At 38.6% G+C, this 72,089-nt stretch overlaps 1 protein-coding gene across 1 annotated transcript; it reads left to right on the top strand.

The window, feature by feature from the left end:
* The first annotated feature begins 29,595 nt into the window (after positions 1 to 29,595).
* On the top strand, positions 29,596 to 49,481 carry LOC110675229. Its single transcript, XM_021839656.1, has 6 exons — positions 29,596 to 29,604; positions 30,104 to 30,410; positions 47,453 to 48,578; positions 48,632 to 48,689; positions 48,928 to 49,110; positions 49,302 to 49,481. The coding sequence occupies exons 1-6, from the start codon at positions 29,596 to 29,598 to the stop codon at positions 49,374 to 49,376; spliced, it is 1,758 nt and encodes a 585-aa protein (XP_021695348.1). The 3' UTR covers positions 49,377 to 49,481.
* Positions 49,482 to 72,089: the final 22,608 nt, after the last annotated feature.

The raw sequence follows: 72,089 nt of genomic DNA, 5'->3' as shown, positions 1-72,089 counted from the left end.
TTCCAAGACAGACGTCCTTAGCGTGAGAAGAACCTCCGCAAATCATGTAGTTAGCATCCATGCGGTCATGTTTTGTACCAGGACCCCACTTTTGTCACCGACGGCACTGAGTGGGGTTCTCGAAATTTACTCCAGAATCCTGAAAATGTTCCCATGTCACACGGTCATCAAAAATAAGTCTTGCTTTTTCTAAAGTTTTAATATTATTTAGATCTTTTTTGTTAATGTGAACTGAATAATAATCTTGAGAAAGCCCTTTCTGAATAATGCCAGATAAGGTTTTCTTTTTCGTAAAAATTACTAGGACTGGAGAAAATCCAAGTAAATCATGTATTTCATTTTTGATCCCTTCAGGTGACTTATAGTCACATGAGAGACCTTTCAAGACGACTTTGAACATATGTTCAGTTTTGTCGTCATGGGTAATTGTCGTCATTGGCAAGTTTGCTTCTTCTAGAGTTAGAGGATAAGATCGCGATCTTTAAGAGTTTCCGGCAAAACGCGACTGTCCCTTTTCTTTGCGATTTGGAAGGAAACCTTGATTTCCTTAATGGATTTCTAGATCTCCTGCCTGAATCCTCGAAATTCTTCACTTGAATCAAAGAGCCTGAAGCTGCTTCGAAAAATCGAAGACACGGGTACAAACAAGGATCGTAAAGGGATCAATATTAGAAAAAAAAATAGTTCTGAAAAGTACTATTTTAGTAGCACTGAAAAGTTCCTTTTTTATTTAAGTACTGAAAAGTACTTAAATAAAAAATAAAGCTATAAAGCCTATATAGCTTTAACGCCTTGAGAAGTACTGTTTCATTTCTTTAGGTAGTTTTTAAAAAGCTTCCATGAGCAGAAAGAATTCGTGCACGCAAATCACGAAAGTACGATGCGCACTACCCTAGTTTCGTTTGAAATTTACTTTATTTCTCCGTAATTCACCAGATTTCGTTCCAAGCCGAAGCAACAGTTATGTGAAACAAAATGATGAAGGCTGCTCCCTTCTCATAGGAAAGTGCCAAGAATAGGATCCGGCTCCCTACTGCTTCGTTCGTTTATGCCTCCTGAGAAATGACAGTCGTTGCACGCTGTATATTGCGTTGTAAAGCATCTAAAGCCAAGCTTTGCATAATCCCGAACCTATCGGCAGTCATAACAATTCACACTGACTGTCTTTTCAATCAGCTTCCGGGCAAACGATTCGATAGTAACACCACATTCACAGTTCATAATCGGACGAATTTTCATCCATCACTGCAGTGTTTTTCGGGCCATAGCATACCTATACGACTGGCATGTGCTGCATAATTAAAAATCAACTCAACCCTCCTCAATTTGTTCGTATCAAGTGTGTATCATCGAGTGTAGAGTTTTCCCTCTTTTAGCAGCAGCACGAATTGAGAAAAAAGTGTAGGTGTTGTACCGCAGAGGAAACTCACCACCCCCTAATCGACAAGTAGTAATGTAGGCGCACATATCGGTCTACTTGCTGGCGTCGTTGTTTGATAGTTAGGTGTGTACCGTTATTTCGGGTGAAATTGATAACCTTCACTGTTTTGTCAGGTCTGTTTTCTATAATAACGGTAATGTCAAATAAGTCGACGTTGATCCTCATTGATGAAACAAAAGAAATAAAATGCTAATAAATTGCACCCTACCGATCGATTTCACCCGAATATACGGTACTTCACTACCGACGACAACTGTTCATTGAAAACATTCATACAAACTGTTGCACTGACTATTCACCATTGCTTGGGGCGTCTTTTCACTCTTCACACGTGACGACTTTGCCAACGATGACTACTTATAGCAACTCATCCGACACGGCCTGGCAGGAGGAAGGCTAATCAGCGTAATGTTTCCACCTATCACATACACCCCTTTACCATTCACGTACAAGTTAGAGTACATACGCCATTCGGTATGCACCTCCAATACGTACATCTCTACGGCACTCACCATACCGTTGGTGAGTCGTTTCCTGCAGGCTGTAAAAGACTATACAGTGGACGTATGAATGTTATGCTGAGAGACATTCCTAAATGATGCACTGAAGGAAATGATTCTCGAAAATATTCCTACGGCTTAGTGCCATGTAACATTGTAAATATGTTTCGATGCTCTTGGTGTACTCTGATAAAACAACAGAAAATCATCACCGTTGGTACAATGCTCATCATAACTGGCATATCACTTTCTCTTTATTGTTTCGTGTAATGTTTTATTTCCAACTCTGACCAAAAAATTCTCATTTTGGATTCCATCGTACCACACACAGTGCTTCCTGTGGGCTAAATTCGTGATCGAAACAGAGAGGTATCATTTTTTCAGATAAGTTGTTCGTGATGTAGAGACTTTTTTTAAGAAGTTATTTTTGTGATTATTAGCGCCAATGATAATAATTCCTGATTTTTTTTTTTAAATTTTAATACACTACTGCAAGCGTTTATCGCTATCGCACCATCATGTGATCGAAAAACAGCGCGATGAAAAGTGTTTCATAGAATCGCACATAATTTTGGATTTAGGAATCATACACCTCTATGTCATATTAGCTTAGCTTTTCGATGATACGAAAACATAAAAACGGTGGTTGCGAACACCATAAAAATTATGTTTTTACGATAAATTCCAACATGGCCGCCTAAATTCTCTTTTTTGTGATTATATTATATTTCATACAGTCGACTCTCCGCATCTAGATATCTCTCCGTATGTCGATGGTTTCATAAGTCCCTTCAGTATGCATACATTTTCACTCTCCATATCTCGATATCCTCCTTATCACGATATTTCCATATATCGATGTGCTTCTGTTGATTTTTCGTTCTCAATTTTCTCTCCGCATGTCGATATGATCAATATCGAAGGTTGCTAGACCAAAGTTTTGGGATTCAAAACAAATTAGGAGCGCAAAATGGCGTCTGTTTGTGTATTATTTTCTTGGCAATAGAGTGTTTTTCAATCTTGTGTTCATCAAAAATTTCTTCTTTGTCTCGATCTCTCCCTATCTCGATGGTCCCTTCGATATCGAGATGTGGAGAGGCGACTGTATTTCCAAAAACTCATACTAAGAGAAAAACTAATATCGTCTCGATGCGAAACTGTGAGTTTGTGTTCTTCGGTTCAGTGTTAAAGGGGCAGGATCCGTCATCAACTTTATAATTTTCAAAACCAGTTTTTTCGTTCAAAATCATGAATATTTTCAAGAAAATGTCTTCATTGTATTTGGCCGAATGCCGTTTGGCCGAAATTGAAAACAAAATGAAGCTTATTCATGAAATAGGATAAATCACCACTGACATACAAATAATTCGCTCTTTAGTGTTAGTTGAAGAAACAGTCAGTGGTGAAAGAAGAATATCCTAAATGTAGGCAATTGTTCACTTCTCTGCTAGCGGTAATAGCCACCAGCAGATGTTAATACGACGGCTGTCCAAGCCATGATGTCAAAATCGTTATCGGAGATCTAAACGCTCAGGTTGGCCAGGAGGAGGAATTCAGACCGATTATAGGGAAGTTCAGCGCTCACCAGCTTACGAACGAAAACGGCCTTAGACTGATTGATTTCGCCGCCTCCAAAAACATGGCCATATGTAGTACCTACTTCCAGCACAGTCTCCCGTATCGGTACACCTGGAGATCACCCCAACAGACTGAATCGCAAATCGACCACGTTTTGATTGATGGAAGACACTTCTCGGACATTATCGACGTCAGAACCTATCGTGGCACAAACATCGATTCGGACCACTACCTTGTGACGGTTAAAGTGCGCCAACGACTCTCCGTTGTGAACAACATTCGGTACCGTCGCCCGACCCGGTACAATCTGAAACGACTCAAGCTACCCGAAGTCGCAACTGAATACGCGCGAAGCCTTGAGGCAGCGTTGCCGGAAGAGGGAGAGCTCACCGAAGCCCCTCTTGAGGACTGCTGTTGTAGTCTCAAAGCAGCCATTAACAACGCAGCGGAAGGTGCCATTGGGTTCATGGAAGGAAATCGACGGAACGGTGGGTTCGACGAGGAGTGTCAGACGGTTTTGGACGAGAAGAATGCAGCGCGGGCGATGATGCTGCAGCACGGCACCCGTCAAAACGTGGAACGATACAAACAGAAGCGAAGACAGCAAACCCATCTATTCATCTACAAAAAGCGCCGCCTGGAAGAGTTGGAATGCGAAGAGATGGAGCAGCTGTATCGTTCTCAAGAAACTCATAAGTTCTACAAGAAACTGAATGCATCCCGCACAGGCTTTGTGCCGCGAGCCGAAATGTGCCGGGATAAGGATGGAGGTATCTTGACGGACGAACGTGAGGTGATTGAAAGGTGGAAGCAGCACTACGATGAACACCTAAACGGCGCAGAGCAGGAAGATCAAGACAGCAGGAGGAATGGCTTCATCAGTACGGCGGATGAGGGAGACGTGCCAACTCCCACAATAGGCGAAGTTAAGGATGCTATCAAACAGCTCAAGAACAACAAAGCAGCTGGAAAGGATGGTATTGGAGCGGAACTTATTAAAATGGGCCCGGACAGGTTGGCCACTTGTCTGCACCGATTGATAGCCAGGATCTGGAATACAGAACAGCTACCGGAGGAGTGGAAGGAGGGAATAATATACCCAATATACAAAAAGGGTGACAAGTTAGAATGTGAGAACTATCGAGCGATCACCATTCTCAACGCAGTCTATAAAGTGCATTCCCAGATCATCTTCCGCCGTCTATCGCTACTGGCAAGCAGATTTATGGGAAGTTATCAAGTCGGTTTTGTGGACGGGCGATCGGCAACAGACCAAATCTTTATGTTGCGACAGATCCTCCAAAAATGTCGCGAATATCAAGTCCTTACGCACCACCTATTCATCGATTTCAAAGCGGCCTATGATACCATCGACCGCGAAGAGCTATGGAAGATTATGGACGAGAATGGATTTCCCGGGAAACTGACTAGACTGATCAAAGCAACGATGGATAGTGTACAGTGCTGTGTGAAGATATCGGGTGCATTATCGGACCCGATTGAAACACGCAAAGGACTTCGACAAGGCGATGGTTTTTCCTGCCTCCTGTTCAATATTGCGCTAGAAGGTGTTATGAAACGGGCGGACTTCAACATGCGGGGCACGATCTTTAATAAATCTAGTCAGCTCATCTGCTTTGCTGACGACGTGGACATTGTCGGAAGAACGTTCCAGGTGGTTTCTGAACAGTATACCAGGCTGAAACGTAAAGCAGATCGGGTTGGATTGAAGGTAAATACGTCGAAAACGAAATATCTGCTGGCTGGAGGAACCGAGCGTGATAGAGCTCGCATTGGCAGACGCATGATGATCGACGGGGATGAGTTCGAGGTGATGGACGAATTTGTCTACCTCGGATCATTGCTAACTTCGGATAACAACTGCAGCAGAGAAATCCGAAGACGTATCATTGCCGGAAGTCGTGCTTACTACGGACTCCACAAGACTTTGCGGTCTGGTAAGCTTCACTTCCGTACTAAGTGTACGATGTACAAGACGCTGATAAGACCGGTAGTCCTCTACGGGCATGAGACGTGGACAATGCTCGAAGAAGACCTGCAAGCGCTAGGAGTTTTTGAACGACGTGTGCTTAGGACGATCTTAGGCGGAGTATGTGAGAACGGCGTATGGAGGAGAAGAATGAACCACGAGCTTGCGCAACTCTACGATGAACCCAGTATCCAGAAAGTCGCCAAAACTGGAATGGTACGATGGGCGGAACATGTTGTGAGAATGCCGGACAACAATCCCGCAAAAATGGTGTTCACCTCAAATCCAGCCGGTACAAGACGAAGGGGAGCGCAACGAGCTAGGTGGTTTGATCAAATGGAGCAGGATCTTGGAAGTGTGGGGCGATCGAGAAATTGGAGGATAGCAGCCATGGACCGAGTTAGTTAGCGAAACATTGTGGCGCAGGTCATGTCTTGAATGACGTAGAGCCAGCAAAAGTAAAGTAAAGTAAGATGTTTTCGCATCGCATCGTAGTTAGCTTTTTACAATAATCAAAACGGTTTAAGAGCTATTCACCCTTCTGCTGGATTGGGTTGCTTCGATCCCTCGAATCGTACTAAGTAATATATTGCTGTTTGCGTTTGACGTGCAAATCTTGTTCAAATGCGTTCCAAATGCGGTAACACAAACTAATCAAAGGACACCTAGCAACCTTGATCCATATCACCGCCAACCTAGCAAAGAAAAACTATCTTTGACTTCGCCTTCCTCGTGAAAAATCTTACCGCATTTGGTGTTCCCGCATTTGATATTTGCATTTCAAATGCACACAGCAATATTTCATAGTTCTAGCGACTACGAGTCTCTGCTTCTTCTTTTCACAACGGAGAAACAGTGAGATTCTTTGACGTAAGTGTTTACCGATTCGTTCGGTTTACTGCTATACGCAAGCAACGGTGCAGAGCTCAGCTCACATGTTGCAATCTTAATCTTGGAGGAGAACGACATCTCACTTTAGTTAACCCTTGAGCTAAAAAAATATGTTTTGAAAAAGACTTTATTAACGTTTTATAAACCTCATTTCCCATAACTATGAATACTACTTTTCTCTTGAAAGAACAGCCTATGATTAAAAGAAGGAAAAATATCTTATGAACATTTAGGCAAGTTATATCGTTTTATCAGTACAACTACAAAGAAGCGCCGATGATTTTAAGAAGGTAAAATTCTCAATAAAAATATAAGTTAAAAACATTTGGAACTTTATTACACCGTTGGTAACCCAGAGGTAATCAACCATCAGCATTGAGTCATGATGCGATGTGTAGAGTTCACAACTTCTTCTTGAATTAACGGGTCGATTTTATCATTATTTTGGAGCTTTGATATAGTAACAAACATGACGTTCTGCCACATGATAAAAAAAATAACAAATAATTAGCTTATTGGGCCACACTTATGAATCCTACACATCAGCATTATAGCAATTTGATTTTTTTATTTGTGATTCGGCCAAACGGCATTCGGCCTAACAACCAGTTCGCAACTCTACGATGAACCCAGTGTTCAAAAAGTAGTCTAAGCTGGAAGATAACGATGGGCGAGGTACGTTGTCTTCATCTCCTCACTGGCACAGAGCCTGCATCTCAGCTTTGTGTTGCCATCTTCGCATTGGTAGAATACCGGATAAAAATCCCTAAAAAATGGTGTCCGGCTTCTTGTATCTGGCTGATATAAGACGAAGAGGGGTGCAACGTGCTAGGTGGTTTGACCAAATCACAATAAAGACCTCCATGTTCCTTGCAGTAGCCCAACATTTTGTAGCACATAAGGTTATAGAGCAAAACCTTGGGTACCTTTTGCAGTACCAATGGATCAAATGCAGTTCTAGAAGTGGTACCAATTCTGAACCCGACTACTAAGTCTCTATTCGTCTCTGATTTGACCAAGTGGAGCAGGAACTGGCAAGTTTGGGACTATCGTGAAATTTTGGTCTTTGCAACTTATCAAAAACATCATTCTGAGTGGTTAGCGTAATTATTTAAGAGCAAATTTCGATAATGCTTTCATAATTTTTTTTCTGTTAGGCAATTTGGTTTTTTTTTCTGCAGATTTCCCTAGTAAACCCTTTAAGAAATTATTTTTTAGAACTCTCTCGGAATTTTACCTGTAATGACTTCATGAAATCCCTCAAATTTCCTTTTTTTTCTTGACATCCTTGATAAGATGCAACCTGCAACTTATCAAAAACATCATTCTGATTGGTTAGCGTAATTATTTAAGAGCAAATTTGGATAATGCTTTCATAAATGCCATTTTTTCAGGAATTAATACATAATTTACACCAATTCAGGAATTTCACTTATATCATGTCCAAGCTATGTCTTAGGCAGGGATTGCTAAAAAATACGCCAAGAATTTGTTATACTAATTTGCCTTAAGTAGTTTACAGAATTTCAGGACCCAGATAGCCGTAGTGGTAAACGCGCAGCTATTTAGTATGACCAAGCTGAGGATCGTGGGTTCGAATCCCACCGGTCGAGGATCTTTTCGGGTCGGAAATTTTCTCGACTTCCCAGGGCATAGAGTATCTTCGTACCTGCCACACGATATACACATGCAAAAATGGTCATCGGCATAGTAAGCTCTCAGTTAATAACTGTGGAAGTGATCATAAGAACACTAAGCTGAGAAGCAGGCTCTGTCCCAGTGGGGACGTAAACGCCAGAAAGAAGAAGAAGAAGTTTACAGAATTTACACCAATTCTGGAATTTCACTAATATCATGTCCAAGCTATGTCTTAGGCAGGGATTGCTAAAAAATACGCCAAAAATTTGTTATACTAATTTGCCTTGAGTAGTTTTTAGATATTATAGAAATAAGCAATTTCAACAAAAATATTAACAAGATCTGGTTCCACCAGAGATTTTTCCAAGAATTTTGTAAAGAAATTATTCCTAGAAGATTTCTTAAAAAGTTCATCATTTTGAAATAAGAAATTGGGGAAAAAAAATCTGAGAAAATCAAATGAAAAAATGAAAAAGAAAATATATGAATCAAATAAAAAAGAAAATGATTATTATGTACTGATTTTAGAAAATTTTCAATGTTGTTATTTAAAATCTTAAAATAATCATTCAAAGAGCTCTTTCGAAGAATTCTTGATGGAATTGTGGGACATGTATGGCAGGATCCTAGTAAAAAATATGTCTAAAGAAAGACTTTGACTCACCCCTTTTCTCCTACTTGAATTAACCCAGGGCTAAACATCTCGTTGATAAAGAGAAAAAACCATGATCATATCCCAAGTAGCAAAAATTGATAACATATAAAAGAAAATTTTTGAAACAATTTTGAATTGCTTCCTGAACCAATCATTGACAGTAGTCCTGAAAAAATCCCTAGATTTATTCGGAGTGTCATTACTAAAGGAATTCGGGATATTCGAAGTAATCTGTTAAGAAATTTAATACTTTAATTGTGGAACTCTTAGGAAAATATTTCTAGGAATCCAGGAAAAAAATGAGTAGTGTTTGGAGTAGTTTGCAGAGGAATCTTTGAAATAAATATTAGTATAAATATCATGAACTTATGTCTTGTGTTTTTAAAGTTTTGCATTTGATAGACAACAAAACCAGAGGAAAAGCTTCAATCAAATTCTGAAGAAATCTGTACAGGAATGCCGGGACATTTTCTGCGCAAATTTCTGACGGACTTCTTAGAACAATACTTCGAAAAACTTGTTAAGGGACGTCTGTTGAAATCAAGGATCAGTTTTGGAAGAAATACTGGTGAAATCTCTTTAAAGAAATTTCCAATATTGGTATTGATTTTTGGACATGTTACTCAGAAAACAAATTGAACCAAGGTGTGTTTTTGACTCCACTATTTTGACTGTGAATTAAAAAGGAGGGTAGATGTCTCTCATCATTTAACGTTTCATGCAACAAGGGAGCAGAAATCGTTTATATTGATCGTTTTTACCTAAAATTCGTAAAATAAATTTCCAGGCCGCTGTTCAACAAAGCACATGTATGTATTGGATAAGCATAAGTTGGTACGAAGTGCTGAAACCTCAAAATGAGAAGTCAAAGTATGATTGTAACATAGTTAGTTTTGTTACACAACTAACTATGTTACAATCATACTTTGACTTTGAGTGCTGAAAAAAGCGAATTTTGCAACGAGTCGCACATGAATACTAGATGCAGATTATTTTAAGTATCCTTACCATTAAAATAAACTTTTCGGGCGTAAAACAATTTCGATCATGAATTTATGTCTCAAGGGGCACTGTACCACGGTCGACCATACCTCCAACCAAACCTCATCCATTTCCGTTGGCTTCCGTTTGTTTTCATTTCACGTCACTCATTTTACCTCCAGCTATTGCACACCTTGGTCCGTCGTGCTGGTTTCATGCTTCATATTTCACCATTTAAAAGCCTACAAAGTTACTTTTCTCCTTCCCCATCGGGACGTTTTCTCAAGCTTTTTTTTTGCAATTTTGTCCCGAATCGTTGCACAAATCAAAGATTACAGAACAAAAAGAAAAACCGTTCAGCTTACCGCACTCCTGCGTTTCGGAGGGAACTGGCGTTCTTTCCAAGGACAAGTCATGATGGACAGCTGAATATGAAACGGCCAACGAGTGGAAGAGAGAACACACCGTTATTAATGAAAGAGTTGCCCGTCGGTCGTCGTCGTCGTAGTTGCTCGGTATGATGATGAACCACAATGAAAGACAGCCAGTGAGAGCAACGGAGGCGGATGCCTTTGTCCTCCCACACTTTTTTTGTTTGTATACTATTCGCTCAAAACCGCAAGGTTTGTTTGTTTTGCTCATTTTGGTCGCGTGAAAAGAAATTATGAATTGTTTTCGTATTTATTTTTGCACTGCTGGTTCTTGGCTGGCCAGGATTTTTTTTTGTGTGAATGGATCCCCTATTTTCCAACGGATGATGCTGCAGGTACTGAATTCAGTGACAGTTTTTTGAATGATTAAATGCCGTGATTGAAGCATAAAAAATTGCAAACTTTTTTCCTTTTATGTATATCTACATTTTTGTTTTGTTGAAAGTTACTTTATCATCAAAAACAAGTTTAACCGTGCTCATGTCCATCAACAATGTCTCAAAAAGTGTATTAGCTAGATCAAATAACATGGTCGAATTTTTCAAGGAAAAGCTTTCATAATAATTGCCAGCATACTATATTTTTTGTCTGAGGGCTTAGTAAAAATTTTGAAAGCAATACATTTTTCTAGAATTTATAACTTAAAATCGACCAAATTGTCACCTTTGAATTGTTTTATAATGAATTGTGATTATAAAACAGCCAATTACAAAGAGAAATACAAAAAAAGCTCTGTTGTACAGTCAATTCTTCATATCTCGATGTTGAAGGGATTGTCAAGTTAGGGAAGTATCGAGTTTTAGAAAACAAAACCATGCAAATGTAAATGCGATCCAAGGGAACATCGAAGTAGCTATGAAAGCTAATTTTGACTATGGTTCTCAGACTCGATTTCGAGTAAGAGAAAGTTAATGTATGTTGTTCAAATCTCAGAAACGAGGACTGTTTGTTCGTGAATGTTTGGGTTCATTGGATTCTAATATATTGTTGAACATTTGAATTTATAGTTACTTGTGGTACTTGTTCCTCAGGTTGATTTTGTAGTTTTCTTTAATTATTCAATAGGAGCTAGACATTTGTAGGTACATATAAAGAGCCGGATCCTATTCTTGGCACTTTTGATTCACTTCGGCAATGGGGATTTTTGAAAGCTTCTTGGTACTACGTCCTCATTGGGACAGAGCCTGCTTCTTAGCTTAGTGTTCATTGAGCAAAGGGTTATAACAGTTATTAACGGAGAGCTTTCTTTGCATAAAATGCCATTTTCGCATTCGTATGTCGTCTGGCAGGTACGATGATACTTTATGCCCAGGGAAGACAATGAAATTTCCATTACGAAAAGATCCTGAACCGACCGGGAATCGAACCCAGACACTTTCAGCATGACTTTGCTTTGTAGCCGCGGACTCAAACCACTAAGCTAAGGAAGGCCCCGTTTGGAAAGCTACTGAGCTCATGTTTGGCCACAATATGCGTCGTATTGAAGAGCTTTACATTGCAAAGTTTCAGACAATTTGGCCGAGGAAACCCCCCATGCCAAAGTGAATTATGAAAGTGCCTAAGTACCCTATTATGGAATCAATTTAATGCATTATGAGTGTATCGCACAGTTGTTCATCAACTTTGCCAGTTCAATTTCAATTTTTTCTTCCAGACATCAATCACATCAATCTGAAGTCATCTATCTGACACCCTCTATTAACCTGAGATAGCTGAACACGAGATATCCACCTTCTCTGTGTTCTTGCAGCACCATTTTCATTCCCAAGAAAAATGGATAACAAACAAATCACGTTACTTACACGCCCGTTTTCACACCCACGCAAATCTTCCCCACTCCTCCAACTCGCGTGAACAAACCATTTTAGCGGTTCCGAGGTTATTTGTTTCCCTGATCCTCAGATTACTGAAATGTACACATTTGGCGAGCAGAGGGACGTGCAGCTTCGGAAAAATACTCTCTTGCTCAACTTGTATAGGGAGGGCAGGACAAAAATGCATCGATTGCACCACGATTGTTGCTTAGTTGACTTAGTCGGGTCTAGTACACGACATTGAAGACGGCCTTACAGTTGAGGTCGAAATACACGTATCTGTCAAAGGATACAAACTCTAGTGGAATTAAATGGTATAGTACTAAATTCGTTTTTTTCATCTACTTAAAAAGATTATATTTATTAGTTTCATCTATAGAAACTATCTTATGCCTGACGAAATTTGCACATTGCCTCACCCTCCCTCAATTGACAGTTTCTATCGCTATCTACGGCTAGGTTCTCATCCGCTACTCTGGTTGTTTGCAGCCTACAGTTTGCTTGGAAAACCGACCGGGCGAAAACCAAACGGATAGATAAGATTTGTCCCATACATACAATACCGTCTTGAGGTAAATCTGTGCAACTGTGTTTTAGCTAGGTACACCATCCGTGGCAGAACGAGGGAAGATTCCGAAGTCATGTTATTATGATTATTATCCCTCTTGTAGTCTCGTTTCCCATCCCAAAGTCACCGCACAGAACACCCTCAAGTGGATAAGGGTAATCATCCCAGCCAAGGAAAAGGATCCACGTCCGCGATTCGTTCGACGGACCGAGTGTGTGAATAAACAGAAGGAACAGTAATGCTCCTTCTCGATATTGTTCGCTTGCTCAGCTCAGGGTTTGCACGGCTAAATCGGGCTTTAGTTGGATTGTCCCGAAAGTATGGTTCAGCAGTTTTCAGGAATGCAGTTCCGTCGGGAATATGTTTGTTTGTTTCGGAACTTTTTCCAATACGCTTCGGAGTCATTTGTTTCAGTCATTTTCCCAAACAACACAGTAAGTGGGAAGCAGATGTTCTTGCGAAATATTACACTGTAACCTCAATTTACGAACTAGATCGGGGGTGCGCAAATTGAGTTGGTGCGTAAATTGAATCAGTGCGTAAAACGAGGGAGCTCAGTTCGTAAAACGAGGTTTTGCCAATTTATCATTTCTATGTAGAAGAATGTCTCACAATACTGGACCCTAGAAGATTGTTATATTTTTAAGAAGCGTTTGTATTGTCAGATCCAAGTTTTGGTAATTAAGTGAGTACAACATGTGTTCTAGTTCATCCAAAAACTTCCTGTAATATATACCTGCAATGTACTGGTATATTTAGCGATCCTTTGATGTTTTTTTGATATGGCACAGGCCCTTATCTATTCATAGTAGTAAATGAGTATTTTTATAAATTGTCCCGATGTCCTAGGTCCTCCAAGGACTCCATTGAATATAGGCCTTGGGATCTACGTCCGTAATATGAGATTAGAGGTTAGTTTTCATTTACTCCACAGGCCCCTAACCGTTCATGTGAGTAAACGGTGTATTGTAATAATTTATGCGGATGTCCTAGGTCCTCCAAGGACTCCATTGAATATAGGCCTTGCGATCTACGACCGTAATATGAGATTAGAGGTTACTTTTCATTTACTCCACAGGCCCCTAACCATTCATGTTAGTAATCGGTGTATTGTAATAATTTGTGCGGATGTCCTAGGTCCTCCAAGGACTCCATTGAATATAGGCCTTGGGATCTACGTCCGTAATATGAGATTAGAGGTTAGTTTTCAAATACTCCACAGGCCCCTAACCATTCATGTGAGTAAACCGTGTATTGTAATCATGTGTGTGGATGTCCTAGGTCCTCCAAGATCTATATCGAATATAGGTCTTAGGATCTACAAGCGTAACCAATTATCAATAGATGCTTTTTCGATATGGCACAGGCCCTTATCTATATGTAGCAATAAAATGAGTATTTTTATAATTTGTCCCGATGTCCTAGGTCCTCCAAGGACTCCATTGAATACAGGCCTTGGGATCTACGTCCGTAATAAGAGATTAGAGGTTAGTTTTCAAATACTCCACAGGCCCCTAACCGTTCATGTGAGTAAACGGTGTATTGTAATAATTTATGCGGATGTCCTAGGTCCTCCAAGGACTCCATTGAATATAGGCCTTGGGATCTACGACCGTAATAAGAGATTAGAGGTTACTTTTCATTTACTCCACTAGCCCCTAACCATTCATGTGATTACACGGTGTATTGTAATAATTTATGCAGATGTCCTAGGTCCTCCAAGGACTCCATTGAATATAGGCCTTGAGATCTACGTCCGTAATAAGAGATTAGAGGTTAGTTTTCAAATACTCCACAGGCCCCTAACCATTCACGTGAGTTAACGGTGTATTGTTATAATTTGTGTGGATGTCCTAGGTCCTCCAAGGACTCCATTGAATATAGGCCTTACGATCTACGACCGTAATAAGAGATTAGAGGTTACTTTTCATTTACTTCACAGGCCCCTAACCATTCATGTGAGTAAACGGTGTATTGTAATAATTTGTGCGGATGTCCTAGGTCCTCCAAGGACTCCATTGAATATAGGCCTTGGGATCTACGTCCGTAATAAGAGATTAGAGGTTAGTTTTCAAATACTCCACAGGCCCCTAACCATTCATGTGAGTAAACCGTGTATTGTAATAATGTGTGTGAATGGCCTTGGTCCTCCAAGATCTATATCGAATATAGGTCATTGGATCTACAAGCGTAACCAATTATCAATAAATGCTTTTTTGATATGGCACAGGCCCTTATCTATATGTAGCAATAAAATGAGTATTGTTATAATTTGTACCGATATCCTAGGTCCTCCAAAGACTTCATTGAATAGAGGCCTTTGAAACGTGATCAATTTTCTATAGGTAGTTTTTTTTAATATGGCACAGTCTCTTAACCATTCATTTAAGTCAACGGAATATTTTATTGATTTATACGGATGTTTTTGGTGCTCCAAGGACTCCATTGAATAAAAGCCTTTGGATCTACAACCATAATAAGTGATTAGAAGATAATTTTCAAATACTTCAAAGGCTCCTTACCATTTATGTGGGTGTATTGTATGAATTTGTGCGGATGTGTTTGGTCCTCTAAAATCTCTATCGAATATGGGCATTAGGATATACAAGCGTAACCAATCATCAATAGATAGTTCTTCAATATTGCAAAGGCCTCTTACTGTCCTTATTTGCAAACGAAGTGTTGTATTGAGTTGTGTCGATGTTTTTGTACTTCCGAGGACTCCACGATATAAAGACCTGAGTATCTACAAACTTAAGTAGTTAGTAAGTACATTGATGATACTTATTTAAAGCATAAAATATAAACTTTTAAGGCTAAGTAGCCCGTCATTCGGTTTGGTAGCCTTGTTGATTTTCCAGATTGCCGTTTCAAAGTGATAAAACTCAGTCATCTGAAGTAATATTGATTCATAAAAGTATCACTACTTGAGCTTACATATAGAAAATATGCTGATACATTTTCAGCAATGTCAGTGCAAAACCTAGTGATTTTGGCCACAATCATCGATGCCCACTACAAACTTCAATGACGGCCTACTTCGCCTTAATATAAGCAAATGGATCAATGTACTGATTTGTACTGATGTTCATGAATTTACTTCGTTAAACAAGTGACGTCTATTGAATTTGCGTAAAAACAGACTTTGTTGATTGAGGATAAGGTGAATTTAATTTAAAAATGACGTCAGACATCGATTTTCGTCAACAATATTCTCCAAACGTAGGTCGCCATCTTGGATTCCAAAATTGCGTCAGACATCGATTTTCGTCATCCCATCGTCGTGCCCGTTCTGAAAAAACCCACATTGCATGAATTTCAAACGATTTTCTGAAACCGGAGGTCGCCATCTTGGATTCCAAAATGGCGTCGGCCATCGATTTTCATCATGGCCTCGTCGTGCCCGTTCCAAAAATACCCATATTGCATGGGTTTCCAACGATTTTCCCAAACCAGAGGTCGCCATCTTGGATTCCAAAATGGCGTCGGACATCGATTTTCGTCATCTCCTCGTCGTGCCCGTTCCGAAAATACCCATATTGTATGGGTTTCCAAGGATTTTCTGAAACCAGAGGTCGCCATCTTGGATTCCAAAATGGCGTCGGCCATCGATTTTCATCATCGCGTCGTCGTGCCCGTTCCAAAAATACCCATATTGCATGGGTTTCCAACGATTTTCTGAAACCGGAGGTCGCCATATTGGATTCCAAAATGGCATCGGACATCGATTTTCGTCATCCCCTCGTCGTGCCCGTTCCAAAAATACCCATATTGTATGGGTTTCCAAGGATTTTCTGAAACCAGAGGTCGCCATCTTGGATTCCAAAATGGCGTCGGACATCGATTTTCGTCATCTCCTCGTCGTGCCCGTTCCGAAAATACCCATATTGTATGGGTTTCCAAGGATTTTCTGAAACCAGAGGTCGCCATCTTGGATTCCAAAATGGCGTCGGCCATCGATTTTCATCATCGCCTCGTCGTGCCCGTTCCAAAAATACCCATATTGCATGGGTTTCCAACGATTTTCCCAAACCAGAGGTCGCCATCTTGGATTCCAAAATGGCATCGGACATCGATTTTCGTCATCCCCTCGTCGTGCCCGTTCCAAAAATACCCATATTGTATGAGTTTTCAACGGTTTCCCAAACCGGAGGTCAATGATTTCCCACAGAATTGTCAAAACTCAATTTACGCACTGCGTAAAAAAAGTGACTTAAATTGAGTTTACTTCGTAAAAAAAGTGACTTAAATTGAGGTAGCGTAAAAAAAGACTTCGTAAATTGAGGTTTTAGTGTAATTTAGAATTTTTCGCATAATTCGAGTGGGTGGCTTTGCTGAGTCCAGTGTTGGATTCGGGCTTTGAAGGGCCCGGGTCAGATTTTTTGGAGGGGGCCTAAATACTAAACGCACAAGGATCATAAAGGATAGAAAAGTAAAATTTTAGTTAAACAATGTTACAAAACTTCAGAACAAACTGCGGATCAATTTTTTGTCTCAAGCACCAAAATACCTCTTTTTTTATGTATTTGAACCCTCTGAGAAGAGTCTCAAAAGAGAATCAAAAAGTAGATTTGAGTTCTTTGTACCTGTTGATTCCACCCTAATAGCTTATCTTTGACAGATACGTGTATTTTGACTACCACTTGTAAGTTACTCGTATCCATGAATTTTACACATGCTTAATGATTTTTCCTAACAAACATGCGAATTTGAAACGAGTAGAAATTGTAATTGAGTTTTGATATTCTCTCCCCTTGGTAATGCGACCTTGCCGCGATGGGAGGGCATAATCCATTAGCCCATATGATGGAAACCAAAGGCGTAACCTGTTGTGGTGGTATCACATTTTGGCATTTTTTGCTTAAAGCCGCGTCATAATTCATATGGCATAGGGTAAGTGTTCCCTTAGTTGTGGGTGTTCCTATAGTTGCGGTAGTGCCATTTTCACTGATTTCATTACATTAGCCACAGAACCGACTCTGTCAATCGACGCATTGGCTAGTTGATACACGGAATAGGTGAAAAGAGCGTTCAAATTGCTATAAAACTGATGAAATATCACTAGAATTACTAGAACTTTTCATGCTTGTACCAATAGTTGCGGTAAAGTGTTCCTATAGTGGAGGATCCCATAAGAAAACAACGGATACCGCAACTATAGGAACATAAATTAAAAATATACCGCAACTAAAGGAACAGTGTACCAATAGTGGAGGTATTATTTTTCATTGACATGTCGTGGATTACTGCGATGAAATCATTTTTCTCATTTAATCAATGGTCGTTACTTCCCGTTCCAACATTAACAAATACATTAATTGCGCTTCTTGAATTTAGGCGGTTAAATGAAGTTCAATCGTGCTTAGTACCTCCACTATTGGTACATCTACCCTAGACGCAATAATATCAATATTGCTGTTTGCATTTGAGGTGCTAATCTCAACTACAAATGCGGTACGACAAAACAATCAAAGGACACCTAGCAACGATTACTCATATCAGCGCCAATCTAGCAAAGAAAATGTATCTTTGACATCGGGTTGCTTGTGTAAAATCGTACCGCGTTTGGTGTTCCCGCATTTGATATTTGCATTTCAAACGCACACAGCAATTTTTCTTCTTCTTGGCATTAACGTCCCCACAGGGACAGAGCCGGCTACTCAGCTAGTGTTCTTATGAGCACTTCCACAGTTATTAACTGAGAGCTTTCTTTGCCTAAATTACCATTTTCGCATTCGTACATCGTGTGGTAGGTACGATGATACTCTATGTCCAGGGAAGTCAAGGAAATTTCCATTACGAAAAGATCCTGGACCGACCGGGAATCGAACCCAGACACCTTCAGCATGGCTTTGCTTTGTAGCCGCGGACGCTAACCACTCGGCTAAGGAAGGCACACAGCAATACAATAAATAAATAAATATCTCGGATGTGATCCAATGGACATTCTGGGTCATTGCTAGAATTGATGCCCATTTCAAATAATAAATCTATTCGAAGTGGACATTAATACTATTGATGATAATCAGTTTGCCTTTTGCTAAACGGAATGATCCGTATCCACTCTTACTATTAGCTAGCTAGACACATTTAAAGACACGGACACCGTCTTCAGCCATTTAGCTGCACAGACTGTAACTTAACACTAGACAACGGACAAGCATGCTCCAGTGGCACAGCCATGGAACATTCCTGACGAAAAGTTTCAATGGCTGAAGCGGGAATCGAACCCGCACCCCTTGACACGATGCGATTAAATGCCTGACGACACTAACCGCACGACCACGAAGCCCACATTGTTATCATATACGACGTAGGGAATATCACTCTGAGAAAAATGACTAGTAGATTCACTGAGTAGAAATAAGTGGCGACAATCTTATTTTAATATGGTTTTTATATTGCCATAATAAGAAATACCTCTTTTGTAACAACGGTATAAATAATCTAATTCCAGCTTTATTTTCGCAAAATTTACAAGTAGAAAGTAGGCGTTGCGAAGCATTGCATTTGCCACTGAAAAGTGAATCTTGTTTACCCTTAAATATTCACTATAAAACTACTACTAAACAGCCTAATTTTGTTAAGACTTGACGACAATTGACATTAAGGACCCTAATCTTACGTAAAAGACAGGAGTAATCAGAATAGCACTTAAATAACAAATTATTCAAAACCATTTCGACTTGACAGTATAAGTAATGACACTACTACACTACTATTTCAAACAAATTCTGATGGAGCTGCTGATTTTTACAATGCTTCCTTTTCTCAGAAGCAAGAGAATGTGGATATTTTTCAAAAACTATCACGTCACAATACTAATAAAAAAACAGTGTTCATGTGGGCACCAGTCAGTCTAAGTATTGGTCCTGGTAGAGGTGAAACTTGGCAGAAGCCAGACCGAGGGTTCAGCCTTGACAAGTTAAGCTGTCAGGCAGCTCCAATTAAATACCATACAAAAAAATGTAATTGAGTTTTGATATTGACTTCAAATTTTTTCATGAGAAATATATGAAAAATTGTTCATGAGAAATATATTTACATCCTTCAGAAGTAGGAGACATTAGTTCCTTATCTGCCCCTCTTAAATCCGAACCTGGCTTCGTCACCGAGTCTGGGCCAAATTTAGTGACTGAAGCTGAAATAGCATACGCTCTCTTAATGGTGGGCCAAGTTGAGCACATTTCTTAGTGGGTTCCTTTTTGGAAATAAATGGCACCACTTGAGGCGATATTGCCGTCGATCCGTCAGCCAATGTTTGCCATTGCAATTGAAAATAACTTCTCGATGTCAGCAGCCAAAACACCACCCACCGCGTACTGGTTCCATTGAGGGAGTGTAGTATTTCGTTTGCCCGCAGACACAATTACCATCAATCATTGTTCCATTTAGGAGCCGGTCGGTGCAGGAGGAGAACCAAACTAACGAGTGCAAATCATTGAAAAATCACGCGCCAGTCAATAAGAGTAATCGCGATGATGAAAACCGGAAAATATACATCCCCATGGGGAGAGGTGCCGCCGATAATCACTTCCTGCCAATTTTCGCGGGTGAAATGAATCCACCGCAGTTGCTGGAGCAGAATGCTTGACTAATGAATAGCTATTGGTTCGCTGTAATTATTGGTTCGGAGCTTGTTAGAATGGCTTACAATAGATCCATCATTACGCTATTTGTAATGAGGGAACCCCGTTTTTCGGTTATTGAAAAGTATGAGAATAATTTGTTGCATTAAACGTGGAGTAATAGCCGAAGTCTACTATACGAGATATTCAAACGGATACTTTGGTGAGTTTATAACTAATTTGTTGTTTAGTCTGAAATGATGCATCAACCTTAAACCTACCAGCAGCTTCATTCTTTCAAACGAAAAAATCATCACTGGGCTACTGGGTGTTCTGTGTGTTGTCCGTTGCCTAATGTTTGTAATCGTTCAGTCTGTGCAGCCTTTGGCTGAAGACGGTGTAAATTGTCTGTTTACTGCAAGTAAAAAGTTCAAATCGTGATAACTTTTTTTGTTTCTCGGTATTTTTGCACCATTTTTGCACAAGTTCTCAAAAAACTATTCTAGTTTAAAAATCTGTGCCAAAATTGATCATTGGTCATCTGGATCCAGAGATATTCCGAAATTCCTTGGGGGCCGACGCGTAACCATAATCCACATAAATATTTCAGGCTACAGAATTTTTATCGTATTCGGATATTCACTCTTCGGAACCATACATTAATGAGAGTATGTTGTGCAAAAATGAAGCAACTTACTGCAGCCGTCTTTGAGTAATGAGCATTTATGATGCTGGTACCAAGCTGGCCAAATAAAGATCTTCAAAACTTAAAACACCCAATATCGTAATTTTCAGATAACTCTAAGAATACTTAACTAATTTGTGTGATTTTTTCAGAGCAGCTCCTTATTACATGGCATTGCGTAGCCCAAATTTTATTTTTTCGATAAGTTGACGGAAAAAAATGGCCGCTTAAGACATTTTATATGGAAAAAGTCGGGCCCCCAAGGAACATTGGAATATATTTAAAACCAGATTACCAATCATCAATATCGACAAGGATTCTTAAACTAGAAGAGTTGTTGAGAACTTGTGAAAAAGTGGTGCATAAATACCGAGAATCAAAAAAGATAACGCAATTTGAATTTTTTTCTTGCAATAAAAAATGAAGCTGCTGGTAGAGGGGTTAAATAAGTAACTTACATCGCGATCTCTCACAATCAGGGCTGGAAAGCGACAATGTAAATACAGGGTGTCGCGCAACTTTTACAAAGTTGCTTACCTCACTGTAATCGGACGGCGAGACAGTGACAGAGATTTTCTCTAAATTCTCTTTCATTTTTCCGTCACTACGGCCTGTGACGGAACCGCAAACTTGACTAGTTTTAGTTAATTATCTGGAATAATTATCGTTTTTTTTGTATCGCTGGAATTAATGAAGGATATAAGAAAAGTTTCAAACACATTTACTTTCCGAAATTCTCCATAATGAGATACAAATTTTTAAGGGCAAAACAACAATAAAATTGCTCTCGTGAGAGCTCTGTCATTGCGACTTGACGAAGTGAGCACATGAAATATAGTTTCCTCTTGCAGTGAGAAGACTCGTTTCGTCCGTGTCGCAAGCCGGTCATGATACTTACCAGCCCAGCTCACAATAATGAAACGGGGGCAATCGAACACGACATGCTCCACTGTTTCCTCCAAACCATCCCAATTGGGGCACGCAGGTGATTATGAATGCCCGAACCTATGCAGATACTGCCTATAGCAGCCATGCACTATGGGGCAGAAATCGAAATTTCGCGACAAAATTCCAAACACTTACAAAATGAACAAAAATCAAACTAAAAATAATACAAACCTCAGAAAACATGAAAAAATCGTGGGATGACCAAGATGCATTTTGAATTGAATCGAGAATATTTGTTAAAAATATGATATTTTGGAAAAATATATTAATTAAGGCATTATTATTTTAAATTCGCTCATATATATACATCCTTATACATTTTACAGTATTTTGAAGGTACATTATTATGTTTCTCAGAATAGTTGAAAATAACTGAAAAATGTGGCCATGAATTCATAGTTGTTTAGATTGCATTGACAACTTTTTTTTTAAATATTTATTGGGTTTTCACAGTATAATTGCATTTAATTCATCATTTAAACTATAAACAGTTTATAACGCATTGTTTTCACTGTACATAACCTATGACAAATCCATAAAATCATCAGAGAGGTTTAAAGGCATTGTCGAAAACGGAATAGGTTAATATGAATAATATACTTGCACAATATACTTGTAGGTGCTATATTGTTTTAAAAAATGATAATTTCACGTTCACGCTTCAAGCGATTCAATCAAATTCACTTTCGGAACACTATGTTCAGAAATACTTAAGCTGTAATGGAGGCCTTATTTGATGTGTTCAAACATTTGAGCATCCGGTTTTCACCAGTTTTTGGACTCCATTATATTGATACATGCAGGAATTTTTTATATGAGAATCATGAATTTTTGTCTAGATCTCATATATGGCTGATTTTAGGGGTCTATTGTGTAAATCGACCGGATTCATGTGACTCCTCTAAAGTCATTGTCGATCAAAGTAAGCATGCATATTTCAGATGTCATTCGTCGACTCCTATAGTAATCCAGTCATATAAAGTGACAACTGTCGATAAACTCGAGTGACAGAGCCGAGTCGTGCAAAATTTTTGGTGGTTTTGATCGGCTCGACTTTTAAAATAGGGCCCTTAAATTGAAATAAATTTAGCAGAATTCTTAATCTTTATTTGCTTTCAATGACATTAGATGATTCGTTTATGTACACTTGAAAAGTTCATATGCTTAAACTACTTACATTCTCTCGACAATATTACGCTTAAGTTGCATTTCTGGTAGCAATTTATAAGAATTCGAACGATTTTTTTAATTTTCTCCATTGATGGCCTTTACCGTTTGGTGCTGACTTTTTCCTTTTGTTTTCTTTTAATCTTTTATACTATATTTTCTGATATTCCAACGAAGTATAGGTGGATAGTACATTCTTCTTCTTCTTGGCATTAACGTCCTCACTGGGACAGAGCGTGCTTCTCAGCTTAGTGTTCTTATGAGCACTTCCACAGTTATTAACTGAGAGCTTTCTATACCAAAGTTGCCATTTTCGCATTCGTATATTGTGTGGCAGGTACTATTATACTCTATTCCCAGGGTAGTCAAGGAAATATCCATTACGAAAAGATCCTGGACCGACCGGGAATCGAACCCAGACACCTTCAGCATGGCTTTGCTTTGTAGCAAGCCGAATACAGTGGAAAAACTTTACTTTTAAGGCGAACTAGTAAAAATACAGTTAACATATACTAGTTATTAAGCATAGACTATTCGGAAATTTTGCCCGATTTTGTTATTATTGTTATTCCTTTACATGTTAATCAACGTAGCCTTGCCAATTGGTTTTCATTGAATAACTTTTTTCACAAGCATCGGATTGCTTCGCGGTCTTCGGCAATATTCTTCATCGTAAAAATACCTATCGAGGTCTGTGTTCAGAATTTTTATAGAGGTCAATGGGCGACCTCTGACGATTTTTCTTTGCAAAAGTAAGTTTTCCCATAGTAAATCACATACATAATTTGAACGGCTGGCACTAAAATATAGTTTCTCCGATCGAGCTGAAATTTTGCACAGTTGTTATGGGACCTAAATGCAATCCAAAAAGTGGACTGGAGCGAGAATCTAAATTTTTTCCCACACTAATGTACATATATCTTTCTTCGGAAAACGTCTAGATGTCTAACAATTATACTCAAAAATGTCGCACAAAATTATTCTGCAGAAATTGTTTCTAGACAGCCAAAAAAAGGCTCCCCTGCCATTCAGAGTATAATCTCACAATTAAATGGTTTAATATTCATTCCTCCATTAGTCCCGAGATTCAATGTGGCCCTCTCAGACATTCAATTTTATTTTCCAAAAGGGAATGCCATTCCGACTGCGAGCGCACGGTCCCTAATCGCCAAGGAATTACGCGAAAAATTATTATTCACCTTGAACGTAGGCGGAAGTACAATTCATCCCTACCCAGTTTCAATCTCAGACACCTCTGCGGCGAAGGTGCTTGAAGTAAATTAATAATAATAACATATTACGCTGCTTTTATTGGTTTCATTAAATGTGTTTTTGAAACAGAAGCCAGAGTTGCTGGAAGTCTTGGTCGTTGTCTGGAACGATGTAACTTCGCGCTCGACTCTCGCTTCGCCGGGAATTCCGTGCAAGACAACGCCACGAACGAGGAAACGGAAGCGCGTGCTCCTGGGTCTGGAAATTGATATCCGCAGCTTTGTAAAAGTGTATAAATGCTTATTTTTGACCACCTGATGCTCGGTGAGCGCGGAAAATTTCTTCTGGGATGGATGAATCATACTTTCCGGAAGCAAGATTGGTCGGGTGGGTGCTTCGGTGGTGGTGTGTTTCGCTACAAGTGTGGAATGCTATGCCAGAGTTGGTGTTGCGTTGGTAGAATCTTGCAGCTTCGGAGCTGCCCGTTTATAGTGGGTGCATCTTGTCAATTTAAATGGAACTGAAGGAATGTAGAAACAACGATTATTTTAACAATCAAAGGGAACGATAAAAAAGTAACAAAAAGTTTTTGTTACACAATTTTATGATAATAATGATGTTTACAAATGTCCGGCGTTAAGTCAGAGGGGACCAAGTGCAAAACTTAGGAAAATTGGATTATTCTCTCATTAGATGTGAAATTACCTTACCTCCGTTTCACTTTGACCAGATTTCATGAATGCTGTAAACTGCGAGAGATATGGGACAATTTTACTTTTGATGATCAATAAAAATCGATAAAAGTGTGCAGTCAGAGTAGACCAAGTGCTTATTACCAGAACAACGAAAATAATCAGAGCGCTGAGGAATGCGAGGAAATGAAATAGAGTTTTGTCAGATTTTTTGACATCGAATGATTCTTTTACTTAACCATAAATAGAAATTTATAAATATTACTTAATTCGATGCATTTGATTTTGATTTTTGACCATTTACCATATTTGAATAGGTAGTCAGAAATACTAACAATTTCTGTGCAGACAGAGCGGACGAAGTGTTGAAAAGCAATAAACTGATTAATTATTGCATTTTTTGAGTTAATTTCAGAGTCCGATAGAAGCTTATGGTAGATCTGTGGTGTATGTATAGAATGTGCTAGAACCCGCTTATTGGACCAGTATATTTTGGTCGGTACTCAAGGTTTTAACTTGGTCCACTCTGAATGAACACATATTTGAATATTTCTGGTCTTCATTGCCCTGTCCCTGCAAAACCTTAATTTTTAAGCTATGGTAAGCCACTGATTTCGGTATTGACGAATGGATTATTGAAGATTTTACGATACTGGTGTCGAGGAGTCTTGATAATCTGCTTATCTTAGAGATATGCACTCATTTTTACCATGCAAGCATTAAATGATTGTTATTTTTCTAGAATTTGTTCAGTCAGAGTGAACCAACTCACTGAACGGTGGTCTTTATATTCATTATATATCATTACATTGTTTGGAAGTAACACAAAGACGTGAAGAAATATTGAACCAAAATTTAAACGAGTTACAGAGAAAATTACAGAGCGTTAGACTTTAAATCCATTTTTCTCAAAATTTGAAAAATGTGAATTGGTCCACTCTGACTTAACGCCGACCAAATAGACAAATTATGGAGCCTGTTTTGTAAATCGAGCAGATTAATGTAACATGTCCGTAGTCACTATCGACCAAAGTAAGCATGCATATTTCAGATGTCACCCGTCGACTCTCATTATAATCCAGTCACATAGTGTGACAACTGTCAAAAATTCGAGTAATAGAGCTGTGTCGAGCAATTTTTTGATCGACAGTGACACAAGTCGCTTCTTTTTAATGGACTCGGCTTACGAAATAGGCCCCTATGTGAGCAACGATCATGAGCATTGTTGACAGAACAATTAATGGTTGCTACTCCGTGGTTGACCACAACGATCGGAAAAAGTTTCGAGAATTCTAAACATTATAAAGACAATAACGACGTCGCTCATGTATCTGTGGTCATCGTGCATGGGAAGGAATATCAATTAGTATCACATCAACTATTACTACAGACCGAGAATACCTCTGCATATCTGGTTACCTTGATAAGTTTCTGTTAGTAGGGAGGGTTTAGAAGTTACATCACCTTAATTCACCTTGTAGGTTAGGGGATTGATGCAATTTCGATTTGAAATCAATCTGTCTTGAAAATTAAGGTGTGACATAAACTCGTGGTTCTTCTGAGGAGTAAATATTGAACTCAAAAATCATAACATGAACCATCAAACGATTCGAGTTAGAGTGCACCGAAATGCGAGGATTTTTCTGGTACTATTTCTCTCTTGCTTCTATGCTATCATTCAAAATTTTTGGGCTTATTTAAGAAGGAACGTTTGAAAGTATTTTTGATAGAATCTTGTGATAAGTTCCTTGATTCATTTTATGTTTTCATTTTCACAAAAAAAAAATAATATAGTCAACTTGTAGTACAGCTTATAATAATTTACCAAACATAACAAAGTTAATTGGAATTTTGAAAAGGTAGGAACGTTTTTCAGTTGAAAAATGTGCATAAATATATAAATTTCAAGAAAACTCCTTCCAAAAACTATCCGTTGAGATTTTTTCCAAGAAATGTCTCCAGAAATTTTTCTACGAATTCTTCCATTGTTTTATTTATTTCATATATATGATTTTTTTAGGAACTGTTTTCGGAATTCTTAAGCTGATCATCCTATTTTGCAATTATTTCCTAAAAATCCCTGCAGAATTTTTTTCAGGAACTCTTTCAGATCCCTTTAAATTTTTCTCCAGAAATTTATTGAGGGCTTTCACACCAAAAAAAACCCCTGAATTTCATTTTTGATTATTTGACCCGGCTAACGTTGTATTGCCACACAGTAGGTCCGAGCTGCTTTCCATTACTCCAGAGATTCTCTAGATAATTCTTCCAGAGACTCCTCTGGTGATTCCTGCAGAAAAAAAATCCAGAGATTATTCCAGGCATTACTCCATAAATTTGGCAGTATGTCCAAGTATTATTCCAGAGATTTGTTTTTTTTTCAGAAAAATAGAAATAGAGATTTCTTTGACAAAATATCTAAAGTTATTCTTTCAGAAATTTGTATACTCCAAGCATTTTTTGCAGGGATTTTTCCATACATATATAACTAAGGATTCCTTGTACATGAAGAAAATAAGTAAGTGGAAAGAAATATGGTCTTTACTTTCAAAAACGTTTTGTTATTGATAGAGAATCGCGAATAACCAATGAAAATGACCCTTTTTTTTATTCAAATATTCAAAAAATATTTTTTTGCCTCGAAAATGGCTACTTCTAGAGAAGTTTCCTAGATAATTATTATAGTTAAGAATCATTTCAAGATTCTTATCGTACCATCAGAATTTATTTATTTTGACAAAAAATCAAAATTGTAAAAATCGACCGAAAGTTGTTCTTGGAAAAACTTTTTGTATAAATGATAAATCTGCATCATGAAATTTTGTCCGAAACATCTAATTACTATCAAAATTCTGTGGTGAAAATTTAAAAATATAAAACATAGGGTTTTTCTGTAACTTGAAATTTAAGTTTAAATTTTGAATTTTTGATAAAAACTAAATAAAATATATTTTCAGTGTATATTTTTTTCTTACAGTCAAAACAGAACATTTTTCTCTAATAATAGTTTCGGAGTTAGATTTTCTCAAATAAACTGCATGCAAAAATTGATAGGACATTTTCAAAAGTTTTTCTCGAGTCAAAATGATTGAATTTTCTATGGAAATCACTTATTTTATCATACCAAAACATGTGCAAAATCTACTGCAAATCGAAGATGGTCGAGTTCTGTGACTGACCGATTTGACATAGAATTCGTCTATGCTCTTATCAACTACGTTTAGCTAGGCTTTACACCACCGAGCACGTGAATTTTTATGTACAATTACATGAATCCCTGTGAATTTCGTATCTGCTCCCAGACTCATAGTCTGCTTCGAAAAAATACTCATGGAGTCAGTTCATTCATAAAGATATTGTCGAGATCTTTGCGTCCAATTTATTAGCCGCCGCCCTCATTGTCGAAAAAAATCAGTTTTATCCGGGAACAGTGCTTCCGGCAAATAACTTCCCTGACCGGCATCAAACAGTGTGAACGGCAAGAAGTAAGGGTTACGAGCTGAATTAGTTGCAGGATTACCGGTTGGCTGAGTTTTGCTTTTTACCTTTTGGTCCTTGCATTTGTCGTTGCGGTTGTGGTTCCATGAAACCATCGTGGCCCCATGGAAGAAAATGGTTTCCATTCCTTGCCTATTATCATTCCGTCGTTATCTTTATTATTGACTCGTGCATTATCATCTCGTTACTTTTGGTGGTACATATAGGCTCCATTGGTATGTTCATATAAAGAAAGCAAAAGGATTCCGATTCCGGGTGTTGGTGTATCGGATTCTGGCTATAGGTTTTCAATTTATGTTAATAATAGATTTGGCATTATCATTACGGGAAAATGGAACATAAGCCTCTTGTTATTCCCTCAAGCTGAAAAAAACCAGAGTACTGTCCCCGACAGAAGGGTCCATTATATTTCTCGAACGAATCACGGCAAATTCGAGGATTACATTGTAATCTTAATAATTATCTGTACCATCCCTTCGTTGTGCTGTTGTGCTTATCCAAATAGACGGCTACATAATGGAATTTCTTTCTTCGAAGAGAAGCCTAGTTCTCTTGTTGTAGCAATTTATCATTTCCATTAATTTATTCACCTCACTCTGCTAGGGAAGACGCTTCCCTAGTGAGGAGCTGTAAGCAGAGCTGACCTTTTTTGTTCCGGATCCGTTTCGCAGTTGTTGGGAAATCGCTTTTTACGTAATTACATCAAGAAAAGCGACAATCACCAGTGACTTGGAACAGGAGTGATAAGTGTCACTTCTGCCCAAACCAAGAGAACTAGGTAAAACGTATCAACTTTGTACGCATTGAAGGACTTGTTCATTTTTGTTTTTTTGTTTGTATTTGTTTTTGACTTTCTATATCAAACAATTCGATGATATAAAAAATTGGGGTTTCAGTGTGTTTATCAAGTGCACGAGAAATTGAAATATTTTTGGATTCACTTATAATGTAATAGCTTATACATACAACAAAAAAGCATATGCAGTGTGTTTGCTAGGTACACGTGTTCATTTCCACCACTCGTCCAAAAATTGTATTTAACCGAAGCAATTTCTTTGATTCCACAACACAGCATTCCAACTTGACCCCTCCCGTGTTGTTTACATCAACCATTCAAGTTTCCTAAGTAGATAATGCTATTAGGTAACTTTAAAGTTTCCACCCCCACTCTGCCATTTTGCGTTTCTGCATTGCTACTCCCCCTCGGTAACATCCTAGTTCGACCATGCATTGTATTAAAGTGGAATCGTGGCCGGCTTGGAGGTTTCCCGGCCTTTGTTGACTGCTAGAATATGCTACGCTTCAGCTCTCGTTTCGTCTATTGCAACCTATGGAACGATGGTGGTGGTTTGTACTTGAGCAACGCCAGGAAAAAGATGCGTTTTCCGTCTGCTGCAACACAGACTGGGCGAGTGTGGATGAAGATATTATATTTTAAATTTAATATAAGTGTCATTCTCACTTAAAAGCTTTCGGTTCTTGGTTGGTCGTCATCGTCGTCGTTCTGGTTGGCATCAGGGCTAAAGCAACGGCAATTTTTCGTTCCACCTCTTTAATGTAGGTTGTCATTTTTCCGCTACAGAAAGTATTTGGAGCCAGGTAGAAGCTGCTGCAAGAACTCATTAGCTTCTCGAACTATGCTTCCTTGTTTCATTTTTGCATGCATATTTCCTCAGGACGTTGTCTCTTTGTTGTGATAGGATTATCAGATGCAGCTGGAAGAAAGCATCTCTCAAGTGCTCTCATAATGTCTTAGTTTTTGTGTTTGCTGGGAACAACTTAAATTACCTTACACATTAAATTCTGTTAATTTTTGATGAGTTTCTATTACGTATATGGGTTGCAGGTGGAAGCTAGTGCGATCGAAGCTGCAAATGCTAAGCGCTACCGGGAAGAGTTGAAAAATGGAAACAATTTTGAAGAGAGGGCTGGATCAACTAAAACTTTTAGGAAGCTAGAGAAACAGAAAGATTTTGAAGAGAAGAGCGTAGAAGAAGCCGAAGAACATGAACATTATGGAATAAATCCCACACTGGAAGCAGCTTTCAACAATACTTTTGGATATAGAACGTACGACCTACAGAGTAACGTGAAAAATGATATTGAAGCTGAAGCCGATAATAGATTATCAAGCCACGAACAAGATATGCTAGGTAGGTTATGGTTTATGGTTAAATATCATATGTACTCCCGTGCAAAAGCTTGCGGTGAAGCCAGAAAAATGATTTTCTGCTAGGTATATCAACGTGATTACACTGTTGGGGAAGGGGTGGTAAAATGAACACCTCAAGGATATCATCTTGTCTGGCCAATTACCACGGTCCATGCAAATTTTAAAATTTTTGTATGGACGTGGTTAATGGACAGCCTCTTACAGATGTCAAGTTAAAGTCGACTTCAACCGTATCCGATGTCAGACTAATGCTGTTTCGACATCGGGTTGGTGTTGGGTCGATGAAAATATGATTTTGGATTGATGGAGGTCTCGCAACCGTACTATTATTCCAAAACGTAGTATTATTCCAAACATTACATTCATTTCTTATATCTAGGTGTTCTGTGTTATTAGACAACACTATCATCCTAGTTAGGTAAAACAAATTTAAGATTTTATTAACATTTTGTTAACAACATATTACATTTCATTTGCCGTAGCAGTTCAGATTTTTTACAGGTGAGTTGATTTCACCTGCTTATAAGAGAAAAAAAAGCTTTGAATTTACTTAACCTAACTTAACTTAAACATATAACGCATTAATCGTGGCAATAGAAGATTGTAACGATTTTTGCCTGAAACTATCAATTATTTTATTTGACATTTGTTCCAATGTTTCAACATTGGATATTCTATGTAACTCATTGGTACTATACCAGGGAGGAAGCTTCATAATCATTTTCAAAATTTTATTTTGAATTCTCTGCAGAGCTTTCTTCCTGATATTACCACATCTAGTCCATATTGGTACAGCATACAACATGGCTGGCCTGAAAATTTGTTTGAATATCAAAAGCTTGTTCGTAAGACAAAGTTTTGATTTTATATTAATAAGAGGATAGAGACATTAAAATATTTATTACATTTGGCTTGAATGCCCTCAATGTGAATTTTGAAAGTTAAATTCTTATCTAGCATGAGTCCTAGATACTTAACTTCATCTGACCAATTTATTGGAACCCCTCTCATCGTGACAACATGTCTACTTGAAGGTTTCAAATAAAGAGCTTTTGGTTTATGTGGGAATATTATTAGTTGAGTTTAGAAGCATTAGGGGAAATCTTCCATTTCTGCAAGTATGCACAGAAAAAAGTTTTGAATATTAACAGAAGTGTAATTAGATCAATCGTGTAATGTTGCGACGCGTTTTCTTGATTCTATTGTGAATTTATGCTATGCATAATGCACATGCATGGTACCGTAGAAACGAATTAAAATCGCACTAGCCGCATTACTATTCTAGCATAAATAGCACAAAATTACACGATACGTACTGACTGAGGTTGACGCAGCTTCGGCAGTACAAGTTGGAAGCAGCAGTCTCCGCCATATTGACTGCTAGACGGCTAACAATCTGTGTTAAAATTGAAATTGGTGTGAAAATAATTCAAACTACAGTGCTGATATCAACCGAAAGGATAGCTAGTTGTTCGAAATCAGGATTACTTTGAGTGGAACTGCTGTTTATGTGATTTCTGCAACCTTGAATCATTCGACAGGAGCCAGCAATCCATTTCCTCGTTGCTGTTTGCCCGCTTTTGACAGCCAATGATTTGGATCCAGTACTGTTTGATGTTCTACGTTTTTCTTGAAGGATCTATGTGTAACAATTCAGAAATAAAATAATATTCTGGAGAAAAACGTCTCGTTATTTGTGCATCTGAAAACATATCGTCACTTCGTTGCTTAAGTTTCCTCATTTTGCCGTTCTTCTTCTCACTTCAGTAGGGAGAATCAAATCAAAACAATCAAAGCGTTGCGCGTTGTTTAAAATTTACATGGATGGAAAAAGTATTTAAATGAATTTTTAACATCGTGTAAATTTACGCTATTCTTCGCATTCCCTTCATGTGCATTAGAATTGGCGGAACATTACATGGAATTTTCTAACTGTGTGTCGAATGCTTATTCTATGTCTAGAAGAGCAAGACCAGTAGAATAGCCTTCAGATTTGTTGTAACGGATCAAATTTGTTGCACGTAAAAGTTGATGAGTGGTTGAATGTCCATGGCGGAATCTGAACTGTTCATTGGCAAAAATTGATGTGGGCCATCATTCTGTTCAAAATAACCTTTTCAAAAAGTTTACTGATGGAGGAAAGCAAACTGATTGGACGATAGCTAGAAGCTTCTGAAGGATTTTTGTCTGGTTTTAAAATTGGAACAACCTTAGCATTTTTCCATTTGTCAGGAAAATATGCTAATTGAAAACATTTGTTAAATATATCAACTAATAATGATGAGCTACTTTCTGGAAGTTTCTTGATGAGGATGTAGAAAATTCCATCATCGCCAGGAGCTTTCATATTTTTGAATTTTTTAATAATAGTTCTCACTTCTTTCAAATCAGTCTCACAGGCATTTTCGAAAACCTTCTCTTGATTGAGAATATTTTCGAAGTCTTGAGTAACTTGATTTTCAATTGGACTAGTAAATCCTAAATTAAAATTGTGCGCACTTTCAAACTGCATAGCATGTTTTTGAGCATTTTCGCAATTAGTTAGTAATAATTTGTTTTCCTCTTTCAATACCGGTATTGGCTGCTGAGGTTTTTTTTTCAAGATTTTAGATAATTTCCAAAAGGGCTTAGAGCCAGGGTCCAATTGAGAAATCTTATTTTTAAAATATTTGTTTCTTAATTGTGCAAAACGTTTCTTGATTTCTTTCTGAAAATCCTGCCATATCATTTTCATAGCAGGATCGCGAGTGCGTTGAAATTGCCCTCTCCTCACGTTTTTAAGACGGATCAAGAGTTTAAGATCATCGTCTATAATCACAGATTCAAATTTTACTTCACATTCTGGAATTGCAATGCTCCTGGCTTCAACAATGGAATTTGTTAAAGTTTCAAGAGCATTGTCAATATCAAGTTTTGTTTGTAAAGGAATATTAACATCAAGATTAGAGTCAATAAATGTTTCATATATATTCCAATCGGCTCGAAAATAATTGAAAGTGGAGCTGATAGGATTTTAAATCGCTTCTTGGGATATTTGAAATGTAACAGGAACATGATCAGTATCAAAATCAGCATGAGTAATAAGTTGGCTACAAAGATGACTAGAGTCGGTTAAGACCAAATCAATGGTAGATGGATTTCTAGAAGAGGAAAAACATGTAGGGCTATCAGGGTATTGAATTGAGAAATATCCTGAAGAGCACTCATCAAATAAAATTCTGCCGTTGGAATTACTTTGCGAATTATTCCATGACCGCTGTTTGGCATTAAAGTCACCAATGACAAAATTTTTTGACTTATTGCGAGTCAATTTTCGCAAGTCAGTTTGGAGCAAATTAACTTGCTGTCTAGAGCATTGAAAAGGCAAATAGGCAGCTATGAAAGTATATTTACCAAGTTGTGTTTCAACAGAAACACCTAAAGTTTCAAAAACTTTAGTTTCAAATAACGAAAACAGTTGATGTTTTATACGCCTATGAATGATGATTGCAACTCCCCCACATGCCCCATCAAGTCGATCATTACGATAAACAAAAAAGTTAGGATCTCTTTAGAGTTTAGATCCAGGTTTTAAATACGTTTCAGTAATTACTGCTATATACACGTTATTAGCTGTAAGAAAATTAAACAGCTCGTTCTCTTTACCATTCAGAGAACGAGCATTCCAATTTTAAATATTTAAATTGTTATTTGGATCCTGTTTAGAAAGCAGAAGCAATTTGAACGGCATTTCCCTACAAATCACCATCACCCCACATAACACACGGATAGACTGCGCAAAGGGTATAAAGTCCCCCTCACACACGGTTGGCAGCAATAACAACAACAGCAGCAGCATCGCACATCTGTCAAGCTCTACACTCACTGAGCGCCTTCCAGTGAGTGACCAAGCGCATCGCAGTGAGTGACCGTCGCCAGTCCAGCATACACATGCATCATCAATCATCATCGTCGTCATCATTTGCGCCTGGAAACAGCGGAAATGTTCTACGCGTTTCTAGAACATGTGGTGCGGGATATAAATACGCGTGATGTGCGCGGCTGAAAGTCAGTTATATTTTCAAATTCGAAAAGTGAAGTACAAGTGATATAAGTAAAGTGAAAAGTGTAAAGTGTAAGTTTAAAGTAGTGCAATAAAGTGAAGTGTTTTTGAAAGTAACCTTGCCTAGTGTCTTCTTCGCGTGCGGAAATTGTCGTTTTCGTACATTTGGTCCTTCGAACCGGATCGCGCGGATCTAGCAAGTCAGAAGGCAAGGCAAGTTTCGCGTTCGGTCGTAGTGTAAGTAGTCGCGTCGCGAGTCGTTTTAGTGTGCGCGAAAGTGTGATAGTCGCGGGACCGTTGTGACAGTGTCCGTCGCAGTCAGCGGAACTGTGGGTCTCGACCAGTCGACTAGTTCGTCGTTAGTCGGTTTACTTGGTAGCAAGACAGCTACAGTGCCCGATTTAGTGCTTCGGCGCGCGTCAGTCGTCGGTTGTTAATCCAGTCAGACACAAGCAGCTGAGGATTTCAACGGCGTCACCGGCCGGCGGTACATTTGCATTTAGTTTGGAACGACGTATCGCAACAGCTTTCGGCATGGCGGAGCTTAAACGACAGCGTGGAGTTATTCTCGGACGCCTGACACGGATCGAAGTATTCATCCGAGACATCGAATCCAAGCCCGGAATCACAGCAGAGTTGGTTCAGGCACGACTGGATGTCGTCAATCAGTGCTGGGATGAGTACGACACCATACAAACTGCCATCGACGCGGAGGAAGGAGTAAACGTCAAAGAGGAAGAAGAAAAGCGTGCCACCTTTGAAGAAAGGTGCATGAATGCAAGAGCTGCAACGCGTTCCATCATCGAGAGGATGCAGGGTCCAGCAATAGCGGCTGCAAACGTGCACAGAGGCCAGGCCTTGATACCTATTCACCACCAGCAATTCCCCATGGTGCAACAACCAGTAGCTGTACGGCTGCCTACATTGGAATTGCCAACGTTCAGCGGTGATTATCTCGGTTGGCCAGCGTTTCGTGATGCTTTTGAGGCGCTTATCGACAGAAACACGCAGCTGTCTGACGTTCAGAAGTTGTTATACTTAAAGTCGAGCCTCAAAGAGGAAGCAGCGTGCATGTTGGATGCGATGGACATCACTGATGCCAATTACCGAGTGGCCTGGGATTTGCTGATTGAGAGGTTCGAGAATCGCCGGGTAATCAAGCAGAAACATCTGAAGGCATTGTTCACCACGAAGCAAGTGTCACAAGATTCGCCGAAGGAGTTGCGTCGCTTGTTGACTGAGTGCCAGCGAAACATCAATGCACTGAAGCAACTAGGTGAGCCAACTGATCAATGGAGCACGATTTTGGTGTACCTGATCTCCAGCAAACTCGATGGAACATCACGTCGTGATTGGGAAACCCAAACCCAACAAGAGGAGTCACCAAAATACGAAGACATCGTCAAATTCATCAACGGTAGATGTCACACACTAGAGGCGTTGGCAACGGACAAAGAAGAGCTTCGCAAATCCAGTCGTTTCAAGCCACAGCTATCTCATGCTTCTACGAGTTCTACTGGCTGTAAAATCTGTGAGAGTGGTCAAAACCATCCACTGTGGAATTGCAAGAAGTTCATAGCCATGAGTCCAGAAGCTAGATTCGACGAGGTGAGAAAGTGGAAGCTGTGCTACAACTGTTTCTCGTCCAAGCATGTAGTAAGTAAATGCGAATCCAGAGGTTGTAAGTCCTGCAGCGAAAAGCACAACACCTTACTACATGGACAGCAACATCATCAGCAGGAACATCGGCCATCTAGCCGCGTGTCATCGTCGTCAGAATCTGTCCCTCAGGATCAGCGCATCGTTAATGCGAGTATGGCGAGTCAAGCAAATCACACCATGCAATCATCGAGTGATATTTTGGCTACTGCTATGGTCTGCATCTACGATCGAGCTGGGAGCAAATTACCGTGTCGCGTGCTGTTGGATTCCGGATCACAACCGAATTTCATAACGCAAGCTTTTGCTCGGAAACTTCGGTTGAAGGAATGCAATACATCGATCACCGTCCACGGAGTAAGTGGAGTAGAAGCTCAAGTTGGAAGGCAGGTGACGGCTACTATCGAGTCTCGTGTGAACGGAAAGCAGTTTAACGTTCCACTGCTGGTGATGAACAAGATCACGAATGTGTTACCATCTGACAACATTCAATGCGATAGTTTTTCCACTAGAAGAGAAGAGTTGGCAGATCCGACATTCAGCAGACCAGGAAAAATCGATGTTCTACTGGGAGCCAAGCTTTTCTTCAAGCTTTTACTTCCGGAAAAGATTGAAGTTGGTGACTTCATTCTGTGGAACACTGAGCTAGGCTGGGTAGTTTCCGGAAGCTGCAAGCAGTATTCGCGGGATCACGTGCAATCGAATGTGGTTACTTCGATGACTGATGCTGAGCTGCTGCAACAATTGGAAAAGTCCTGGAAAGTAGAGGAGCTGCAAGTTGAAGTAAATGGTGAGGCCAAATTGGATCCAGCGGAAAAACACTATCTCGAACACGTCAGACGCTTATCAGACGGAAGGTACGAGGTGAAGATCCCATTGTCTCAGCCTTCTTCATTGCTTGGTGATTCTAAGGAACAAGCCCTACGAAGATTCCATGCTTTAGAGCGCAGGCTACATGGAAACGACCAACTTCGAGAAATGTATACAGATTTCATGAGAGAGTACGAATCTTCTGGACACATGAGTGTTGTTCCTGACGGCTTGGAAGAGGTGGGTTTGTTAATAAATTACCTCCCTCATCATGCAATCCTTAAGCCAACGAGTACTACAACTAAGCTAAGGACTGTTTTCGACGCATCCAGCAAAACATCATCAGGTTTTTCACTCAACGATATTATGATGACTGGGCCGAACATCCAAGCAGATCAGTTCTCGCTTTTGTTGGGATTCAGATGTTGGAGATATGTTGTCACAGATGACATTGCCAAGATGTATCGGCAGATTCGAGTAGACCAGCAATCATCGAATTTACAGCGAATACTGTGGAGAGAAACACCATCACAACCACTGAAGGTGTATCAGCTGAACACAGTGACATACGGTACACGCGCTGCTCCATTTCTTGCTGTTCGTACGCTGCATCAGCTAGCCGCAGACGAGAAGGACACCTATCCGAATGCCTGTCGTTCTCATTGCAAACGATTCTACGTGGACGACTTGTTACATGGATCAAACAGCAAACAGGCTTTACTGAAAACGAGAGATGAGTTGCTCGCAGTGCTGCATAAGGGCAGTTTCGAGCTGAGGAAGTGGAGTAGTAATGATCCAGAATTGCTGAAGGATTTACCGGAAGGCTTGGTGGAGAAAGGCACAATGTGTGAGATTGACGACGACGAAATCGTCAAGTCTCTGGGATTGAGCTGGGACACCAGGAATGATCGGTTGACATACCGTATCCATCTAAAACAGTTCCAGGTTTACTCTCAACGTACCATTCTTTCTGCGATTGCATCTCTGTATGATCCCGTGGGATTGATAGCACCGATCATCGTATCAGCTAAAACTTTGATGCAGCAACTTTGGCTCTTAAATGTCTCCTGGGATGACCCACTCCCAGACCATATCGTGCAGAAGTGGCAGCAATTCTATGATAGTCTGCGGCATCTTCAAAATCTTCGAATCGACCGATGGACGTTTGGATGTCTACAGCCAATCGCCGTAGAAATACATGGGTTCTCAGACGCTTCCATGGTCGCATATGGAGCCTGCATTTATGTCAAAACCGTCGACGTTTCTGGAAATGCATACGTTCGTTTGCTGTGTGCCAAATCACGCGTAGCACCATTGAAGAAGGTTACACTGCCACGGTTGGAATTATGCGCAGCAGTTTTATTGTCTGAACTCTTGACAAAGGTTCCAGATTCTGTGGAATTGAGCGTCGACAGCTGTTTTTTGTGGACGGACTCCATGCTAACGCTTCAATGGATTACCGCACCTTCAAACCGCTGGAAACAGTTTGAGGCGAATAGAGTCAAGGGAATTCAGAACTCCACTATTGGATGTCACTGGAGATACATCAGTGGAAAAGACAACCCAGCCGACATAGTATCACGCGGACTTGCAGCAGAAGAACTTATGGAATCAACGCTCTGGTGGAATGGCCCAGCATGGCTTGTGAACCGATCACTTTGGCCTGAACAGCCCGAGCTTCGAAATGAGGATATTCCAGAGGCGCGTAAGGTATGTGGTGTTGTCATAACAGAACCGATATTCTTCGAGAAGTACTCTTCCATGACGAAAATGAAGAATATACACGATCAGTTTCGAAGATATGCCTCCTGCTCGATCCAGACTCACATTGTTGAAGGCGAGCCTTCAAGGCCGGCGGTATGTTTAGAAAGCAGAAGCAATTTGAACGGCATTTCCCTACAAATCACCATCACCCCACATAACACACGGATAGACTGCGCAAAGGGTATAAAGTCCCCCTCACACACGGTTGGCAGCAATAACAACAACAGCAGCAGCATCGCACATCTGTCAAGCTCTACACTCACTGAGCGCCTTCCAGTGAGTGACCAAGCGCATCGCAGTGAGTGACCGTCGCCAGTCTAGCATACACATGCATCATCAATCATCATCGTCGTCATCATTTGCGCCTGGAAACAGCGGAAATGTTCTACGCGTTTCTAGAACATGTGGTGCGGGATATAAATACGCGTGATGTGCGCGGCTGAAAGTCAGTTATATTTTCAAATTCGAAAAGTGAAGTACAAGTGATATAAGTAAAGTGAAAAGTGTAAAGTGTAAGTTTAAAGTAGTGCAATAAAGTGAAGTGTTTTTGAAAGTAACCTTGCCTAGTGTCTTCTTCGCGTGCGGAAATTGTCGTTTTCGTACAGATCCATTAGAAAAACGTAATCCAATAACAATTTGATTAGTAAATTTTACACCTACTTGGACTGCTTCAGTCATTGTGGTGGCTTTGAACATTGCATCAATCATTAGATTCAATTGTCCATTTAAAAAATTAAAATCAGAGGCAGATATATCACTTGAAGCGGGTACATTATCTGAAGATTTCTCATTAGAATTTTCGGTAGACGAAGAAGCTGAGTAGAAGTTACCTGTGGCGGTAGGGTTTTTTTCCATTTGATTTGAAACAAGTATCTTGCCAACGATAATCAATGTAGATTTGATGAGTATTGCTAGTTTTCTTTTGTTATGTACCTTCGATCTCTCCGGACAAATATGGAAAAAGGGCTTAAGTTTTATAAGCATTTATTTTCATTTCTATTGGGATTTTTGTCAGCTCTGATAAAATGCAAAAATAAGTTTTGATCAATTAGGGGGAGATCCCCCAGTACCGGACACTGAAGCCACTAAATTCATAATTCGAAAAATATTGGTTTTATGTGCTCGTGTTACCCATTTATGATAAATATTATCATTTTTATAGTGTACAAAAATAAATTTGAAAATATAAGTATGAATTTTGACATTGCATTTTGATGATGTATTTTAGTACCAAATTGATCGATCTTGAAAGGTGGCACCCAATACCGGACACAATCTGGAAATGCCTCGAAGTCTGTAAATTTGAACATCATTGAATGTGTTTACTTTAGGAATAGTATATAATTGTCAATTCATGGCATTTGCAACATTCTCAAGAACAATTTGAGTATATCATAGTTTGCAAGATGTCCATCAAAAACCTCTTTCTTATATGATGAAAAAAAAGCACATTTTACGATGTTGTACTGAATTTTCATTTTTCTAAATTTTATTGCATGTTTGATACCATGATCGACGGAATCCATGAAAAATGAATGTATTTTGAGACACTCGTGCAATAATTACAAAGATATCATAACTGGGGGACAGGAGGTGCTTAAAGAAAATTGTAATTTGTCCATGTTTAGTCCAATTATGGTACAAAATACATTCATACTATCAAATAAGGATTATGTTCGAATATGTTTGCGTGATCCAAAGTATTTTTTCATATTCAAAATAATTACTAAATAGGCTCAAAATTAAGGCAATACGTCAAATATTTTGAAATTTTCTATCTTTTGTACTTTTTTAAATAGGCATGCATATTTCAAGGATGTGTTATTCTACGCAAACATTAGTCTCCATAATAGCTTCCTTTACTACTAATACATCATCTTGATTGGACCATGATTTCTCAATGTTTCGACTTTGTCCGGTATTGGGTGCTGTCCGGTACTGGGGGATCTCCCCCTACGCGCTTTTGCCATGTTTGTCCATCGTTCGAGATCCCGCATTCATTTTGCCTCCTGTTCACCTGACTAAGCTAATAATTACCAAGGCATATATGAACACTAAATGGAGACCCGGTGATTGTTACGGGGGCTACCAATCTCACTTACGTGAAAATCACGTAGGTACTTAAATTCATTTGGTCATCGCGTTCATTCCCTGTTGAGCTCGAATGTCAAAATGGTGGCCGATACGTTTTTAAGAAGCTGCTGCTACTGGACTTTTAGGAACAATTTCAAGGTAAATATTTATTAAAATCCGTAGAATCCCAAATTGAATAATACTTCATACCTAATTTCATATCAACAGAACGTTAATCGTTGTGAATGAAACTGGCCCTGGACAAATTTGCGAGGAACGTGCGTTTTATGGAACGTGGAATGGATGCCACGATGCTGGTCAGTCAGTGTTTTGAAATCTTCAATAAAATAGTATATCTTTCAAATTGAAAATAAAAAGCCAAACATGATTGATTTCTATGAATTGATTTCGATAACTTTTGATGAAACTTCCCCTCGGATCTATTGAAATGCTTCGTAGAAGCTACGTGAAAATTCATGTAGCTGTGACGTGAAACTTCGATGCAACTGATGAGGTTCATTAGTTCATGCGTTCATTCGGTGTTACCTATGATCCACGTAATGCTACGTGAAAAGTGCGATGGAAAAAAAACCAAGTACCTTTTCACGTAACAACGAAGTATGGATTGTTTTGAGTGCGACTCACAGCGACAGTTCGTGACAGCAGAATCTGGGCTCACCTTGACGTACATGAATTTCGTATCGGTTTCTCCCTCCCAGAGTTTAATTAACTCCTGGGAGTTAAGGTAGATGTACCAATAGTGGAGGTACTAAGCACTATTGAACTTCATTTGACCGCCTAAATTCAAGAAGCGCAATTAATGTACATGTTGATGTTGTAACGGGAAGTAACGACCATTGGCTTAATGAGAAAAAATATTTCATCGCAGTAGTCCACGGCATGTTAGTGAAAAATTATACCTCCACTATTGGTACACTGTTCCTTTAGTTGCGGTATATTTTTAATTTGTGTTCCTATAGTTGCGGTATCCGTGGTATTCTTATGGGATCCTCCACTATAGGAACACTTTACCGCAACTATTGGTACAAGCAATAACAGTTTTAGCAATTTAAGTGATACTTCATCAGTTTTAAAGCAATTTGAATGCTCTTTTAAACTATCTCGTGTTTGTTGATGCCAATACGTTGATTGGCAGTGTCGGTTCTGTAGCTATGTTAATGAAATCAGTGAAAACGGCACTACCGCAACTATAGGAACACCCACAACTAAGGGAACACTTACCCTATAAACAAGTATCATTGGCAAGAATATAAAAAAAACGGACAGGCTTTTCGCAAAATCTCAGACAGGATTTGCAATGAATACTGAACAAAGCAGGCTTCTCACAGAATTTTCAACAAACTTCCACAGACTTAGCCAAGATTTACATCGAATCAATACCGAAGTTTCTAAAATCCGGCTAAGATTAGAGTTAATTAAAGATTTAAAGGTAGGGGTCCTTAAGATTTCAAGGTAGGATTTCGAAAAGAATACCACGCAATATTCTAATATCCTAGGCACAAATCTTGAATTCTCATTCTGACCAAGATTTTTGCAAAAGTTCCTCATTCCGGGTCATGAGCTTTACAAAATCTTATGCAGAATTTTGAATCGTATCATAGGTGAAAATCTGACCGAATGCTGAGATTCCTTCAATATACTGAAAATTATTTTTCAGGCACCAAAAATTTCATGGATGGACTCTTCAAAACATCCTGTGCTAGATTTTTGCATTTTTTCGAGTTCTCATTGAACACATTTGCCTCATTTACTGACTTTTCTCAGATTTTATGCGAATATTTGTGTATTTGAAAAACTGGCCCGCCACACAATATTGTTTCTGCGATTTGGCCCGTGCTTTAAAAAGGTTGGGCAGGCATGAATTAGAGATTTTTTTCTTCTCCGATGTACCTCAATTTCAAAAATCGTTCTGGTGACCGTTTTGTCACTGTTAACTTTTCCACTTGAGAAATGATAATTCTCAGAAGGCAAAAATCTATGCTCATCAACTAAATGCAATTGAAAGTATAAACATTCTCTAATCTTCTCAATCCATTCGGTATCTACTCACCGAATTTGAAAACTTCAACCGTTCGCTGTCGCTGCTTGCTACGATCGAGCATCATTTTTGGTTGAAATCGGCGGTATCCAGATCTTTCAAGTTGGACGTTTCAGTTCTACAATGGACCTGTGCACGGGTTCACTATTTGACGTTTTAGCGGTGCCGTGTTATTTATGTTACCATGGAGACTAGTGAATTCGGCACCGCTCAAACGTCAAATTAGTGAACTCATGCATCGGTCCATGGTGGATTACTGCGTCAGTACTCCAAAAATTCACGCACGAGACAGTGATGCATATTGAACTGAACGCGAGCCAAAAGTGAACTGAACGCGTTCTTATTTTGCTCGAGAACCTAGCAAGCATTGAACTCTCGTGCAAGATTCTGCACCTGCTCAAAAACGGCCCGTTCACTTCAAAATGCACAACGAAGCTGAAAACCATAAAAAAACTACATCAGAACATATTGCGTTCATGACATTACAAATATATTGAACCATTTAAGTTTCCTAACATGTTTGCTAAACTTCCGCATTCAAATATGTCGTGTATCTGCCATGGAGACAGTTTCCATTTCACGTTCAGTTTTTAGCTCGCACGGGTTCAAATTTTTGAACTGCTCATTGTTCAAGCCTACTTGATCCCTCGTTCAAAGGTTTGAACTGGAACGCAAACTGAACGCGTTCAAATGCAACACTGGCACGAGATATGGATACCTGTGCTGGGAATGGTAATAGTAGTATCAGGTATCAGAAGGCCGGCTCCAAAGGCACGTTCCCCGCCATTTGGGAGATTTGTGCCATCGCCATATTTGAGCCTATTTCATCATCTACCCGATGGGAGAGGAAAGGGAAGGGAAAGATGGGAGGAAATAGGAGTGGGGTCCCTTGAAGAGGGAAGATCGCATAAGCGAATTGAGAGCATGTATCTCCATACCACTATGGGTTCGAACAGCGCCCTAAAAAGGGCACTGCAAAACGCATGAGCGTAAAGAGAGCCTATAGCTCATTACCAAAGCGGGTTAAGAATAACAGAATGTCCTGAAGATTCAGGCTTCTGAATTCAGTTTCACTTAATAAATGTTTACCAAATAATTGGAATCGCATTTGCGCATAAACTGGACAGTTGCATATCAGGTGATACGAAGTTCCATAATCGGAGTCACAACTATCACACACAAATGAGTCAACACGCTGAATATTTGCCATGTGGTAGTTGAGTCGGCAGTGGCCTGTCAACGCTCTGACAAAGAGACTGCAATTCTGCTTTGACAGATTTGTTAAATACTTCGCCACCCATGGAGATGGCTCAGTGATGTATGTTTGTTTGACGACATGACTCCAAACTATTCCAATATTGCTTGTGCTGAGTTGCCGCCCAAGAATTTATCTGAAGCTTCACCCAGCACTTCGAAATTGGAATTGCCGGCTCAGGGCCAATGAAGTCATGCGATGCTCCATCGCGAGCTAGCTCATCAGCCAATTCATTTCCAGCGATGGAAGAATGGCCAGGTACCCATACAAGGTTTACAGAGTTGACTGAATTCAGTTCCTCAATTTGAGTTCGACATGCAATAACAAGCTTCGACCTTGAGTTGGCCGAAGCAAGAGCTTTTATAGCAGCCTGACTATCTGACATACTTTACAAACAGCCAGACATCCACTTCTCCTGTGAAGGGAGTTGTGTAGAAAATTTACCTATAAGCAAAGTGACAAGCAATTATGAGATCACTCGAAGCAAGGACAATTGTGTCCCAACTCACCGGAAGTGGAAACATCCGAAATACTAGGATTTCCAATGGACGGAGAGAATCCATGGAATTTGGTCACAACCAATTCCCAGTGTATGTAGCGATGATCAGATAATGATTCATCATCTGATACATGCCAATTCGTCAACTTGTGACTGATTCTGTTCAAGCAGAGTATTGCTGTGTGTGTTTGAAATGCAAATATCAAATGCGGGAACACCAAACGCGGTAAGATTTTTCACAAGAAATGCGATGTCAGAGATAGATTTTTCTTGCTAGGGTGGCGGTGATTTGTATAATCGTTGCTAAGTGTCCTTTGATTGTTTTGTGTTACCGCATTTGGAAGACGTTTAGCCAAGATTTGCATCTCAAATACAAACAGCAATATCATGTCTAACACTTCTTCTCTAGCAGATACCATGACCGAGTTCACTCGGTGACGTTTAAGCGGTGCTGTATAATTTATGTGACCATGGAAACGCTCAAACGTCAAATTAGTGAACTCGTGCATCGGTCCATGGTGGATTACTGCGTCAGTACTCCAAAAATTCACGCACGAGATATGGATACCTGTGCTGGGAATGGTAATAGTAGTAGGCTTGAATTTCGGGAAACTCACGTGGCACTTCCCAGCATAGTTGTTCAAAAACGTGAATCTCATCAAGTAGCCTGTGTTGGGTGTATGAGTTTTCTAAATCATTAGTGTCATTGAAGGCTCTAAATGCGGGAAATGGATCAATGTACGAGTTCATTATTTGAAGTTTGAGCGGTGCCGAATTCACTCGTTGCCATGGTCACGTAAATAACACGGCACCGCTCAAACGTCGAGCTCGAGTAGGACCTGCAACAATTGCTAGGAGGTTTTGAACACAGTGTGCTTAGAACCATTGACAGTGTAGATTATTTAATGGCGTAGGGATGAGAATTATGAATCACGAGCTAGATCAACTCTTTGGCCATCCCTATATTCGGAATGGCGCTAATGATGGATGAAATGTTGCTGGACTGTCAGAAAACAATCCAAAAATTGGTCATGCCGCGACAACAAGGCACATTGAAGTCCCACGAGTTAGGTGGATTCATCAAGTGGATGAAAACAAAGGAAATTTGGGACATTTGTAAAATTGGAGAAAGACAGCCCTGAATTGAGATAATATTTGAAGCATTGTAATGCAAGTGCGGTCCTGAGGGACGATAAACTAGCACACAGATTAAAAACTGCTTCCCACACCATGATTTACAAGTCATGAAATTCATAAATTGGTTAGGTCGTGATATCAGGACGAAAAATCATGGTTTCGGGAGTCATAATCATTGCTTCAAGTCATTGGTACTGTGGTAAAGTACGTGGCTCTCAATCAAAAGGTTCTTGGTTCGAAACTTGCTCAACCAAATTTTGTTTTTTTTTGTTTTCATTTCATGCATGATTTCGAGCACTCAGCTGCAACTTGTGTCACGTTACGACAATCTGACTCATGATATCGTGAGTCCAAATCATGGTGTATTTTCATAAGATGAAAACACACTGGAGTCATGATCTCAATCCCTGGTCATGATATCGGGGTGCATAATTATGATTTTGGATTCTGATTTCTACCCGTGCAAAGATAAAACAAATAATGTTTCTCTTAAAAAAAGTCTCCAGTGGTTCTTCGATAATTTCAGCAATTTATTCATTCAGAAATTCATTAAAGGATTAATTTCTGCACGAAAGTCATGCAATAACTTTTTTAGCAAACCTTTTAGCAATTCTTAATGTCAATATTATATCTGGCTTGGCAGAATCAAATAAATCGCTTTTTCTTCGCACATAAAGAAATTGCTTGTCAAACATAACGACTAATTCATATTAAAAGAGTATGGAATAATGGAATATTATACGTCAATTAGTTTAATCATGTTATCCAGATCGTTCAACATTCAGTTCGTGTTCATAGCAATGATTAATATTTGGATGTTTTTCAAAAATTTCAATTTGTGTCGTTAACTCTTTGTTCTCAAATAGGGTAAAAGCACCGATTTTGGCCAGCCTAAGAGAAAATGTCAATCAAAATTAAATGGGAAGCCGTATTTACAATACAAATATGTCAAATGCAAGCTTTCAATCCATATTATGTGTGTAAAATATCTAAACTGAGCTAAACCATTTTTTTGCTTTGTAAATTCCGTTGGTCAATATAGGCCAATGGAACCAGTTTCGGCCAGAGATTTAACTTCGGTTCCTAAATTCGCCAATCGCTTTGATTTCTCATGAGAGTGGCCAAATTAGGTGTAAGGGAGTTAAAATTATAAGGACAATGAATTGTATTTCATAGGTTTTGAATCAATTTGGACGAGTAAATGAATGTGGCTCTATCATGTGAATGTGATCTACTAAACACAAAAGGTTTCATGCTGATTGGCTATGTAAAATGGTGTATAATCCCCTATGGCTACAACTGGCGTATGGCCAAAACCGGTGCTTCTACCCTATACCCTACTTTTTCGAAACACTGGATCACATTGTACCCGGTCAGTGTTAGAAATCAATGTCCCAGTCTACAATAGCATTTTTGAATCCCTTATCATAAGTTCGGAATGAGCCATTAATGAATCCAGGCTTGACAACGCACACAAGTGGAAGCTAATGCATAACCTATCCACACAAAAGTCAATTGAAGTCATCATCAAATGGTAGAACAACGATGTGGTAACAATGAATAATAATAGTCGTTTTTCAACAATTGTAACATCGTCAGCAGAGGCAGAAGTCCTATGGCGAGGGTAGAAGATTTGTAGAATATTAATCAGACTCGGCGGAGGTTGATTTCTGTTTCAATGGATTTTGATTTTCAACGGCATTCCTCGCTATCTCTATTTATAGGTATCAGACGAACGGTGCCCGGCTGGAATGGAGAACCGGCGCGCAGGGTATCCGATAATGGTAACAAGGATCATCAAAACAACAACAAAACCGATGAGACCGATGATTACGAGTATAAAATTGCAAATCAGGACGGCCCGTTGATGCCATCGTTGATGTCGTCCGAAAAAGCAGATTCAACGGAAATCAATGACATGGTGGCTGCCCATGGGCAAAGGTTTACCGGTGAAAGCACGGTTATTGAAAAGAAGTCAACTTTGGGGTGGCTGAAAAGAAAATTATTTTCTATTGAGGGGGACTCGGTAGCAGATGATAGAGATGACGCCGACTCTGATTACAAAGCTGATAAGAGGAGGAAGGTGGGTTACGCTGGCGAGTTCACCCGTAGAAGAGGTCATTATCGTGATGAAGACGATGATTACCCAAACAAACGTGGAGTTCCGGCCGGTGATGATTACTATCATCAGTCCGACAATTCGCATGCGGATGTTTCAAAGCGGTCGAATCGATATGCGGCGGATATGGGTGACACTGCTACTTACTGGAATAATGCTAACCGCAAGCGTGAAAGTGTTCAGGAAGAGCAGGGACGTGTCGACAGCCGGAATAGTGATAAGGCCATCAATAGAAGACGGAAAAGTGCTAAGCCAGTAGGAAGTGAAATGCCGACCAGTGATAGCACTTCTAATAAACAGGAAACGCCCCCAGATCAACAAACAGTTTATCGACAACAATACGATGATTCAGATCAGATGCAGGGTACAACGCCTTGTGATTGTGCTGCCAAATGTGCTACCGAAGAAAGCATTGACACAAGTTCTGAAGAACCAGAAACCACCGATTCTGACAATGGTACTGAAAACGAAACCACGGAAAAAGCGGAAGAAGAAGGCGATGAAGAAGACGAAATAGAAGAAGAAAAAGAAGAGCCAGTAACGGAAGAAAACGTTGAAGAATCATCCTCACAAACCACACAAAATGAGTTGGATCATCAAAAAGAAGTTTATATTGATCTTAGAATTGGAATCAAATCAGTTGGAAATCAAAGCTCTTCCACTGAAGATGAACCCATTGAATTTCATAAGAAAATTGTGGTGAAACGTGAAGAATTTGAAAATGACAAGAGGTGAAGGAATTTTACAAATGTTTCGAACCAAATAACATTAATTTTCTTCACAGTTCAACATTCACCTCTTCGTTAGCACCAGAGTCCAAGTTTCCTGTAGATTTGGTCAAAGTAAGTAAGCAAACACCTACATTTGTAAAATTTCTCTGTCCCTTCTTATTAATTTGAATCCTAATCAAACTGAGTTTCACCTTCAGAATTGGATTACCCCACTTAGTCCCTCAACATCAGCAATCACCTGAAAGCCTTGTAGCTCACTGGCATAAACCTTTCTGTCACACTAATTTTATTCACAATTCTTTCCATTTTTTTGTCTTCCAAATCACACCCATCGTTGACCGGAATGTAGGCCATCTATCAATTAGTGGACAAGGATGACAGCCTTCGGAAGCACGTGGCACCACGTCTGCCGGATCGAACCAAGTTGTTGTCCAAGCTGGAGCAGCCCGGCCACAAGCAAAAGATTAATGACCGTCAACTGGAGAGCACCCGTGGAGGCAGTAGTGATTCGAAGGCATTGGCAAAAATTGAGGTTAGTAGCCGCTCCTAACTGACTTGTTTTGGTTACTTTCATTGGTGAGAGGGGGTATCAATTGTCAGAAAGTGAGGTTGGAGATGGTCCATTCTTGCATGAAGTATTGGTACAGTTTGATTTTCCCGAATGGGACATCTTTGATTTATTTGGTTTGTGTGCTTTCATCTTTTTTTTCTGAACATTCACAGGACAATGCCTCCAGCAATAAAGCACTGGCAAGTGTGATCGAAGCCATCGGAGAATTGATTCGAAAACGGACATGAGCACTGACTGATAATGATTGAAGCTTTTGAATTTAACTGCTTTTTTTATTCTTGATAGTTAACTGAATTATTTTTGTATGATAAATATTAGAAATCTCAATCTGATTCATATTTTTTTGATAATAATATATACTGTGTTTTTGTATTTTATTACATTACTTTTGAATACATTTGAAACTAATTAGATTTTCCATACAAAATGATCCATTCCGGTAGGCTAGATCACAGCTATTCATGACCGATTTGAATGACATTTTATCAACACGTCAGACATACTGTTTGATTTGAGTTCCAAAATTCCAAAATTTATATTCCGAACACTAGAAAAAAAAACTTAAACCATTGAAATCGCAATAACTGACAATAGACAAAACTGTTACTTGAATTTCAACATATATTTTTGAGGAATTTTTACAATCAATCAATTTAAAAAGTAATATTTATTTGACTAGTGACTAGTGTAGTGTGACGAAAATTTATGAGCGTTCCATCCAAATATATGAAAGTCCTACTCAAACAATATGCACAGCAAACTTGTTCGTCTCGCCTAAATTTACTATTTTGGTGAAGATACTATGAAGCCAGATAGCCGTAGCGGTAAACGCGCAGCTATTCAGCAAGACCAAGCTGAGGGTCGTGGGTTCGAATCCCACTGGTCGAGAATCTTTTCGGGTTGGAAATTTTCTCGACCTCCCAGGGCATAGAGTACCGTTTTGATTCATATTACGGACAGCTTCAAATTCCGGACACTCTCGTTTGTATGGGAAACATTTCACACGAAATGTTTCAATTTTCGTCGTCCAAAAGTTCTCATTTTCGAGGCTCGTTTTATTAGGTATTTTCCATAAATATCATTGCAAATTTATAATGCCCAACTACCTTAGACGTCTTTTAAGTGGTTGGACGATTTCAATTTATGATTTAACTGTTCCATTAATGATTATCATGAGCTGTCCGTTATTCGAATCAAAGCGTCCGGAATATGAGGCAAAAGTGAGGGAGCATCCGGAATAAGAATCATGAAAAGGCCACACGTTTTGATTTATTAAAAATTATTCAAGTTGTGAACGCGTATTCTTTAGCCACCATCCGAAAGTTAAGGGCTTCCGACGCTCGATAACGCTAAAAAATCATACAGAATGATTTATTTTGTATGGTCCAAGCTGGGTTATACTTCACTGAGGCCTTAAGTGTCCGTAATATGAATCAAAACGGTATAATCGTACCTGCCACATGAGGACGTAACGCCAGAAAGAAGAAGAACTATTAAGCCATTCCTTCCACTTTTAAAATCAAGTTATTTAATAGCATTTTCAAAAAAAAAAAATTTTTTTTTAGTCCAACAGTTATTGCTTTTGAACTCGTGATTGTTAAAACCACTTGAAACTATAAGTCGAAATTCAAGTAACATACACACTCAATCTGTTCGGTAAAAATAACTGGGTTTTGGAACTACCGAAAAAGTCAGTAAACTAAAAAAATATGTCAAAAATCTAAAAACAGTGATTTTTCACTGAAATTTTGCAGAGAGCTTTCTTTTTATATCATATATCGATGAAACATAAAACATGGTTAAATTTGCTTTTCAATTACGCGTGGCGACAGTTTTCATTTTACTGACTTTTTCGGTAGTTCCAAAACCCAGTAAAATTTTACTGATCCCAGTAATTTAATCTAAGTGTGTATATCTAACGCGCTGTGAAAATTTCTTTTCGATCAATCTATAAATTTACACAGATTTTTATGGAAATTTGGAAACTTGCTAATGTATAGTCCAATACTGTATGTGAGAAAGAAATCAGTTTTTAACCCTCAAAAGCTGGAGACGAATCATGAATTTTCAAATGTACACAATTTGGATTAATTCAGTTTAATTTAATTTTAAAGTACATGCGGTTAGAGATTGTAATTTGGAAGAGACATCCCCTCTGATCCCTCCTCCTTTTCAGGGGAACGGGGAAAACATGGACACGAGAGGTTAAAAATTGGCAATACACGGATATCTGAAGATCGTGATGAGCTAAAAGATTGGTGTCTTCGAGAAAGTAGTTCAGTAGATCACGGGCTATCTGGAGGTGAAAAATCTAGTTGAGAATTTATCCGATAGGAGGCGCTAGTAATAAATTTTCTTCAATCGTCTATATCGCAAGATCAGCTAGAAGGTTGGTATCTTCGTCAAATTCGTTTAGTAGATCATGGGTTGAGGAGGTGAAAAATCTAATTGAGAATTCATCGGCTAGGTGGCATTAGTAACAAATTTTCTTCAATCGTCTGTATCTCAAGATCCTTATCAGCTAGACGGTTGGTGTGGTCGGCAAAGTTGTTTAGCAGATCAAGGGCTATCCGAGGGTAAGAACTCAATTGAGGTACATTTGCTACTCACCACATAGTAACACACATGCACTAGTGTCTGTGCAAAAAATCGCTTAAAGGTAACGCGGAAAATATTTGTATGGCAAAATGCATCTAACGAATTATTTTTCGAAATCTGAAATTTTGAAAAATATTTAGTACCCAACTAGGTTTGTCATGTCTATTATGGCTTAAGCCAGATGACGGTGTTTTGAAAAACCTGAATTTCGTAGACACAACAACACCGAACCATTCGTTCTCAATATCGTCAATAGACTGACGATTCAGATTTATTTCATTCTACTCCACATTCATGCTCTCTTCTTCGTTTCTTACCAGATCCATCTCAAAAACGTCCCATCTTTCTCCCTTCTAATGGTAACTTTGTATTCCATCGCATCGCGATTCACTTTTTCCGGCCAAACCATTAACAAACCATGCGAGCTATAGTTGTACAAAACTTCAAGTTTCAAAGCTTTTTGATAATAGGCTTGGGCGATTCCAAATCTAATAAAGCACTCTTAAATCTATACATTACATTCAGCAGAGTAGATTGAGGGCTTTTTGGCAGTTTAAAATATATTGCCTACATTAAGGCGTTTTCCGCGGTATTCTTGAAATTAAAATCATCAATATTACCATAAATATTGTGCGGTATTCTTGAAATTAAAATCATCAATATTACCATAAATATTGTGCTGTTAAGTTTTAGCGACCTTTTGTCCATTCGACCTTTTGTCATTCGACCTTCTGTCCTTCGACCTTTTGTCTTACAATCGCATAAATCATTGTGTTGTCTGAATAACGGCTTTATCCTAGTTGATTTAAAGGTTGCACTTAGGCTGGACAAGCGATACCAGCTCTTCGCGAAAACTCTTAGTTAGCTTCCATAAATGAATAGTGTTTCTGTGAAGTTGTGAAAGAAACGCTTATTTTTTCCAATGCACAGTGGTCCAGGAATCAGTTTTACGCGGAAAGATGCATTTTGAGCTTTAGAATGGAACATTAGACGAAAACGGTCTTCTACAAAGTGGTTTGTATTAGTAAAGCCCTTTGTTTGGTGTTTTTGAAAATTAGGGTGGACCGCATTTTCATAGAAATTGTGTAACTAACTTTCTTATTTGCAGAAATTATATCATACATGCTTCAGCAAAGTTGTAAACCATTCAATTTCAAGCAACTTTGACGAAAAAAAGTTATTTTGTATCTCTTAAATCGACCGATTTAGAGCTATTTTCCTACGGTGACATAGGGTGGTCCGAACAAAACTGGTTTTCTGGCTCTAGAGTTTTCAATTCAAATTTCTCATCAAAGTAGTCTATGAAACACTTTTAGATCTTTAAAAATTCGTAATTTGGTGAGTGAAGAAACTCTCTATCTCCTTCCGTTTGGGAGTTTTTGTTATTTTTCTCTAAAAAACATGCCTACTTTGGTTGTGAATATCTTTGATTGGGCAAACATAAAAAATATCTTTTGACGGCATTCAAAAGACAAAACAAATTTGTATATTATATCAAAAAATTACAGATGTGTTATTTTTGTATCTTTAATAAAATGCCCTGAAAAACAAAGGATTTTAAGCAGAAAAACTTTAATAACTTTTGAACTAAAATATATATCATCAATATTTTTGCATGAAAATTTGCGTTTTGCTAGGTTCTTAAAGTCGTTCATAGACTGCTTTGACGAGAAATCTGAAATAAGAAAAATAGGGCTCTAAAACTATTTTGAAGATTTTCATAGTATGTATTTCTTTATTATTTTGCATTTTGAGCATGAAAACAAAATGTTTGACAAAAATTATGTTCTACAATTTTTTTCTGGAAATGTTAGCTTTCATACTGTGTCATTTAAAACTAGGGTGGTCCACAATATCACACAAATCATATAATCAACTTTTTATTTGCAAAAAAACGGTTTATACTCTTAGGCAAAGCGGTAAAACTTGAAATTTTGATCAACTTTGTCAAGAAAAGTATTTCTGTAGCTCCAAATTTGACCAATCTAGAGAATTTTTTCCTAATCATCGCAGGGTAATCCAACAAAAAAAGTTTTTCAACTCTAGTATTTTTAATACTAGTTTCTCGCTAAAGTCGTCTATGAAATTCAAAAAAAAATCATGTAAAAAAATAGATGATATCTATTTTTGTTTAGAAGTTATTGAGGTTTTAGTGATAAAAATTATTTGACTTTTAAGACATTTTATTAGAGTTACAAAAATAACACATCTGTAATTTTTTGATATAAATTACAATTTTATTTTGTCTTTTGAATGCCGTCAAAAGATATATTTTATGTTTGCCCCAATCAGAGATATTCTCAATCAAAGTAGGCATGTTGTTGAGAGAAAAACAACAATAACTCCCAAACGGAAGGAGATATCGAGTTTCTTCACGCAGAAAAATTACCATCAAACGGGGCTCCTTTTGACATTATTTTCACATACCTCAACTTTGAGGATTTTTAGCTCTATTAGATTTCGATGTGTTTTGCATATATTTGAGTTGTATATGTATTTAACAAATGTGCAAAATATAAAGCAAATCCAGCAAGAAATAAAAAAAATGCTTGAATAGTGAAAAATATGTGTCCTTCAAAACAAAAAAGGGGCTACTTTGGACACTTTTAAAAAGCAATATGATTTGACAATAAAATGGTTATTTTCGCTTAAAACTAGTTGCTATAGATTATCGTCTATCATGATGTTCTTGGGCGTTTTTCGTTGATAAACATAACTACGAACAGTATAAAGCACCAAAAAAGTACACGTACCAATATAACACTTTCCAGCAGAATGTTATTCATTGTTTTTGATTTCCTGTATGAAATTTCAAGTTTACTTACTGTCAAATGAAACTGTCAGCTACGAGTGCTTGATTGTTGAAGTGAATATGAACGAATCTGTAACTACCAAGTACTACGACGATTTTTAAGGTCTGATTAACAATAATTACCATTCGTTCTGTTTTTTAATGATATATGAATGATATGTAGAAGGATCTCTCTAATTTCTGTAACTTAAAGATATTTTTATTTGAAGTGAAATGCATGAAGTACAAGAATAATCCTTCGCAAAAAATTTAAATTTCACTTTTGTTAAACGTATGTTGGTTTTCAATAGTTTCGAGGTAACGTGAGAGTAGTTAATGTTTAGCAGATGTAGGGTGGAATTGCTTTGTGTTGCATACTTATGTAAAATATGACCGATTTGGTTTTTTTAAGGAATGTGCCGTGAGTTTACTATTTATACGTATTAAAATATATGTGTTTTATGGCTATTAACTTATCTGAATACTTGGGTTACTTTTTTTTTGTGTTGTAAAATATACAAATCAACACTTTAAAATAAAATAAAAATCGTGAAATTAAGACCTTTGATCAATTATTTGTATAAAACAATTATTTATAACACAAAATAATCACAAATTTCTATAGAACATGACGATTTGATAGTTTTGTGACGTTCCCAATAACATTCTACGATATGTGAAAAATTCGAACAATGTTTGCATACAAAATGTTTTGTGCCTTGAGAATATGTGTTCGGAATTCTTTGATATATTTTCTTGTTTATCCTATTATTTATGATGTTGTTCCAAAAATAAATAATGCCTGATTGTAGAGCATATATTGGTTAATAAAAGTGCTGAAGACATAAAATGGCTCAGATTAATATTTATGCTGCAAATAAATCTAAAACGCGAGTGTCCAAAGTAGCCCCCGGAATCAAAAGTAGCCAAAAGTTTGACGGTACGCATTTTTTAAAGTTCTAAAAGTGTTTCATAGACTACTTTGATGAGAAATTTGAATTAAAAACTCTAGAGCCAGAAAACCAGTTTTGTTCGGACCACCCTATTTCACCGTAGGAAAATAGCTCGAAATCGGTCAATTTAAGAGATACAAAAAAACTTTTTTCGGCAAATTGAATGGTCTACAACTTTGCTGAAGCAAGTAAAATATAATTTCTACAAATAATAAAGTTAGTTACACAATTTCTATGAAAATGTGGTCCACCCTAATTTTCAATAACACCAAACAAAGGACCTTACTAATACAAACAACTTTGTAGAAGACTGTTTTTTTTTATAATGTTTCATTCTAAAGCTGAAAATGCATCTTTCCGCGTAAAACTGATTCTTGGACCATAGTGCAATGATGGCACTTATTTACTATGTTAATTTGTTGTTGATTTAGAGGGAAGTTCCCCCAGATCACACAAAAGCAATTATAATGTTTCTCATGCTTCACCACCCTTCAAAAATAGGAAACATATGTGTGAATTCCAGGAGTATTGATTAATGTATGGCTCCGCGTGTGTCCAAAGTAGGTGTGACAAAATTGCTTAATGATGTAGAAAAAAAAAAAACATTTATTAACAACGCAGTGTTGAGGTTAAGTGGCGGTATAATGTTTGTATAAACCATTAATAAATGCCTTACAGGATAGTCGAATAACAGTGTATAATTTAGAAAGAAGATGTTTTAATCAGCTTTATATTCAGCATTGTAATTATCGCTGAATTCGAGGCTTGAATAAGCTTCTAATCATACTCGTGTTCAGCCACTAATATCAGCAACCAGCCAATGTTCAGATACAATTCAAATATTATTACTGTTCAGCTTTCACTGTTACTTGGGTGGTCACAATCTTGTTGTCAGTAAAATTCAAACACGGTTCTGCGTTCCAATGTCCAGTGCTTATAAAAAAAGTTTTGGTATTTGAATACCACTAGAAGCTTGATTAAACAAAACTTCTAATTGGTAGTATTGATGCGCTTAATATTCCTCCTCAAATCATTATGAATGTAGTTCCTCGAAACTTAAGGAAACACTGATTTTTTTAGATTATATTTAAGACGTACTGATTATAATCAAAAGATTTAAAAGTCAATACCGGCGTTGGTCATGTCTCTACAGTTATCGGTGAAGGGAAGGAATGTTAGTAAAACAACAATTGTTACTGGAGGCTGAATATACGTCACATCTCCAAAATCATGCTGTAAAGAAAATTATATTGGAGTGACCATCTTGGTTGGTTATGCAATCTGTAATATATTCACTCCTAACCTAATTTGCGAATAGATTATGCACTTATGTATTGAATACTAACCACATCTTTCAGAAGTCACTTCGCAAAAACCATATTTTCCAGCAATCGTTGCGAAAAAACGTCGAATCTAATCGAACTGAAAACTCCAAAAATTACAATTCACTCAGCATTCGCCTCTAGACCGTTTCCCCAGAAAAGCTTTCAATCCCATTCCGAATTTCATCCGCCGAAATTGAAACCGCTCTATCTCGAACGCTTAAATTTTAGACCCCATCCCTTTAGCGACCGGATAGGTTGAACACGCTGTTACTTTCCAACCCATTTCAATATCGCCAAAATAACTCCAACTTCCGCAGAGGCTACAAAAGTAAGCATCTAGCAGAGTGCCGGTGTGCATCAACCTGTTTACATTATCGAAAAATATTTCCCACCCTTTCGTCCACGGAAAGATGAACGTGGAGAGAGCCGATAGCACGTGAGCAGAATATCCACCGCAATTTGCTCACTCTCCAATATCACTATAGTGGATAACGGGCATCGGCAGCATCGGCATCGAAAATATACAAATCGTTTACAAGCACTCCGTTGCCGCAAAGCAGCCTTCTAAGCACGCGCTTCGTTACAGTTAGTGGCGCTTGTAACAGTCACTTCTCACATAGGTACTACACCCCACCCAACGAAGCATGTGTGCTGTGCTGATTTACGATGAATATTAATGAAATAATCACCGACATTATCGGATCCGTTCTGATGGGTGATGGGAATGAGCGAACGGCACGATTCCGATCGCATTACCGTACATCATTTGGCTCTTTCCGGTGAGCCTGAAAAACTGGATACCTTGATGTTCTGGGGCGGCGCGGAACGGTTCGCGATGTTGACAAAGGAATTTTTCCTGCCGTTCGGAACAGGTGAGAATCCACCTTGGGCACGGGAAAGCACATGTCACCCAGATGAGGAGAGCTTATTGCGACAGGATGTGGAAAGCACCATTTTTCATCGAATCTGCGGTCGGCTCCACTTTTCCATACAGATGGATTGACTACATTTTTATTTCGGAACCCCTATATAAAGTATTCCTATAATGCGCATTCATATAAGACATAATCAAGCGTTTTAGGGAGCAAACATCTATATATTCACTTGAATCGAAGTTTTGCCCTAATTTACATTTATTCTGGTATTCTGATTTTTGGTAATTGGTACCTTATCCGGAACATTAAACAGATAATATATTTTTGAATTATATTTTATTCAAAATAGCGTTGAATAAATATTCCTGTGGAATAAGGCACCCACAAGACTGTGCACAGTGGGTCCTGTGAAAATCCGACCTTGCATGCAATTGAATGCAAGTGTCATCGAATACATTGCAGCTAAAAGAAGGAGCATAATTGAGGCGCTCCCCTTTTGTAACTGCGCAGTCAGTAAATCAAACCACTATATCCAGATCAACAGTTGACTCCGTCGTCGGCCCTTGCAATCAATGGCCCGGCAGCACATCGTTCGGTAGATCTGCGTTCATTGTAAAAAGTTTATTAAAATATTTTGCAACAATCGTCAAAAAATGGGCTTTGCGGTTTATGCCTCCCAGTGCCAGCCGGCAGTAACAGCAGCCAGCAGTCGTATAATCCTTCGTTAATTGTTTTCTGCTTTTTTATGTTCCATTCTGTATGACCTTCTTGCAATGAGCATCATTCTTGTACGACAGAAGAACCACTCCGCGGTTTGCGATTGTGCAATTGTGCGGCAATTTTATAGTGGATGTTTTGTGTTTAAACTGAGATTTGTTTCGCCAACATCATCATAAATCAACCCTCCAGTGATGATGGGGTGGATTTGGAGCTATGCTTGACATGGCACCGACCATGTTGAACACCCAATAGAGGATTGCATTAACAACAGCAATTGCGGAGCAATTTGAAAGATCAGCAGTTTGATTAAGTTGATTGTTGTCGTCGATGAAGTCGCTATCACTCAATACCGAATTTGAACTTGTGGGAAGTCACAGAACCATTCGTTTCTGAAACAAACGATGTCATTTTTCAAATGAAGCATTACGTCATGTAATCCAATGTAATTTCATCTCTTTCCATATTGAACGCTGGCTTTTGCCACAGTCTACTTGAATTCCATCAAACTTGTCGTCACCGTGGTCGTTTACGGTTACCGCACACCGTGGTGTACTTTTCGGATAAACGATTGGACCTGGTATAAAAGAGTAGGGAACAAGGTGTAAACTGCGCCTTTGGGATAAAACGTGCCACCGCAATATCTTCAAGATACAATATATTTTATCAAATTTGATCATTTCATATGATATCGATTTAAAGATTTCTCACTGTGCTCAATACTCAATGGTTGCTCAAAAAACATCAGTGAAATTCAAATAATGCCGCATAAATCCAATCTCAAACGAAACATAGAACTGCATAAGGACTGTTCATTTTATAAAGTGGACACCTTGTGCATGCTGTATCTTTCTTATTAATCAATGAAATTTCAATCGGTTTTTCCACATCGTTCGACTAGTATTGTACAATGTTGTGATAATAAAAATTCTCCAAAATAATTAAATTTCACAAGAATATGGAACAACGATTAGATCGGTCGATTTTTTGAGGTTATCAAAATCAATTATTGTAAGAAATTGGCTGGAAAATTCGATAATTTATATTTTCTATTTTCAAAAAAGGCGTGTTCTTCAAAAGCATCATCAATCAGAAGCCTGATGGAAAAAATCAAGTTATTTTTGGAGCAACAATTTTACAGATATAATAAAATCAATTTTCCCGAATATTTTTAAAGAAATTTTTTTTTAAATTTGATGGGAATTGATATGAGTAGAATTTTTTGTGTAAAAGTACGTCCTGACGGAAGTCCTAATATAGTATTAATATGAAAAATAGCTTACGCCTTCATAGAGTTACTTAGTAAGTCCCCACGTCTCATTCAAAGCACAACAGAAACACAATTGTTTCATTCTTAGAAGACCTATCAAAGTACATTGACAATCATCAAAATTGGCAACACTGCTGTAATAAAATCGATTTTATTTTCCACATATTATTTTCATAATATGTTATTCTGAGATTACCAATTGAAAAATTCGGAGAAAACTGTTTACAATTTGCTGTAGATCGATAAATATGCGTACATGATTTTAAAAGTATGAGACTTTTTAGTAAAACGACCATAAACAGTAAAATTTATACTTAAGACTGTAGTTTAATCTCACGATTTAGCTTTCATTTATAGTAATATAGTTTCTTTAGTAATCCAAACTAGTTTTAAACACGCTTTTTACTCTTCTCTTTTGCTGGGAGTGAAAGGATGGTGTATCAGCAAATTTGGCCATAAATGGGTAAATCACTAAAGTTACCTAATGGTGGAATATAATTGATATTTTTAAAGCTTTACCTTTAGTAGAATAGTAAAGGATACAAACATACAATTTGTTCATAAAAATAAGGATTTTTGTTTTGCGAAAAATAATGTTAAACTTCGACGGACAGCTTTTTTTAAGAGTTTTTGAAAAAACTATTTAGCTCTTCAACCAAAAGCATTTTCAAAAATTTTATATTTTCATAGCATTTTAGAATAATAGGTCAATACACAGAAAACCGATTACGATTTTATCAATAAATAAAAAAGATATAGCATAAACAAAGTGTCCACTTTATAAAATGAACAGTCCTTAGTATCTGCTACATACACAAGAATTTGGAAAATATTTAGATGAAATATCACCATGAACATCAGTTTGGAACTGGGAGGCGCGTTGTACTTCGCTGTTCAGAAAATCGTTGATTATAGCCTCTATCTCTACGACTGTTTATAGTAGTTGTGATTTCCCTGTAAACCTAACTGGAATATATTTTTTCGGCGAAATCCGCAGTTAAAATTGTGTTTTTCCCTAAGGGGCGCATATTATCTCACTTTCCCTTGTACCTACCTACTTGCGTATACTGAAGCTCTATAATCCGGATCGAACGGTGGTAGGAGCGATTGAGGCGATTGAAGCGTTAGCTCTGGCTGTTGCCGTCGTTTTCTCTGGAAGCGTGTATGATTTATCGCTCGGTCTGTTTATGACGGTATACGAAACAATCACTCGGGGATTGTCCGGGTATGTTCCAAGCTGCATCACGTTAAACATCGTTGTTCATATCCGTCAGATACTGGAGTTTATCGAGGGCATTACACTTGTAGCCTTCCTTAGCCTTGCGGTTACATCCGCCGCTATAAAGTGAAGTCATTCTGAAGGTGTCTAGGTTCGATTCCCGGTTGATTCAGGATCTTATCGTAATCATTAACATGATATCTATGAAAAAAAATATTATTATTTATATTGTCTCTGTAATACTCACCAAATGAGAGCTTAGACGCTGCCCTATTATTTGACGTTAAAATGAAAATAATCTATCAGCGGTCATTTTTCCATAAAAACACCTTTTAAGTGAGTATTTCCTTGAATTTTAGAATATGCAACGAAAAATTGGTCTTGACTCCCCAACAGAAGGTTATAAAAGGGGAAAGCCTTATCTTTAGTTTGGTAGGTGTTTCGAAGAAACTTATTTTTTTTTAAATATTTTTTTTTCAATTTTCAATTCCATTCCTTGCTTTGGCATTTTGCTTTGCAATAGGGCGATATTCGAAACTAAAAAGGCAACAGATGGCTCTTTTTCAGTGGTAGTAAAAACGAAAATCTTTTAAAATCGCTTGAAAGTTTTTTTTCTATAAATAACGCTAGATTAAAAGAAACAAAAAGCTAGAAAATACTTGGATGAACCTCTGGTAGGTTTTACTGGAGAATACTAGGCCGAAATCCTATAAGAAAATAATTGAAAATTTTCTCGCAAAGCTTTTGATTATTTTTGCAGAAGTGTTTGAAAAAAAGCTGAACGTTTTTACTAGAAATTTCATAGCAGTATTTTTTCGGGATAGTATAGTCACGGCAATAACAAAACGATTTTAAAAGGATTTGATCACTTGAGGAAGCACTTGAAGAATTTTATTTGAATAAAAACAGAGATCTGATTGGAATCACTAGAAACAATTCCCAAATTGAATAATGTGTTGTAGCTTATTAAAATCTTGTCAAATATTGGGGGTCTATCGATTGATTGTAATTGTAATGATTTTTATTGTAGGAAATCCTAGATTATTTCGCTGATAAATTTCAAAGCAATCCTTAAAGAAATTCCAAGAGAAACCAGAAGAGAAATTTTAGGAACAACCTTAAAGATAACGTTTGAGTTTTTAAGTAAACTATGTGAATAATTTCGAGAAAAAAACTATCCTTGAAACAATACTATTTCTTGGAGAAATCTTTAAGGATTCAAACAAATCCTTTATAAATTGCTAAAAAAATGACTGGATAATAGTTTCAAATAACATTTGGAATTTTATGTAATAAGCTGGAAACGTTTCTTGAAGAATTTCTTAGGCATTCTCTAGCGGAATTCTTTAAGGGATTTGTACATCAATCGGATAGACATTACTTGAGAAATATTCCAGCGAGATTAGAAAACCAAGCGAAACTTAAAAAATCGTTTCAATATCAACTACAGGATTAGTTTATATGATTTTCTGTGGGAATCTCAAAAGGAACTAATTAAAAAATGATAAAGGAGTTCTTGAAGAAAGCATGAGCATGAGCAGGAGCACAGATGACCGTACAATTCGTAGTTGCTACTCCGTGATTTACCAGAACAATCGAAGTTTCACAGGGAATTGATGAATTGGGCTTAGGATTGATTAGCTTACCATTCTTCAATGTGCACAAATCGAGAGCTCAAATTTTAAAAGTCAATAACGGCGCCGGCCACGTCCTTACGACCATCGGGGAAGGGAAGGAATGTTAGTTAGACAACCGTTGTTACTAGAGACCGAGTATACATCTGCCTCTCCACAGTTGTCATGGAAAGGATATTGGGTTAGTGGGATAAGGTAAAGGAGTTACCAATGCACTATGGTCCAGGAATCAGTTTTACGCGGAAAGATGCATTTTGAGCTTTAGAATGAAATATTAGACAAAAATGGTCTTCTACAAAGTTGTTTGTATTAGTTAAGCCCTTTGTTTGGTTTTATTAAAAATTAGGGTGGACCACATTTTCATAGAAATTGTGTAACTAACTTTCTTATTTGTAGAAATTATATTATACATGCTTCAGCAAAGTTATAGACCATTCAATTTCAAGCAACTTTGCCAAAAAAGTTTTTTTGTATCTCTTAAATTGACCGATTTAGAGCTTTTTTCCTACGGTGACATAGGGTGGTCCGAACAAAACTGGTTTTCTGGCTCTAGAGTTTTCAATTCAAATTTCTCATCAAAGTAGTCTATGAAACACTTTTAGAGCTTTGAAAAATGCGTATTTTGGTGAGTGAAGAAACTCGCTATCTCCTTCCGTTTAGGAGTTATTGCTGTTTTTCTCTCAAAAACATGCCTACTTTGATTGTGAATATCTCTGATTGGGGCAAACATAAAAAATATCTTTTGACGGCGTTCAAAAGACAAAATAAAATTGTATATTATATCAAAAATTCACAGATGTGTTATTTTTGTAACTCTAATAAAATGTCTTGAAAGTCAAATATTTTTTTTTCACAAAAACTTTAATATCTTTTGAACCAAAATAGATATCAACAATCTTTTTACATGAAAATTTGCGTTTTGTTAAGTTCTAAAAGTCGTTCATAGACGACTTTGACGAGAAAATAATATTAAAAAAACTAGAGTTGAAAAACTTATTTTTGTTTGACCACCCTGCGATGATTAGGAAAAAATGCTCTAGATTGGTCAAATTTTGAGCTACAGAAAATCTTTTTTTGGCAAAGTTGATCAAAATTTCAAGTTCTACCGCTCTGCCTAAGAGCATATACCAGTACTTTTGCAAATAAAAACGTTGATTATATTATTTATGTGATATTGTGGACCACCCTAGTGTCAGATGACACAGTATGAAAGCTTACATTTTAAGAAACAATTTTGTAGAAGATCATTTTTGTCTAAAATTTCATTTTCATGCTCAAAATGCTAAATAATAAAGAAATACATACTATGAAAATCTTCAAAATAGTTTTAGAGCCCTATCTTTCTTATTTCAGATTTCTCGTCAAAGCGGTCTATGAACGACTTTTAGAACTTAACAAAACGCAAATTTTCATGCAAAAAGATTGTTGATATCTATTTTGGTTCAAGAATTACTGAAGTTTTTCTGCTTAAAATCCTCTGTTTTTCAAGGCAATTTATTAGAGTTACAAAAATAACACATCTGTAATTTTTTGATATAATATACAATTTTGTTTTGTCTTTTGAATGCCGTCAAAAGATATTTTTTATGTTTGCCCCAATCAAAGTATCACAATCAAAGTAGGCATGTTTTTGAGAGAAAAACAACAATAACTCCTAAACGGAAGGAGATAGCGAGTTTCTTCACTCACCAAATTACGCATTTTTTAAAGCTCTAAAAGTGTTTCATAGACTACTTTGATGAGAAATTTGAATTGAAAACTCTAGAGCCAGAAAACCAGTTTTGTTCGGACCACCCTATGTCACCGTAGGAAAAAAGCTCTAAATCGGTCAATTTAAGAGATACAAAAAAACTTTTCTTGGCAAAGTTGCTTGAAATTAAATGGTCTATAACTTTGCTGAAGCATGTATAATATAATTTCTACAAATAAGAAAGTTAGTTACACAATTTCTATGAAAATGTGGTCCACCCTAATTTTCAATAAAACCAAACAAAGAGCTTAACTAAGCTTTGTAGAAGACCATTTTTGTCTAATGTTTCATTCTAAAGCTCAAAATGCATCTTTCCGCGTAAAACTGATTCCTGGACCACAGTGCAATGGTTGGTGATGCGATCCATGATATAATCACGCCTAATCGGGATTCACGATATAATTCGATAATCGCATTGCACGCCGAACAAGTGTTCGTCACTCGCCCACGCAGGAGCAAGCGACGCGATTGATAGATCACACACTACTAACCATCCGAGGCGCTTTTTCATTTTACTACGCGAACAACGCGCGACGTGTTGATCCTACCCTCATTGCCCGCCCCCGTAGGAGCAAGCGTCAAGGTAGAAGGATCAAACACAACTCGATAAAGGAGTTCTTGAAGAAAGCACTGAAAAATTGTGAAATAACTCATATAGAACTCCCCGTGAGAATTCTCAGAGAAATGTCTTGAAAGCTAATAATTGAATAGCCAGAAAAGTTCGTGGAAGAATCACATAAGATATTCCTCGTAAGTTCTTTGGTAAAATAACGAAGGATTTTTATCTGGACTATCAATTCACGATAATTGTATAAGTCCGGACTTCTAAAGAGATGAACATGCTTCGGTCTTCAAATCTCTTGAATAAAGATATCCATGACAAAATCACAAAAGAATGAAATCATTACAAATCTATGCAAACTAGGAAATTAAAAAAAAATCGTGATTATTGCGACCGATATTACTTCCATAAAACAAGAATTTACTGCCCCCCCTCGGCCCTCTCCTGAAAAAATCCTAGCTACGCCAATGGTATCTGTTCAACAAGGAGGTGCGGCTCAAACAGCGTCTATACTGGCATCCAGAGGCTGATTATGAAATGCAGTATCACGTCAGCCTCACCATAGTGATGTAGGTATCGCGACTCTGGTAAGGTAGCAAATCGAATTCCTTATTTGTCACGAAAAATTGAGAAAAGAGAAATAACGAACGATAATTGCGACAACCGTCCGGCAAGGAATTAAATACTATTATCGGAAACTCGGTAGCTGGAATGTCAGGATGTTAAATGAGCCCGGACGAGTCTTTTGGCTTGTGAATTGCAGAAAGTTTGAGTGAACGTGGTTGATATTCAAGAAGTATGATGGCCCTTATTTGGAGAACGTGAATTCAGGGCGGTGGATCCCGTCGCCAACAACAGTTTTTAAATATAACACCCTGGGAGGGAGAAACCAATACAAAATTTCTGTAGGGGAACTGGGGGTAAAATAAACACCCTTAGCAATTTTCATGTTTTCTTGCTTATGAAGCTTTCATATTATTTTTAAATAGCTTAGAATTGAAGAAGGATGTTTATGCTATGTAACAAGTTCAAATATTGTGATCAAAATAGAATTTTATCAACATTATTATAATTTTGAAAAAAAATTTCCACAGAGTCAATGTTCTAAACATTTGGGTAAAATAAACATGTAACGGGGGTAATATGAACATATACTTGGGGGTAAAATGAACACCCAATGGGGGTAATATGAACATATACTGGGGGTGTTAGTTAGGGTAAAATGAACACCATTCAAATTGAACAGGTTGCGGCATGTTTCTCGGCATCCGGTACATGATCAATGCATATCTCACAGACATTCCGGAATCGATGGAACGTTTAGCTGCGACCATTTGGATGGCGGTCCATGTCTGTCTTTGTATTTTCTCCGGAAAACTCTCGGCATCTGAAATAAAATCCGGTTGTATTCGCCCTGCCATGGTGTTCAAATTACCCCCATCTCGAGTGGTTCATTTTACCCCCAAGGAATCAACTTATTCAAATCATTTGTTCTAAGAAATTAGAAGATAAAAGTACTTTAAATTTCCGTCTTCTTATCATAAATACCTTAAGGCGAAGTAGGCCGTCATTGAAATTTGTACGCGTAGTTGATGATTGTTGCTAATTCGTCTCACGATTTCGAATCAAAGAAAATCAGTTGGTTTTGCACTGACACAGCTGAAAAAGTATCAGCATGCTTTATGCATGTCAGCGCGTACAGTGATACTTTTTCAAGTCAATATAAACTATCAAGACTGAGTTTTATCACTTTGAAACGCAAGCTGAAAAGTCATCATTGTTGCCAAAACGAATGACGGGCTACTTAGCCTTAAAGATATGATGCGCTGCGCGGTTCAGTAGATGATCGATGATTTTAGTCATGAAAACCTTAAATTCCGCGAGTGAAAATTCACATCATATGAGAAAACGGAGAGGCGTACTTTGTTTTTGTTTACTTTTCCAGCGTTTGACAGTTCTCGATCGCGCTATAGTTGTCGAAATAGTTTCTTAGTCTGAGAATTAAGGATGGTGCTAGGTTTTGCATAGATTTATAGCATAATTACCGTAAAACACAAAGCTGTTCAGTTCCCCTACGTCATAGTGAACCGAGATTCCGCTGTCACGAACTGTCACTGTGAGCCCAGATCTCAAACATTGGACTCATATGGAAAAAGCGCGTAACTGATTAAAACACATTTTCGCATTTCATCAAAAGTGACAAAAATTGAATGAAAATCAATTCATACACAAAATGTAAGTAATGTCACGTGAGCACCTTCCAACCGATTGAATATAAAGCATTGAAAAACGCATCGTTTTACTTTTTTCAATGAAAATTATTATTTATTGCATAGAAAACTGTGGCCCTTTTTCCAAAATTTCACTTTTAAAATGTCGCGAAATGGTCTTCTGCGTACAAAAGTGGAGGCGATAATCGTGCATATATTATGTGATGAATAATAGTATACAATGCGAGTGTATAAATTTTATGCCGAACTAACCTGTGATCTTATGTGACTTAACTTATGGTAACAAATGTTGATTTGACGGCTGCTACGGATTGATGCGACTTACTTTGTACGAGTGTACGGGACGAAACAAAATGTATGAATGACTCAGACAAAAAGCGTTTTGTGTGAGGAAACTCATCAATCTGACGATTTTATCCTCCGTGTTCTGTGGGTTTGATGTAATTTGTATGAATTAACGAGTTATTACGTTAACTTTTAGGCGACTTCTGAAACATATATAAAAATTGGATATTGTCAAGCTCATAAAACACGGCAGGCTGTGTTGGGCTGAACATTAGCCTGGGACACGGTTATATGAAAAATTTAGATTCTCGCTCCAGTCCACTTTTTGGATTGCATTTATGTCCCATAACGACTGTGCAAAATTTCAGCTCGATCGGAGAAACTATATTTTAGGGCCAGCCGTTCAAAGTTTGTATGGGATTTACTATGGGAAAACTTACTTTTACAAATAAAAATCGCCAGAGGTCGCGCATTGATCTCTTTTAAAATTCTCAATACAGATCTCGAAAGGTATTTCTACGATGAACAACATTGCCAAAGACCGCAAAGCAATCCGATGCTTGTGGAAAAAGTTCTTAAGCATAGTGATCGCGAGTGCTCTATCCCCGAGCTACAACCCTGGTGGATTATCAAGGTAGCCGTGCATGTAATGCAAGCCACCGTTATCTGCTAGGCATCACCTCTATCACCGGCTCGTCAATGCGAGCGAGGAGAGATATTCTGGTAGTCTACCATCGAGCTTCGTCCGTTATCAGCTTGCGCGAGAAGGAGAGCTGAGCATTATCAGTGTCGGAGTTCAAACGAAGCTACGAATCTTCGGAGAGCTGACCCGAACATCCAGAAGACGGCTTGAGGTGTTTTCTCCAGAAGAACAGAAACCAGAAACGTAAAGGTCACGGTCCGGTCCGGTACGAGAGCACCTACGCTCGTCGGTTTTTTAATCTGTTATAGATATAAGTGTAGTTTATAGTTAGGAATAAAGTCAGTGTCCAGTTTTTAATAAATGTAGTTGTCCGTAAAAATAAATGTGTAATTAAAGTGTTCATGTGCATTTCGTGTTTTTGGAAATACTATTGGTCCTTCGAAAGGAATTAGCCGTGGTTGGAACGAAGAAAACCATGGTCTTCAACCCCTATGAATTTCTTGCTGCATGGTGAATGCATGCCCCCCTGCGTTTCCCACCTCATCATCAGCCACCGGTCGATGTGCGGTAACCTGCCCGGAAGGAGCGATCGAAGGTCTGGATACAACTCGGCACCAGGTAACAGGGCAGGTCCGTTCATTTTGGTCCTTCGAGCCGGATTCTGGACAATACACGAATGTTGGAAATTCCCGCCGGCATTAAGTCGATACAATTTGGTTTGGAACGCTTTACAACGCCATAGTGATACCTTGTGGTAGAGGTCACTGCACTAAAGGTCATTGTATGCACATGAACAACACCGCTGCCATTGGACATCTGGACAAAGCATTACCTTTCGGGATGGCGCCGCTTGGACAGAAGCGCCATTGATGCAAGCTTCGTTTGGCTTCGCTTGGGATAGCAATTGTGGAACTGGACTTCAACTGAAGTGTTGCATGCTACAACATCAGCGAGGTTATTGCATGATACTTGCTAGTAACGGGACCACTCAACGGATTCTGCTATTTGGATTGGATCAAAGGTCGTCGCCTGAAGGAATTCACGTTTTACCGGAAAGGAGATCGCCTCTTCGAACCGCTGGACCAGCGCAACGCTTTCTTTCTCAGGTAAATAAGATAGAATAGTGTATGTCCAGCCGAAGCATAGGCTTTCTATATACTAATACCATCAATTCGACCTATTTTTCTGGACCTGTGACCACCTGACCTGCGACAAGGGAAGTCGCCTCCGTTGATGTGGATTGGCATTCCGCCGGAATCGAGGATTTACGTTTACAACCAAGGAAGATTGGACGATATTTCGGACTTTGGATTCTTCGAGATCGCCTACACTAGGGTAATCTGGCCAAACAACTACAGTAACTACACTACCACTGGTTTTCAAAGATCGTCGGCAAGAAGAGGGAGCGTCATCAAAGGTTTTCTCGGGTAAGTGAACTTTTTGTATACTGCCGAAGCTAGACGCAGAAAATACACCATTTTGAATGAAATCTATCCTCTTCGACTTTGCCATTTTCCTGCTGAGCCCTGAATGCTCTTCTGAGCAACCCATTCTTGAAATTTGGATTAGTTATTCGGACTTCGCCGGGATTTGCACCGCTGCTGGTTTCTCCAGGTGAGTTGCCGCAGTATATGCCTGGCCGAAGCCGGAAACTTTCGGTTACTACACCAACATTTCTCCTCTTCGCCTTCTCCTCAATCGAGTCATCGCTGAATTTGGTCGGTTATTGAGTTGGCACGACGCTGATTACCTGGAATAAGCCGTTGCGTTGTATTGGACCCTTGCCATCTGATTGTCGATTGATTGTCGTTTCGTGCGTGTTGGATTCTTGGAGTAGCAGTACTCGTTTCTCCGGGTAAATACTAGCAGTATATGCCTAGCCGTGGCTAGGTCTACCGTCTGCATACTACACCTCGCCTCTCTCTCTCTTTGTGTCGCCAACACGTACAAGAATACGTCAAGAAATCTCCGTCAATGAGGGCATTGACAGCCAGATTGAAGGAAATCCAGCTATCCTTCGGTGACATCGATCGGTTTGTGCAATTGTTCAAGGAAACTACCACGTCCATCGAAATAGAGATTCGCCTGAGTAAGTTAGACGAGTTTTGGGAAAGCTTCAGTGAAGCATTAGTCGATATTTTCTCCCACGATGATTACAATCCGGATAGCACTTCACTGGAAAGGGAGCGCATTGAATTCAGTGACCGTTATTACCAGTTGAAGTCCTTTTTGTCGGATAAGCTTAAGGATCGGCAGCGGCCACAAGAATTGGAGAATTCCATTCGAGGAGGAGACGCATCAGCGCACGGAAACATGGATCACGTGCGCCAGCCGCAGATCACGCTACAACCATTCAACGGAAACATCGACGAATGGTCGAGTTTTCGGGACCTTTTCACCTCGCTTATCCATTGGAAGGCGGAACTACCGGAGGTGGAAAAGTTCCATTATTTGAAGGGGTGCCTTCAAGGTGAACCGAGAGCACTTATAGATCCTCTCCCAATCACCAAGGCCAACTACCAGGTGGCCTGGGATATGCTGTTGAAGCGTTACAATAACAGTAAGCAGCTAAAAAAGCGACAAGTACAAGCCCTGTTCAAGTTGCCCACTTTAGCTAAGGAATCCGGATCAGAATTACACATCCTTCTGGAAAGTTTCGAGAGAATTGTACAGACTCTTGATCAAGTCATTCAGCCAGTTGATTACAAGGATCTGCTCTTGGTGAATATTCTTACGACCCGTTTAGATCCAGTTACTCGGAGGGGGTGGGAAGAGGTGTCAGCCACGAAGGAACAGGACACGATCGAGGATTTGCGTGAATTTTTGCAGCGCAGGATTCAGGTTTTGGACTGCTTGCCAGCAAAATCAACTGACACTAGGGGTGTCACATCGATACCACAGCAATGAAAATCTAAATCGCAGCCGATGAAGACCAGCTATAGCTCCAGGAGCACCTAGGACTCGCTGTGTCGTTTGTTCATCGGACCATTTTCTGTTCCACTGTAAGGAATTTCAACGGTTGGCAGTTACTGATAGAGATGCTCTGCTAAAATCAAACGGACTCTGTCGGAATTGTTTCCGTCCTGGACATCTGGCTAGAGATTGTCCTTCAAAATACAGCTGTAAAAATTGTAGAGGTCGTCATCACACACTGGTATGCTTCAAGTCGGAAAGAGAGAAGGATGCCCTCGTTGCGGCAGTTGCTGGAAGCACGAAGCCGTCTACTTCGCAGAATTATCAGGAGTCATCCAGTTCATCTTCCGTTCAAGTATCCAACATTGCATCCATGGAACCCGTAGTGTCCGCTACATCTCATCAACAGTCAGGGCAAGTTTTGTTGGCTACAGCAGTTGTATTAATCGAGGATGACAGCGGAAATCGTCTACCTGCTCGCGCTCTATTGGATTCTGGGTCGGAGTCCAATTTCATCACGGAGAGGTTGAGTCAGCAGATGAAGGTCTGCCGAGATCGAGTGGACATTTCTGTTCTCGGAATTGGACAGACTGGAACCAAGGTAAAACACAGGATACATGCAGTGATAAGGTCACGCTTGTCTACGTTTGCACGCGAGATGGATTTCTTGGTTCTCCCAAAGGTAACGGTGAACCTTCCAATCATCACCACTAATACGGATAATTGGGCATTTCCGAGCGGGATCCAACTAGCAGATCCTGCATTCTTCGAAAGAAACGGTGTGGATCTCGTGCTGGGCATCGAACATTTTTTCGATTTCTTCCAAACCGGTCGGAGGATTTCTCTGGGCGTAGGAAATCCTACTCTTAACGAATCTGTATTCGGATGGATAGTGAGCGGCGGTATTTCGGCTCCGAATCGATCGCTACAAATCAGTTGCAATGTTTCAACGATGGATGACTTAGATGCACTGATCTCTCGGTTCTGGTCCTGCGAGGAAGTAGAAACAGGAAAGGCGCTCTCATTGGAAGAGAAGCAGTGCGAAGACAATTTTTCACGTACAGTTCAACGGGGTTCAGACGGTCGGTACACCGTCTCATTACCAAAACAGGACGATGGCATCTCACGGTTGGGCGATTCAAGGGATATCGCATACCGACGTTTGCAAGGAACT

This window comes from Aedes aegypti, chromosome 2 (genome assembly GCF_002204515.2).
Source record: "Aedes aegypti strain LVP_AGWG chromosome 2, AaegL5.0 Primary Assembly, whole genome shotgun sequence".
Taxonomy (NCBI): domain Eukaryota; kingdom Metazoa; phylum Arthropoda; class Insecta; order Diptera; family Culicidae; genus Aedes; species Aedes aegypti.
Note: the sequence above shows the minus strand (reverse complement) of the source record. Positions and strands in the feature narration are given on the sequence as shown.

Excerpts from the sequence above, each read along its gene's own strand:
- LOC110675229 (XM_021839656.1), top strand. Across the intron at positions 48,579-48,631 it reads GAATTTGAAAATGACAAGAG|TTCAACATTCACCTCTTCGT; the intron begins GTGAAGGAATTT and ends TTTTCTTCACAG. Across the intron at positions 48,690-48,927 it reads TTCCTGTAGATTTGGTCAAA|GCCATCTATCAATTAGTGGA; the intron begins GTAAGTAAGCAA and ends ACCGGAATGTAG.